The sequence below is a fragment of the Geotrypetes seraphini genome, chromosome 3 (assembly GCF_902459505.1).
Source record: "Geotrypetes seraphini chromosome 3, aGeoSer1.1, whole genome shotgun sequence".
Classification (NCBI taxonomy): domain Eukaryota; kingdom Metazoa; phylum Chordata; class Amphibia; order Gymnophiona; family Dermophiidae; genus Geotrypetes; species Geotrypetes seraphini.
Genome location: NC_047086.1, coordinates 162958599 through 163030687, shown reverse-complemented (window position 1 = coordinate 163030687; position 72089 = coordinate 162958599).

Here is a 72089-nt window from a genome sequence, read left to right as displayed (position 1 = left end):
TTCCCCCACCTATCCTCCCCCCAATTGGTCCATCTTTTCTCTTATCTATCTAGCTACATACCTACCCATTGGTCCAACATTCCTCATTTTCCCTCACTCCAGATCCCCATTGGTCCAGCATTTCTCCTTTTCCCTCCAGCATTCTCCCTCAGTATTGGTCCAGCCTTTGTCCTTCTCTCTCCCTCTCCCCCCTACCCACCATCGGTCCTGCATTTCTGTCACCTTCCCTCTTCCCCAGTCAGGCTTCTCTCCTTTCTGCTCTGCTAATGGGGAGGGTCTCCTCCCCACCCACAAACTTTTTAAAAGCTGATTCTGTTTTTAAAGATTGCTGGCAGTGATTCACAACACGCTGCTCATGCTTATATTGGAGCCTTCTATCTGTTCCTCACACGCCTATGCGGAAACAGGAAGTTGCCTTAGACAGAAGGCTCCAATATAAGCACGAGCAAAGCTTTGTGAATGGCTGCCAACAACTTCTAAGACAGAGAAGCCCACCTGTGGAAGCAGGGAGGGGTCAGAAGTTATGGGTGGTGACGTCACTTCATGATCTTGAAAGGTACTGGAATGCCATTCTGGGATACATTATGCCCTGGATGAAGGATAATTATTGCGCTAATTTAGGGTTACCAGATTTTGAAAGTTTAAAAGGACATGTGGCCCTGCCCCCTTCCGTCCCCAGTCATGCCCTGTTCCACCCCCAGTCACACCCCCACACAAACTTTTGTTGTCTTCCCTGAGCTCGGGGCCGCACTTGGAGGGCTTCGAGCATGTGTAAATGTGATGCAATGACATCATACACATGGATGCAACATCATCATGTTGCCTGTGCTCATGTTCAGAGGTCCCCCCAGGTATGGTCCCTATTAGAGAAAGGACCCAGTGTAAACTCTTGACTAGAATTATAAGGTTTTATAATTTCAGACACTAAGATATTTGAAAGAGAAACTTCTTTCTTATATACCAAATTATATACATTTGGATCAGGGTAATTTACTTCAAGTTCCTGGTAGCATTATAAGGAAGGTAGATGGCGATCGCAAACTTTTAGAGTTGTAAATCTAGATTTGTGGAATAAACTCTCTTTGGATTTGAAGTTAGAAACATACCTCAAGGTATTTAGAAAAAAGTTAAAAAAACCTTTTATTTCCGGGTTAGCCTGATTATTTGGATGCTTATGTTGAGATACATTTGGTAGGAATGATTATTGCTGTTTTAAATGTTTTGGTTTTATTTTCATTTTCATTCTCTTTCTTTTATTGTTTTTTGTAAACCATTTTGAATGATGTTTTAGTCATGAAAATGGTATATAAATATGAGTAAATAAATAAGCTCCAGCAGCCAGCATCGGTCAATTTAGCACTGGGGTCCAGACATGGCCTGGCACTGAATAGCCAGGACTAATTTAGCTGACCACAGTCAGTTGTTAAAGAAAAATGCTGATTACATTGGCTGAATATCAGCTGAATAGTGCTTTTTTAACCAGTTTTTCCCACATGCCAAATTACATCCCATTCCATTAAGTTTTTCTATGCTACAGAAGCTAGAATTCTTTCTCTCATAGACAGACATTTCTAGGAAAGCTTATTTCTATGTAGAGAATACACGGTGGCTGTTACAGTAAGCTGTAACATGGGTAACCCGCCGAAACGGGGGAAAAACCAGTGTTCACCGCGGCTATGAGGACAAGGCCATTCACCATCCCGTGGAGTGATGAATGGCTTTGTCACCACAGTTAGGAGAGGGAATACGAGTGGACACCGATTGCGCACCCTCCCTCATTAACGATTCCTGCCACAGCCTGATCACCGTCGCCGCTCCGTCCAAGCATCTCCCTCCCTCCTTGCTAAAGATCGCCGCCGCTGCTGCCGCCCAATTGACGACGCCCCATCCGAGCATCTCCCTTTCTCCCTTCCTTCCCCTTACCTTCATGGTGGGCGATTTCTAAATTTCCTTCCTACAAGCAGCCGGAGCTTTGAAGTCGCTTGTAACTGCTGTAAAGATCATCTCTGACGCAACCGGAAGTTGCATCAGAGATGACCGTTCCTGCAGCCACATGGCGACAGGCAGTAGAGTGGCCATGGCACACAAAGGCAATGTAGAGAAAGGGCCGGAGGATGGGGTATCAGCTGTGGCAGCGCTGGAGTGTCTTATGGCGCTGATGAAAGAGATCAAATCGGAACCGTTATCCTTCCAAACAGACATCACCCAGGTGGTACAAGATTTGAGACAGGAAATGGTAGACCTCAGCACTAAGCAGGAAGAGATGGCGGGCTGGCTGTGTTATAAAAATTATTATTAAATGGATGGAACTTAACCAATAATACACATCCCTCTCTGGCTATTGAAGTGTGTATATATTTTTTGGGCCCCTTTATATATACAGTATACAGTATATATATATATACCTATTCAGGCTCTAAGCGACATACAGAGACGGGCAGGGGGGAGACTTGGAAAGGAGCTCTTGTTTGAGGGGAAAGAAAGGAGGGGAGCGGAAAGGCTCTGTTGACAGGTAGGAGTAGTCTGATATGTCCAGAAAATGATGAGGATAGGTTCAATTCAAGGAGAGTTTTTATTTGCTTTTATGTAATTATCGATTATAATTTGTATCTCTTGCTTTTTATGTGTTCTTAAGAAATTTTTAAATTGCAAGCCGCTTAGAAATTGAATAAGCGGTTGAAAAAATATTTTAATAAACTTGAAATTTGAGAGATGTGTTGGATTCAGCGGTCGAATAAGAGGGTTTACAGCTTCTTCCGGAATGACGTGTGATTAGAATCTTTTCTGATCATTTCTGGTAGGTCATTCCAAAGTTTTACGCCCATAAAGGTAAACATGGAGTGGAACTACTACAGATATCCTGCATAACAGACTGTCCATTGACTCCATGAAAGATCCTGATTCTGGAAATACAGTGGTGCCTCGCATAACGGACGCCTCGCACAGCGAACGCTGCGCACAACGAACTTTATGTCTTGATCCGTACAACGAACTTCGTTTCACACAACGAAGTCGCCCGAGCTGCATCCTTCCGCGCAGGCACTGCGCTTAACTGCCCTCTCTCCGCCTGGTTCCCTCTTGCCCCCCCCGACTCCCCGACACGATCGGGGCAAAAAGGAGCCCAAGCCCTCTTGCCCCGCCGATTCCCCAACTCCCCACACAATATCGGGCCAGGAGGGAGCCCAAGTCCTCCTGGCCACGGCGACCCCCTAACCCCACCCTGCACTACATTACGGGCAGGAGGGATCCCAGGCCCTCCTGCCCTCGACGCAAACCCCCCCTCCCCCCAACGACCGCCCCCCCCAAGAACCTCCGACCGCCCCCCCAGCCAACCCGCGACCCCCCTGGCCGACCCCCACGACACCCCCAACCCCCTTCCCCGTACCTTTCTGTAGTTGGCCGGACAGACGGGAGCCAAACCCGCCTGTCCGGCAGGCAGCCAACGACGGAATGAGGCCGGATTGGCCCATCCGTCCCAAAGCTCCGCCTACTGGTGGGGCCTAAGGCGCCTGGGCCAATCAGAATAGGCCCGGGAGCCTTAGGTCCCTCCTGGGGGCGGGGCCTGAGGCACATGGGCCCAACCCGACCATGTGCCTCAGGCCCTGCCCCCAGGAGGGACCTAAGGCTCCCGGGCCTATTCTGATTGGCCCAGGCGCCTTAGGCCCCACCAGTAGGCGGAGCTTTGGGACGGATGGGCCAATCCGTCCTCATTCCGTCGATGGCTGCCTGCCGGACAGGCGGGTTTGGCTCCCGTCTGTCCGGCCAACTACAGAAAGGTACGGGGAAGGGGGTTGGGGGTGTCGTGGGGGTCGGCCAGGGGGGTCGCGGGTCGGCTGGGGGGGCGGTCGGAGGTTCTTGGGGGGGGGCGGTCGTTGGGGGGAGGGGGGGTTTGCGTCGAGGGCAGGAGGGCCTGGGATCCCTCCTGCCCGTAATGTAGTGCAGGGTGGGGTTAGGGGGTCGCCGTGGCCAGGAGGACTTGGGCTCCCTCCTGGCCCGATATTGTCGGGGAGTTGGGGAATCGGCGGGGCAAGAGGGCTTGGGCTCCCTTTTGCCCCGATCGTGTCGGGGAGTCGGGGGGGCAAGAGGGCTTGAGCTCCCTTTTGCCCCGATCGTGTCGGGGAGTCGGGGGGGCAAGAGGGCTTGAGCTCCCTCTTGCCCCGATCGTGTCGGGGAGTCGGGGGGGCAAGAGGGCTTGAGCTCCCTCTTGCCCCGATCGTGTCGGGGAGTCGGGGGGGGCAAGAGGGCTTGAGCTCCCTCTTGCCCCGATCGTGTCGGGGAGTCGGGGGGGGCAAGAGGGCTTGAGCTCCCTCTTGCCCCGATCGTGTCGGGGAGTCGGGGGGGCAAGAGGGCTTGAGCTCCCTCTTGCCCCGATCGTGTCGGGGGTGCCAGGGACCACACGGAGTCACCCACCGTACCACCCAATTCGGGTAAGCGCAGGTATCGGTGGGTGGCTTATTTGCGGGGGGGGTGCCTTATTTTACATTTTTTTTCTAAAAAGGGGGGGCTGTCTTATTTGATGGCCCTGCCTTATCATCGGGGAAACACGGTAGAAAAAAAAAAAAAAATGAACAGTTAAGTCCCAGTTTTTGCCGCTGAGACTCTGCCCTCTCACTGTAAAATTAGACTCTACTTAGTCTGTCTTTAAATTTAAAAAATGTGTGTTGTTTTAAAAAACAATTATGTTTTTAGATGTATCTAAATAAAAATAATAACCAAAAATTTATCTTTTTTTATGTCATCTTAGCATATTTTATGCTACAGAACGAATTATTTTTTTTAACATGTATTGTTATGGGAAAACGCGTTTCACACAACGAACGTTTCACATAACAAACTTGCTCCTGGAACGGATTAAGTTCGTTGTGTGAGGCACCACTGTACAATCTGTGCAGGTTAAATCGTTTGAAAATTTTGTGGTAAAATTCCTTCAGGATGGGATCTATCTCCATCCCCATCCTGTCCCCACAAGTATTATCCCTCTTCCATCCCTGCAAACTCTGTCCTGATCTGCACAAGCCTCTAACACTTATGATTTTAAAATGTTCAAGGTTTGTGCAGGTCAGGATAGAGCTTGCAGGGATGGGACGGGGGCAGAACTCACAGGGATGGAGATAGATCCTGTGGGGAAGGGGACAAATTTGTCCCCTTGTCATTCTCTATATACCATCTGAACCTAAAAGTTGGATTATGGACTCAAATAGTGAAACCCTTTACTCTGCACTCTGTCCTTTTTTAGGTAAAAGGAGGCAGCAAAAGAGAGAAAAAAAGAGACTTTCATCTATACCTGATGTTACTTGATATATAACATAAACTTACGTAAGGTGGCTGGGTTTGTTTGTTTTTTTAATGCACTTCACTCAAAATACTAAGTGCATTAAAAGTGCATTACTGAATCATATTCAAGAAAAAATGGGAGCAAAGAAAAACAGACACAAACATGAGAGTAACTCTCTCCCCGTAATCTAGCATTTGGAGGCAATAGTCGTTGCTCCCTCCTCTCCCTCCCCCTTCTTGCTTTCATGACATTCAGCAGATTGTACAAGGGTGCAAATGTGTAGATGCGTGTGTAAACTCTAATAAGTATCCAGAGCCAAGAAGCCTTCGTGCAGACCGGGAGACGAACGCCCTGGCACCCATGCTAAGAAAATAAGTTCTCTTTGTCACTACTGCTTCCTCTCATCATAAGAGTCCAGTCCTGATAAGTCACAGGCTGGGGACTGAGTTGCATGTCGCCTGCACACTCTTCACTGGAGACCCTTGCAGCGAAGGAGGCATAAAACACACAGACACACACAAAACTGGAAAGTCTTACGGAACTCATTTGAAAAGTCTGACAGAAATACAACATAATATTGAGAATGGCAGGAAAGGCTCTATTATTCTGCTTGCCTCTATCAGCTGTGAGGCAGTGTGGCGCCTGGAGCCTGTCTGCATTCAACTCACTTCCCTGGATTTCCGAGTCACAGCCATGGCTAAGCTAAAAGCCAAATATTTCACTCCAGAGACACGCTACACTTCCTGATATAGGATGCACTTGCATGTCTCCCGGTGACCTTAAACACTAATAAAGGAGTCATAATATGACCTAGACGAGGATTGAAAGCCAATCAGAATATGACTTAGTAGGGAGATTCATTTAACTTCTGTCCACCTAAACTAAAAACAATCCAGTGTAGTTTGAATTGTTTTTGTTTTGTGGACGGGCGATTTAAAATCAAATGCATCAGTCTGTTCTGCTAGCAGTGAAGGTTAATCCTTGAGGGCTGCAAGATAAACTAAAAATATGCAAATTACTAGTAGTGTATTGGCAATATCATGCACTTTGTGCCATTTGGGGGGAATGGGCTGGTCATTCTGACCCAAAATATTCTCTGCGCCACTATCTCCAAACACAGAAACATGAAGGCAGATAAAGGCCAACTGGCCCATCCAGTCTGCCCATCTACAGACTCCACTATCTCCTCTCCCTAAAACAGGGCTGTCAAACTCAATCAAATAAGGGGCCGAAATCTAAAACACAGGCTAAGTCGAGGGCTGAATTTTCTATTAAGATACTTAGACTTAGTAAAAGAATAGATCCTTCCTCACCCTGAGACACCTGTGGTGCGGTCAGGCACTTCTGTGGAGCGCCTTGCTCCAACCCAGCTTTTACACTGGGACTGGATCCTTCTGCCTGCAAACGAGTACTGAGGCAGCATGGTGAGGAGCTTGGAGTGCCACTGGGACTGGGGCTGCACAGTCAGGCACTTAGATGCGACATAGTCACCGAGAGCCACATAAAACGTCCAGGCAGGCCGGATTTGACCCCTGGGCCTTGTGTTTGACATGTGTGCCTTAAAAAAATCCCATTTGACTGTCCCATGCTTTCTTGAACTCAGATACAGTCTTTGTCTCCACCACTTCTACCGGGAGTCTGTTCCATGCATCTACAACCGTTTCTGTAAAAAAGTATATCCTTAGATTACTCCTGAGCCTATCACCTTTTAACTTCATCCTATGCCCTCTCATTCCAGAGCTTCTTGTCAAATGAGAGATTTGCCTTATGTACATTTATGCCATGTAGGCAGGGCAGGATTAATTCTCGAGGGCCCCTAGGCACACAAGTACACTGGGCCCCCCGCCCCACCCCACCCCATCATGCGCCCAGGTGGAAACAGGAAGCTGCGGCAGAGGGAAGCTTTGGGCAAGCAGCACCGCTTGCACAATTACAGTTCCCGTTGCCTTTCTTACCCGCTTTGCTTGCTTGTCTTACTTTCCGTTCATGGGGGGGCTGCATTGCCAATTGGGGTGGGGCCCGCGTTGCCGATCGGGGAGGCCCACGTTGCCGATCGATGCTGGACGGGCCCATCGCCGTTTGGAAAAAACAATGTTGATGCCCTCCTTCATCGGGCCTCCCTGACCATTTCAGGCCCTAGGCATGTGCCTACTTGGCCTATTGGTTAATCCTGCCCTGCATGTAGGTATTTAAACATTTCTATCATATCTTCCCTCTCCCACTTTTCCTCCAAAGTATACATATTGAGATCTTTCAGTATGTCCCCATACATCTTATGATAAAGACCAACGGCCATTTTAATAGACTTCCTCTGGACTGACTCCATCCTGTTTATATCTTTTTGAAGGTTCGGTCTCCAGAATTGTACACAGAGGCATCAATACCTCCTTTTTCCTACTGGTCATACCTCTCCCTATGCACCCTAGCATCCTTCTTGCTTTCGCAGTCGCCTTTTCAACCTGTTTGGCCACCTTTAGATCGTCACTTCCAAATCTTGCTCCTCTTTCATGCACTAAAGTTTTTCACACCCTAAACTGTACCATTCCTCAGGCTGAGGAGGGTGTGGGTAGTGGTTAGAGCTACAGCCTCAACACCCTGAGTTTGTGGGTTCAAACTCCATGCTGCTCCCTGTAACCCTAGGCAAGTCACTTAATCCTCTACTGCCAAGTACATCAAATATGACAGATAGGGAAAATGCTTGAAGCACCTGTATGTAAACCACTTTGAGTGTGGTTGTATAATTACAAAAAGGAGATATACATGTCCCCTTCCCTTTTTGCAGCCGAAATGCATGATCTTGCATTTCTTAGCATTAAATCTTAGCTGCCAAATTTCAGACCATTCTTCAAGCTTCGCTATGACCTTCCTCATGTTATTCACACCATCAGGGGTGTCTATTGCAGATTCTGGTATCATCCACAAAGAGGCAAATTGTACCTGATAGCCCTTCATCAATATCACTTACAAAAATGTTAAAAAGAACAGGAACCAAACATTGAGGCACACCACTGGTAACATCCCTTTCCTCAGAGCGATCTCCATTGACCACTACCCTCTGTCGCCTTCCACTCAACCAGTTCCTGACCCTGTCCAAGGGCACTCAATTTATTAGACACCTATGTGGAACACTGTCAAAAGCTTTACTAAAATCTAAATACACCACATCTAGTGCATGCCTTCTATCCAATTCTCTGGTCACCCAGTCAAAGAAATTGATCAGATTTGTCTGACAGGACCTTCTTCTAGTGGTTGCCAGGGGCTGTTTTTTTTTTTATTTCAAGTAGCAAGGTTACAATGATTTTTTAAAATCTATATAAGCCAACAGCTATCAGATAAAAATGAGCATTGTCAACTAGTTATGCACTGTTTTACAAGCCTGGTGTAGATTTGAATGAATTTCGAACAATCCTTGCCAGCAGTACACATGTGGAAGTTGTGTTATTTATACAGGAAATCCTGCACTGTGCATAAGCACCTTCTCTTTCATGGAGTGTGCACCACATCTCTTTCCTATTCGGTTGCAAAACATGTTATTGTTGTAATGCATGTGATAAAAAGCACACTTTTTAAAACCTGTCGGTGTGTTCCAAATGAAATGGAACTAAATGGAAAGCAACCCCCATCCCCTCCCAAACACAAAATAGTTTTGAGAGTAAGATTCAATTATACTAACTCTACTTCTGTAACCTCTAATATCAAGTCTGTCCATTCTCTGATGAGACTACTAAGTTGAAATCACAGTCAGATAAAATCTCTCCATTAGACAATCATCCTTTCACTATGTAAGGAAACACCTACAATCCAGTGGCATTGCCATGGAGGCCTAGGCCCCCTTTGATAGCCTGCCAAAAATGTTACCTTCCTGAAGCCTACAGTGGGACTTAATACAGCAGGTGCGCTTCAGCTGTTAAATTCACTTGTTCTCTATAAGCTGAGCGGGTGTCCTCCACCTACAGTCCTGCCAATGGGGGGTATTGTTTCACAGCGGAGTATTCCAAGAGATTGTCCCACTGTTGCCTGTATTTCTTCGGTAGGCTAAGTTTTTTGTTTGCGGTTTGATTTGATACCTTATCCATCTAGGACCCCTGATGAAGGTGTGTTTACCGAAACACGGACCGTATCGGGTCCTTTGGTTTGGTTCAAGGTGGTAACATTAACCGCATTCATGATTTTAGTTTAATAAATTTAGCCTTCATCTTTGTACACCTGTCTGCAGTTTTCTTTGTTTTGGGTATTGTTTCACTATCACATTTTCAGTAGTAAAGATAAGGCTGAATTGATTAACAAATATTTCTGTTCTGTGTTCACAGCTGAAGGGCCAAATGCAGGTCCACAGAAGACAAACACAAACACAAATGGAGGTATGGTAGATCCTGAATGATATGCAGAGGACTGTGTTTGTGAGGAGCTAGCTAAACTTAGGGTTACCATATTTTTTATAGGAAAAAAAGAGGCCCCACCTTCTTCTGCCCCCAGCCCTGGCCCCCCACTCATGCTCACCTTCACTTCTGTCTGGAGCTCGGGGTTGCATCTGGAGGGCCTCCAAGCATGGACCTATGTGACACGATGACATCACATGCTTATATGCATTCACGTGACATCATTGTGTCAAATCCACACATGCTCGGAGGCCTTCCAAACACGACCCCAAGCTCTGGCAGAGCCAGAACTGTGCAAAATCATAACAAAGTGCTGGGTTTGCAAAATCCATCCAGACACCTGGACTGATCCCTAAAAAGAGGACATGTCCGGGTAAATTTGGATATCTAGTAACCCTACCTAAACTCAAGGTGGACAAAGCAATGAGACCAGAAGAAGGAACTTAGGGAAGTTCTAGCAGCTCTGCTGGCTGACCTTTTCAATGCTTCTCTAGAGTTGGGAGTGGCACAGGAGGACAGGAAAAGGGCAGATGTGGCTCCTCGCCATAAAAGTGGATGTAAGGTAGGGAACTACAGGCAGGTAAGTTTGACCTCTGTGGTAAGTTAATGAAAACAAATTTAAAACAGAGAATACTGGTATTTCTGGAATCCAGTGAATTACAGGACCTGAGACAACATGGATTCACAGGTCTTGTTAGACAAATCTGATCAATTGTTTTGACTGTGTGACCAGAGTTGGATAGAGGGAGAGCACTAGATTTGGTATATTTAGATTTTAGCAAAGCCTTTGACACTGTTCCATATAAAGAACATAAGAATTGCCACTGCTGGGTCAGACCAGTGGTCCATCATGCCCAGCAGTCCACTCATGCGGCGGCCCTTAGGTCAAAGACCAGTACCCTAACTGAGACTAGCCTTACCTGTATATGTTCTGATTCAGCAGGCACTTGTCTAACTTTGTCTTGAATCCCTGGAGGATGTTTTCCCCTATAACAGCCTCCGAAAGAGCGTTCCAGTTTTCTACCACTCTCTGGGTGAAGAAAAACTTCCTTATGTTTGTTCGTAATCTATCCCCTTTTAACTTTAGAGAGTGCCCTCTCGTTCTCTCTACCTTGGAGAGGGTGAACAACCTGTCTTTATCTAATAAGTCTATTCCCTTCATTGTCTTGAACGTTTCGATCATGTCCCCTCTCAGTCTCCTCTTTTCAGCGCATCACTTCCTCCTCTACCACCCGTGTCTGCACTGAATTCTGCACGCATTTGCAGAATTCTATGCATCCTGAGGAGGTGAGGAATTCTGCACAAATCCTGCACTTGCAGTAACCTTAGCTGCAAAATTTAAGGTGCAATAAGTGCAAAGCCTGTGTGATAAATGTAGTGGGCATGCCCAGTACCTGCTCTGCAATTAACACGCAAGTCAACGGCATTACATTACATGCATTGACAGCAGTGGCATTAAGGACTAGTTTCTGTAAGTGGTGCACAAATTTGGGTACTGGAAAAAATGAACGCTAAGTGCTATTCAATAAATGGGACTCCGAGTTGGGCGCCATTTATAGGATACTGCATATCACTGGGAACTGCACCCAACTTTAAGCTCAAAGATTTACACCAACTAAAACCTGATGTAAATCCTTGCATGTTAATTAGACAGGGGTCCCCCCCAAATTCTATAATAGTGTGCACATCTTAGTGAATGCCCCTGACCCACCCATGCCCCCTTATTAGTTGCATGCAATCTACATGCGCGCATCTTTATAGAATAGCACCTAGCAAGTTGCCCATGTAAATCCAAATTGTTGCCAATTAGCACCAATAATTAATTGTTGGCGCCCATCCCCTTTATCATTTTGGTCACCCTTTGTTGAATATTTTCTAATTCCGCTATATCTTTTTTGAGATATGATGATCGGAATTGCACAAAATATTCAAGGTGAGGTCACATCATGGAGTGATACAAAGGCATTATAGTATTCTTTGTCTTATTTCAATCCCTTTCCTAACAATTCCTAGCATTCTGTTAACTTTTTTTTTTTTTTTTTTCTGTCACCACACACTACAAAAGATTTCAATATATTGGCCACAATGACAGCTAGATCTTTTTCTTGGGCACTAACTCCTAAGATGGAACCTAACATTAGGTAACTATAATTTAGATCAGTGGTTACCAACCCTGTCCTGGAGGACCAACAGGCCAATTGGGTTTTCAGGTTAGCCCTAATGAATATGCATGAGAGAGATTTGCATATAATGGAAGTGATAGGCATGCAAATCTGCTCCATGCATAATCATTAGGGCTATCCTGAAAACCCAGTTGGCCTGGTGGTCCTCCAGGAGAGGGTTGGGAACCACTGATTTAGATCATTGTTTCCCAAAGTGCATCACTTTGCATTTGTCCATATTAAATAAATTTCATCTATCATTTGGATGCCCAGTCTTCCAATTTTCTAAGTTCTTGCAATTTTTCACAGTCAACATGTGTTTTAAGAACTTTGAATAGTTATGTTTCATCTGCAAATTTAATCAACTCTCTTGTCATTCTCATTTCTAGGTCATTTATAATTATGTTAAATAGCACCTGTCCAAGAACAGATCCCAGAGCACTCCACTATTCATACTCCTCCACTAAGAGAAATGGCCATTTAACCCTACTTCTGCTTTCTATCCATTAACCAGTTCCTAATCCACAACAGAACATTGCCTTCTGTTACTGAGAAAAAACATGGGGAAGCCACTGCTTGCCCTGGAATATTGCTACTCCTTGAGTTTTGGCCAGGTACTAGTGACCTGGATTGGCCACCATGAGAATGGGCCGCTGGGCTTGATGGACCATTGGTCTGACCCAGTAAGGCTGTTCTTATGTTCTATGACTTTTTTCTTTTCTCAGGAGACTCTCATGAGGGACTTTGTCAAAATCTTTTGAAAATCTAGATAAACTACATCAATCGGCTCATCTTTATCCACATGTTTATTCACATCTTTTAAAGAAATGAAGCAAATTGGTGAAAAAAGACATCCCTTGGCTGCATCCATGTTTACTCGAGCGCACTGTCCTCCATTGCTGCCTTGACTTCCTTTCATCTCGACAGGCTCTTGATCCTCTACAATCTGACTTTTGCCCCCTACACTCCATAGAGACTGCCTTTACCAAAGTTTGCAGTGATCTGTTCCTGGCCAGATCTAAGGGCTTTTACTCTATTCTCATCCTTCTTGACCTGTCTGCTGCTTTTGATACTGTTAATCACTCTTCACTCCTTGATACGCTGTCCTCGCTTAGATTCCACAAATCTGTCCTCTCCTAGTTTGCCTCCTACCTCTGCCATTGCACCTCTTCCCTCAGTGCCCTGATCTCCTCCTATGGCTTCCAGTATCACCTATATGCTGGTGATTCCCAGAACTACCTCTCTACACTCGAGATTAGACCTAAAATCCAAGAAAAAGTCTGAGTCAGTCTGACTGATATTGCTGCTTGTATGTCCCACCGCCACTTGAAACTAAACATTTTCAAGACTGAACTACTCCTCTTTCATCCTAAACCTTCTGCTCCTTTCCCTTTTCTATCTCTGTCACACTGTTATCATTCCTTTCTCCTCTGCTCGTAACCTTGGAGTTGTCTTCGACTGCAACCTCTCATTTTCTACCTAAAGCCTGTTGCTTCTATCTCTGCAACATCACTACAATTTGCCCCTTCCTTTCTGAGTACACTGCCTGGACCCTTGTCCACACTCCTGTAACCTCATACTTAGACTACTGCAATCTACTTTTAACAGGTCTCCCTCTGAGCCGCCTCTCTCCCCTGCAATCTGTACAAAACTCTACTGCACAACTTATCTTCTGCCAACTTTGCTACAGTCACCTCACTCCTGTCCTGAAATCACTTCACTGGCTCCCTAACCACCTTCACGTACAGTTCAAACTCCTATTACTAACCTACAAGTGTGTTCATTCTGCAGCCCCTCAGTATCTCTCCTCTCTCCTTATACACCTCCCCAAGAACGCCATTCCTCAGATAAATTGCTTTTATCTGCATCCTTATCCTTCACTTCTAATTCCAGATTTCGTTCCTTTCAGCTCGTTGCCCTGTATGCCTGAAATAAGCTACCTGAGTCCATCCGCCACGCCCCCTTCCCTTCCGTTGCTTAATACCGTGTTTCCCCGAAAATAAGACAGTGTCTTATATTAAGTTTGGGTCAAAAAATTGCACTAGGACTTACTTTCAGGGATGTCTTATTTTTTTCATATACAACAATGATCTCTCCCTTCCTCTCCTCCACCCCAATTCTTCCTGTTTCTTTCCCCCCCCCCCCCCATGTGCAGTATCTCTCCTCCCCTCTCACCCATCCCCTTGTACAGCATCTTTCTATCCCTCCCTCCCATCCCCATGTGCAGCAGAACCCCACCGACCCTCCCACCATGAGACTGAAATACTTCTTCTCCGAGGCCTCCTAAAGCAGCAGGAGTGAGGGTTGCTGAATCAACGAGTTCAATTTTTTCAGCAAATTAGGCAGCACTAGTATCAGGGATGGAGTCAGGGAGTGTCAGGTACATTCGAAGAGGGGAGCTTCGGGGTCAATCTTAACTAGGGCTTATTTATGGGGTAGGGCTTATATTAGGAGCATCTTTAAAAATCATGTTAGGGTTTATTTTCGGGATAGATCTTATTTTCAGGGAAACAGGGTAGTAGACTGAAAACCCACCTTTTTGAGATTGCCTTCATAACTCTACTCCCCTCTGACCTCTACTCACTACCCTAGCCAGTAGTTTAACCATCCCCTTTAAACTGTAACCTCTACCCTGGCATCCTGTTTGTCTGCCTTCATTGTTTAGACTGTAAGCTCATTCAAGCAGGGACTGCCTCCTTTGTGACTCTGTACAGCACTACGTATGTCTGATAGCGCTCTAGAAATATTTAATAGTAGTAGTAGAGTCCAAGTCTGACATAGCAGTTGAAACATCAAAGATCTCCATTACGGCAACTGGATGGGGAGAAGGGAAGGGCATCCCGGATCACGGGGGCTCCCTGGAGCAGCTGATTTTAAAATGAAGGGAGGGATGATGGATGGGAGGGCATTTGGAGGACCTTGGGGTGGTAGCGAGAGGTGAGGGAAGAAGGAAGAAGGGAGAGATAGTGGATAATGAAATCAGGGGAGGGGACAGACAGGGAGGAGAGGAATTGAAGGGAGCCCCCTCCTTAATTTCTGCCTAGCACCGGCCCTGGTGGAGCATGGGTATGAAAGTGTTAACCAGCTAACGTGTTATGATTAGTGCACACTAACTGGTTAAGGCAGAGTTACACAGGAGTACGTGGCACCTCCTAAATAAGAGACGCTGTGCTCTCAGGTTAACTTTCTGCAGGTACCACATGCCAATGGGTACAGTAGCATTTGACTTGCAAATAAAAAAAAGAAAAAGCCCAAAATATGCCACATTAAGTCTGAGTTAAGTGCATGGGTTCTGTAATTTGCCTTACACTAGCAAGGAAAAGTCTAGAGAGCAACCCACTCCCGCCCTCAGATAAACAGGCAAAGTAAAATTACTCCATAGGCAGCAGTTCAATGCCACCCTTCAAGACTGTGGCCTAGGCTAGGACTGAAGCAGTTAAAGTTTCCAAAAGACTACAATTAAGAAAAACATCCTTGTGCTGGGAGAAGGGTTAAAAAGCGGGGAGGCTGATGCTGATGCTGTTCTCATTGTGTGCAGCTCTAATCAGGAGAGCGTAAGAACAATAACGCACGCAGTGCTGATTTTGGAAGGCATCCACGCAGCTTTTCCCAGGCTAGGCAGCCTTGGGAATGACTGATAGTGTGGCACAGCCGGGGCGCAGCCTCAATCACCACGTGTAGGGCAGGGCAGCGCGGTCTTTTCTATGGATAAAGTATGTGAGAGATGTGAGGAATCCTCCTAGCAAAGGAAGCTGTACCAAAACAAACAATGCAGAGAACTCAACAGAAAACGGTGCGGAGTTAATATATAAAATGATGAACAGCAAAACATAACTTCAAAGTGTTTTCTTAGCCTTCTAGCCCCAATAAACTAATCCACCCCCCAACACGCTACTTTAAAGGCAAGATTGAGCCACACGGTTTAGACCAGACATGGGCAACTCCGGTCCTCAACGGCCAGAATCCAATCGGGTTTTCAGGATTTCCGCAATGAATATGCATGAGATCTATTTGCATGCACTACTTTCAATGCATATTCATTGGGAAAATCATGAAAACCCAATTGGATTCCGGCCCTCGAGGACCAGAGTTGCCCATGTCTGGTTTAGACTTTGCTACTATAGACCGGGGGAGACAGAGAAAAGGGCACTTTCATTTAAAATGTTGTCATGTTCTTCTCATAGCAAGGGTGTCAAACTGCAATCCTGGAGAGCTGCAAACCAGTCTGGCTTTCAGGATATCTTTCATGACTATAAATGACCAGAACAAGCTGAAAAACTATCTGCCAGTCTGCATTCAGATCAGTAACTGTCACAGATATCTTCACTCATTTTTAAGTTGGGGCCGTTTTGAGTCCATAAAAGTTGAAGGAGAGCTAACAAATATCTTCCTTCTTGAGCCCATGACACCAACCAAAGTTTCTGGACTTCCATCCCCACCAGAACACCTGGCTTTAATCACACAGGCAAAAACCAGAAAAAAAACCCCTTTTCAAATATAGACCCACAAACTAAAAGTACTACTGTACACAAACGAAAACTTAATTTGCCAGACTCTGCACACAGTACACCACATAAGAAATAAAAAGAAATGCATTTCTTCCTGAACAGTACAAAATATAAAAACAACAGATGTAAATTTTCAAAATTGATATATTTCAATTACTAAATTAAAAATAAAAACATTTTTCCTACCTTTATTATCTGGTGATTTTATTTTTCTGATCATCTTGTTCCCTCTGTGCTCTTAACTCTTGTTTCCAATGCCTCCTTATGCATCCAGTCCAATCTTTGATCTTATATACCGATTCTTCCCAACAATGGGGCTTTATTCGGTTTACAAAAGATTATATAGGAAAAGCAAGATATTAAAGCACAGGAATCATTATTTGCTATCCTTATTTATACTGAAGAGTCTGTTAAGAATTTCTGAAATAGAAAAGTTTTCCGAATGTTGGTAAAGAAAGAAGTCTAACTTCAGCATGAAGATTATTCCAAATTTTTACAAAAGATCGACAGATTATATTTATATTTATGAATTCCCCTGGAATACAGATGTTGCTGACAATTAAATGAAAGAGCGACCAATGGAGAAAAAAAATCCCATATAGAATTTTAAATATTATATTGGCACATTTGAATTGAATTCTCCAATAAACTGGAAGCCAGCACTGTTTCTTTCCTCTCCTCCTTCACTTTTTGCACTACATCCATTTTTGACACTACGTAAGTAGCAAATTTGAGAGGTCAGCCAGGACGTGACATGAGAGGAGTAAGGGTATCAAGAGCAGAGGAGAGAATAGTATTATAAGAAGAGACTGCTTCGTTGACAGATTTTGAGAGGAGGGGGGAGACAGTGGCGGAGAGAGCACACGAGTCAATAGCCTGTATGCAAATGCATCTTATGTATATTAAATAGGGGTACCCTGAAATCCAGACTAGTTTGTGGCTCTCCAGGATTTCACTACGACTCTCCTGCTATAGAGGAAAAAGTTTTGTTTCTGCAAAACCGAGGCCTTGTAGTTCATTGAAAAACTCATTCTGCCTCTTGTACTGAGGAACAGAGAAGCTATAGCCCCATAAACCAAGGAATGAGTTCTTTCTCCTGGAGAAATAGCAGAACTACCCATGATCTTTCTGTAAAAGGTACACTGCATTTGGGTTCAGTTTGCTGGTTCATTGCTTAGAGTGGCTAGCTTTGCCAAACAGTTTTGCAGGACAGCAGTGATGTGCAACCAAGTGTGATGTTTGTTTAAAGGGAACCAGTAAAATAGCTTGAGAGAGGTGAAACTGCTGGTAAGCTATAAGATGTTTAAGCCTGCCAACCTCTGGAACTGCTGGAGTCCCTTCCTCAAACACTAATCTATCAGTTAATGTGAGGAAGAAACCTTAAAAATTCCAATAGCTCACAAAGGTTATCACCAACTGTTCTGTTGATTTTCCTTATAACAATTTATTGTACTTCGTAAAAATAATCTCAGCCCCTAATTCGGTCTTTATTTGTATAATTTTGAATGATTTCACATATTAATCCATACAGAACGATTTAGTAGTTATCTAATCTTTTTTTGTGCCTACATAATTTTTTTTTTAAGGGAGTTCTATGGGTTCATGGTACATGGGCTTGTCGTGCCACTGGGGCTTGCACGCATCTGTGAAGCTGAAAGCTGTGCCATTTCACTACCAGCAGGGCCTCCCAAGGCAGACAGGTTTCAGCTGTGTTGGAGGTAGAGGATCGCTTTTGATGAGATAACCCATCAAATTTATACTGCGCAGAAGAAAGGCCCGGCAATCTACTTCTGTATTCTGCCATGAAAACTCGATATCATTTATCAAGTCACTAGGATTTGAACACGAGTCGATGGCACCTAACATAGCTGAGGTAGGGATGTTGGAGAGGAAGGAAGGAGTAGGGTTGCCAGATTTTACTATAGTAAAACCTAGACCCCTAGACCTGCACACCAGGCCCGCCCAGTTCCACCCCATCCCTGCCCTGTTATTCCTCAGCCCCGCCCCCCTGCTCTCATTGGGCAGGAGGAAATCTGCACATGCACGGATTTCCTCTTGCCTGATACGATTTAGATGAGGCTTTTCAAAACCTGGACAAAGTGCTGGGTTTTGAAGAGCTGTCCAGATCCCCGCTCATGTCCTTGAAAAGGAGGACATGAACAGGGAAATCCACACATTTGGTAACCCTAGGAAAGAGAAGGAAGATGAATCAGTTAAAATTTTATTTTCTGCCTTTAGAAGGTGAGCCCAAGCGAGGGCTTGGTGATGTTAACTGTTAAGACTGAGTTGAAAACATTTTTATTTAGGGAGGTATATCAATGCTGGGGGGGGTTCTTTCAAGTGTTTTGAAGGTATTAAGTAATTGTTTTATGTAGTGTTGTATTTTAAATTATGTTTGTTTGTTGGAATCCGCCTAGAAATGTTGATAGTGCAGAATACAATATTTTAAAATAAATAAATGTGAGTCACATATGTTGAAAAAAGCGGTAATGTTTATAAGTACATGAACTCTAAATGTAGCAGGGGTGCGCAAATCTTACAGTACATATTTCTATAATTGGGAGCCCCAGAGAGGAGGCCTGCCCAGTGACCAAAAACAAATAGGGAGTATTACCAGTGGATTCAGAGCTAAAACTGTTTCATTTTGGGAAGGGAAGAGAGTTTGGATTTATTTCACCTCTTGTCCAGTAGAGTTCAAGGTGGGTTACATTTAGGTACAATAGGAGTTTTCTATCCCTGGAAACAGGGGCATAGCCACAGGACTGGTCTGGCCAGGCCTGGCCTGCCCAGTTTGGGCTCAGGCCTGCATGCCCACAGAGCAGCCATAGGCTGCTGGCAGTGGTTCTTACATTTTGCCGGTGGCTGTCTTCCATTTTGCATCAGAGGGAAGGCTTCCAGGTCAGCTGCCGGCAGCGTGTAGGAGCCACTGCCGGTGACATGAAGATGCTGCATGAGCTGGGAAGGGAGGGAAAGAGAGAGGTTTCACAGGCTGGGGGGAATAGAGGGAAAAAGTGAGGCTGCACAGACTAATTGGTGAGAAGGGAGGGAAAGAGAGAGAAATGCCCACCCACTTGGGCTCAGGCCTGCTCAAAATTTCTATCTGGTTACGCCACTGCCTGGAGGGTTATAATCTAAGCTTGTGCCTGAGGCAATGAAAGGTTAAATGACTTGGTACAATCATATGTAGTGTCAATGAGATTTCAACCCTAGGTTGAGGGGTTCTCTACCCAGCTGTTAGGGTCACCTCCACTTTAAACTGTATCCTTGGTATTGTTGTGTTTCTTTCCTGCTGCTGCTGCTGGACTCTAATAGAGGGTTGAAAGCAATGTGACCACTTCATTCCCCTCCTCCAAAAAATGCAGTTGGTACCAGTACTCTACAGGGCCAAATTTAACAGCATGGGCTCCTTTTACAAAGGTGCACTAGTGTTTTTAATGCACGCACTGGAATAGCACATGCAAGCTGAAAATCTACCGCCTGCTCAAAAGGAGGCAGTAGCGGCTAGGGCACGTGGCAATTTAATGCATGCTATTGCACGCGTTAAGGCCCTAGCGTGGCTTTGTAAAAGGATCCCTATATCTATGATTTGTAGGCCATCGGACAAAATGGGCCAGAGTACATATAGAATAAGTTGGCATTCTACACATCTCTCAGACCTCTGAGGTCCTCTGAAGGAACATCGCTGTCTATAACTGGAACGCTCTTCTGGAGTCTGTTATAGGAGAAAACACCCTCCAGGGTTTCAAGACAAAGTTGGACAAGTTCATGCTAAACTGGTGAGACTGGACTCATTTGAAGCACTGGTCTTGACCTTGGGGCCGCCGCGTGAGCGGACTGCTGGGCAGGATGGACCATTGGTCTGACCCAGCAGCGGCAATTCTTATGTTCTTAACGGAAACTGCATGATGTGATACCCAGTAGTGAACCTTGTCAGGAGTGGCCCCCCACATTCTGGAACTCTCTTCCAGAGAGGCTACATCTAATTCGGTTCTATCTTTATTTCAGGAAGCAAGTGAAAGCCTGGCTCTTCTTCAGTGCCTTTAATACATGTGGCAACTAACAATCCACTCACTTCACATCTAGACCTATTGACACACAGCTTGTAACTAAGTCCAGCAACTCGTCCCTTATTCCATTGTACATATAATTTGCCTTCAGTTCGGCCACCCATCTATCTAACCCAATGACTTTCTATTACCCATCTTGTCTGTTTATGTCTCAAATGCAATTGACCCCCTTCTCTCCCCCACTAACCCCCAGCTGGCTATTAGGATGTTTTATTGTGTTGTACTCCTTAATCACTAAACATGGGAAAATCCACAAACAATTGTTGTTCTAAACCAAATATCAATCTGTGGAAAACATATAGTCATACCGTATCTCTGTTTTTCTTTCAAAATCCTTGAACTGTAACTATGGCAAAAATTGTACAGCAAACTGTATATTATGTACATTAACCTGTAACGTGTTCTGAGCTCTGTGGGAAAAACAGAATAGAAAATGAATTAAATACATACATACATACATGCATGCATTAAAAATCTAAAAGATCACTTCACATATCCAAAGCTTCATACATAATCCAACATATAAAGCATACACATGAACTAAATGTATAAATATAGGGGCTCTTTTACTAAGGTGCGCGAACCATTTGAAACGGCAAGCAACATCAAATTTAAAGCGCCTACTGGTGCCTAAATAAAAGGCACTGTAATGACGCCTCCAGAGGCGCCTACTATAGGCGCGGCTAATGCTGGAAACGGCATTAAGTGCTGTAAAGCGCCTAGATAGGTGCAATTCACAGAAAAGATAGGCACCAGAAATATAGGCCTTGGAAACCTTGGCCTACATTTCCGGCACCCATCTTTCCCGGAGGTGTGATATTCTACATGACGCCGTCGTGCGACTGCCACACAATTGGCCGCTTTTTAGGCAGCTGCTCCGCTGATATCTGCGCTGTTTAGAGAAAACGGGCCCAAACACTAAAATGCCCATTATATTCCTATAGACATCTTAGCATTTAGCACATGCTAATCATTAGCATGCGCTAAATTGGTTAGCGCACCTTAGTGAAAGGACCCCGTAGGTGAGTGCATCATGAACTGTACGCTGCGGCACACTAGTGTGCCTCCTTAGATTTGAGGAGGGCCATGAGATGCTGGGGAGGAGGAGAGGCGCTGCTGACTGCCTACAGGACATGTCTCTCATGGCATGAGCCACGTCCTGTCTGTAGGCAATCAGCCGGCACCAGCACCTCTCCTTCTCTCTGTGTGTCTTCCCTGCTTGCACCCCCCCCCCCCCCACACACACACACACACACACTTTCAGCTCAGAGCTCGTCTGGAGGGCCTTCACGCATGCATCGATGTCAACGTGATGATGTCATGCATGCACGTGACATTATCATGTTGACGTCGGCGCACCACAGGATGCTTCGAGCCACAGACACTATGTTTACTGTGCCATGGCTCGACAAAGTTTGCAGGACACTGCCATAGATAGAACCATAGTAACATAAGAACATAAGCAGTGCCTCCGCCGGGTCAGACTATAGGTCCATCCTGCCCAGCAGTCCGCTTCCGCGGCGGCCCAAACAGGTCACGACCTGTCTGAATCACCAGAAGGGGCCCCCTTGCCGCCTTGGTTTCTCATTGAAGTCCTATCTTCCCATCAAAGTCCTAACCCTCCGGTCTTGCACATGCACGACCTGGTTGGCTTTCTATACTTATTACCTGGTTAGCTTTCTATACTTGTGTTACATCCCAGCACCTCTCTCAGTATCCCACGATCCCTCAGGAATCCGTCCAATCCCTGTTTGAATCCCTGTACCGTACTCTGCCTGATCACTTCCTCCGGTAGCGCATTCCATGTGTCCACGACCCTTTGGGTGAAGAAAAACTTCCTTGCATTTGTTTTGAACCTATCTCCTTTCAGTTTCTCCGAATGCCCCCTCGTACCTGTTGTCCCCCTCAGTCTGAAGAATCTGTCCCTATCCACCCTCTCTATGCCCCTCATGATCTTGAAGGTCTCTATCGTATCTCCCCTGAGCCTCCTTTTTTCCAGAGAGAAGAGCCTCAGCCTATCCAACCTCTCGGCGTATGGGCAGTGTTCCAGCCCTCTTACCAGTTTCGTGGCTCTCCTTTGGACTCTCTCAAGTACCGCCATGTCCTTCTTGAGGTGCGGCGACCAATACTGAACGCAGTATTCCAGATGTGGACGCACCATCGCTCGATACAATGGCATGATGACTTCCCGCGTCCTGGTTGTTATGCCCCTCTTTATGATGCCCAGCATCCTGTTGGCTTTTTTCGAGGCTGCTGCGCACTGTGCAGATGGCTTCAGTGATGCATCCACCAGCACACCCAAGTCTCTCTCAAGTCTGCTGTCTCCCAACAATGCCCCCCCCCCCCCAATTTGTAGTTGAACAACGGGTTCTTTTTCCCTATATGCATGACCTTGCATTTTTCCACGTTAAAGCGCATTTGCAATTTGTTTGCCCAGTCTTCCAGCTTGTCCAGGTCCCTTTGCAGGTCCTCACACTCCTCCCTGGACCTAACTCTGCCGCACAGTTTGGTATTGTCTGCAAATTTTATAACCTAGCACTTTGCCTCCTTTTCCAGGTCATTGATAAATATGTTGAAGAGTAACGGCCCCAGCACCAATCCCTGTGGCACACCGCTCGTGACTCCCCGCCAGTCAGAATATTGGCCCTTTACTCCGACCCTCTGCAGTCTACCCGACAACCAGTGCTTGATCCATCTGTGCACATCCCCTCCCACCCCGTGGTTCCACAGCTTCCTAAGCAGCCTTTCATGTGGCACCTTGTCGAAAGCCTTTTGAAAATCGAGGTAAATGATGTCTATGGGTTCCCCATTGTCCACCCGACTGCTTATTCCCTCAAAGAAGTACAGAAGGTTCGTTAGGCACGACCTTCCCTTACAGAATCCGTGCTGGCTTGTTCTCAGTAGGCCATTCCTCTCGATGTGCTCGCAAATGCCGTCTTTGATCATAGCTTCCACCATCTTCCCTATAATTGAAGTCAGGCTCACCGGCCTGTAGTTCCCGGGGTCACCCCTCGATCCCTTCTTGAAGATAGGTGTGACATTTGCCAATTTCCAGTCCTCTGGTACTTCTCCAGTTTTCAAGGATAGGTTGCAAACATGCTGGATTGTGCCCGCTATTTCTTGCCTTAGTTCCTTCAGAACCCTTGGGTGGATCCCGTCCGGGCCCGGTGATTTGCCGCATTTTAACCTGTCTATCTGTTTGAGGACATCCTCCTTACTTACCTCTATGTGCTCCAATTTTTCGGCCTGTTCCCCACTTATGAGCTCCTCTGAGTCCGGTATATTAGATGTGTCTTCGCTCGTGAAAACCGACGAGAAGAACGTGTTCAACCTCTCAGCTACCTCTTTATCCTCCTTAATACTCCCTTCCTATCCCCTTAATACTCCCTTCCTATCCCCATCGTCCAACGGCTCCACCTCCTCTCTCGCTGGTCGCTTCCCCTTTACGTAACTGAAGAATGCCTTGAAGTTTTTTGCCTCCCTGGCCAGCCCCTCTTCGTATTCCCCTTTTGCTTTTCTAACCTCTCGGTGGCATTCCTTTTGGCATTTCCTGTGCGCCTGGTGATTTTCCTCCGTTGGGTCCTTTTTTCCATCTCTGGAAGGATACTTTTTTGTCATTTATTGCCCTCTTTACTTCAGTTGACATCCAAACCGGGTCCTTTGACCGCTTGTTCTTGCAGCTTTTCCTGAAACTGGGGACATACATTCTTTGTGCTTCCTGCAGGGTGTCCCTGAATAGGGTCCAGGCGCTTCCTACAGTCTCCATCCTAAAGATGTTTCTGAGCTTCCTCCCCACCATTTTCCTCATAGCAACATAGTTCCCTTTCCTGAAGTTGAGCGCAGTTGTTGCGGTCCTCCTTACTATGGGTGTCCCCCTTTCTAATGTGAATCTGATCGCGTTGTGATCACTGTTGCCCAGTGGTCCTCCCACTTCTACCCCTCTTGCAGGCCCCCCTAATCCGTTTAGGATGATGTCAAGAGTAGCACCCCCTCGCGTCGGTTCCTTGACTAGTTGCTCCATGAAGCAGTCCCTCACAGCTTCTACAAATCCTGTTTCCCTAGTGCAGTTGGAGTGACCCGTACTCCAGTCTATCCCCGGGTAGTTGAAGTCCCCCATCACTGTTACACTTCCAGTCCTGCATTCCTGTCTCAGTTCAGCTTCCAAGTCGTGTCCGACTCCTTCTGGCGTACAGTGCTCTCCTGCAAATTCACGGTCAGCAATTTGTGATCCCGGTCATTCACAGTATTTTCTAACTGCGAACCACCGACCAGGAGAGGACAGCTGGAGAGGCAGGAGAGGGCAGCCGGAGCGCCAGCGAATGAAGGAAATCACTCACTGTATGCTCCGATCACCTCTTCCTGTACTAAAGTCGGGCCTGACCAATCAGGAGCTGCTTTGACACGCAGCTCCTGATTAGTGAGGCCCGACTTTATAACAGGAAGAGGCGGTAAGAGCACACAGCGAGTGATTTCCTTCACTCGCTGGCACTCCGGCTGCTCTCTCCTGCCTCTCCCGCTGCCCTCTCCAGTCTCCCCCACAAAAAAACATATTTGCGGTTTTTCAAGATTCGCGGGGGTTCCTGGAATAGAACCCCCACGAATATCGTGGGCATACTGTACCATGTATTTTCAGTCCTTTCACATTGTTCCCACTGACAAACACTGTTCTATTCTTTTTCACATTCTTCACTACTAGCCTGGTGGTCTACATGACTATTAGCCTAAAAGTCTCACAAACAAAAAGAAAAAAAATCTCTTTTGGATAGAAACTTTCATCCACATGTAGTCATCTAGGATTATCCTTTATGGAACCCCCCTCCCCCCCCAATAAACCTTGCAACATATTTTTTAGATCCTGTAAATATTATTAGTATGTTAGGGAGGAGTTTTTTTTGGGGGGGTTGTACTTTTCATCTTTGATGTAGTAAAGACCATGATCTAATGAAATTCCCACAGGACAACCACATCTACCACTAAGAGTTCTGAAACTAAGCTTTCCATATGTCCTGATTAAAATATAGTAGAAATAATTATAACCATCCGCAACGTAAATACATTACAGTACTAAAATTGGTTTATTAACCCAGCATTCTATTATACTGCCCAATGATTACTCCTCCTACTATTTATTATTTCTGTAGCACTACTAGATGCATGCAGCACTGTACATTAAACACAGAGTCCCTGCTCAAAAGAGCTTACAATCTAATTATGATTGAATTTGGATTCACTATTACTACTAACCATATGGTTGGTCCAATAGTTTGGATTCAAATCTTTGCTTTATTCTTTGGTGAGGTAAGCGGCTCATCCAAAATACAGCAATCAAACTTATTCATAAGGTAGGGAAATTTGATCATGTTACTCCTCTTCTGAAAGAACATAAGAACATCAGAAGTTGCCCCCGCTGAGTCAGACCAGAGGTCCATCTTGCTCAGCGGTCCACTCCCGCGGCGGCCCATCAGGCCTAGTGCCTGAACAGTGGTCCCTGATTAATTTTGTAACTTACCTCTAATCCCATCCCTATAATCTACCTTTACTCTTATCTGTACCCCTCAATCCCTTTGTCTTCCAAGTACCTATCCAAAGCTTCTTTGAACCCCTGTAGCGTGCTCCTGTTTATCACATCCTCTGGTAGAGCGTTCCATGTATCCACCACCCTCTGTGTGAAAAAGAACTTCCTGGCGTTTGTTCTAAACCTCTCCCCTTTCAATTTCTCTGAGTGCCCCCTTGTACTTATTGATCCCCTTAATTTGAAAAATCTGTCCCTGTCTATTTTTTCTATGCCCTTCATGATCTTGAAGGTTTCTATCATGTCTCCTCTAAGTCTCCGCTTTTCCAAGGAGAAAAGCCCTAGCTTTTTCAGTCTGTCAGTATATGAGAGGTCCTCCATGCCTTTTATTAGCTTAGTTGCTCTTCTCTAGACCTTCTCAAGTACCTCCATGTCCTTCTTGAGGTACGGCGACCAGAACTGAACACAGTACTCCAGGTGCGGGCGCACCATAGCACGATACAGTGGCAGGATGACTTCCTTTGTCCTGGTCATGATACCCTTCTTAATGATACACAACATTCTGTTTGCTTTCCTTGAGGCCGTGGCACACTGCGCCGACGCCTTCAATGTTGTGTCTACCATCACTCCCAGGTCTCTTTCAAGGTCGCTCACCCCTAGCGCTGATCCCCCCATTTTGTAAGTGAACATCGGGTTTTTTTTCCCTATATGCATGACCTGCATTTCCCTATGTTGAAACTCATTTGCCACTTTTTGGCCCATTTTTCCAGTGTTGTCAGATCTTTTTGGAGATCTTCGCAGTCCTCCATGTTATTGACCTTGCGATATAGTTTGGTGTCATCCGCAAATTTAATAACCTCACATTTTGTTCCTGCTTCCAGGTCATTAATGAATATATTGAATAGGAGCGGTCCCAGCACCGACCCCTGTGGAAGCCCACTGGCTACCCATTACTCACCGTATCACTTATAAAACCTTAATGCTGGTCTTCAAAATCAAACTTTCGCATCTCCCATCTTTTCTTGATAAACTCATCATCCCTTTTTGTCCTTCCCAGACTCTTAGATCAGCCGATCAGAATTTATTGACCATCCCTTCCATCAAAGAATTCTACTACACTAGAAAAACTAACTTTTCCATTGTCGCTCCAACCTTATGGAACGCCATGCTACCTCAACTCCGCCTTGAGAATTCTCTCCACAAATTCAAGATTAAACTAAAAACGTTCTTATTTCAAGATGCATACCATAGCCTTTAAATATTTCCTCTTCAACAGCTAGCAAAATTTAACATTAACCGCTTTTAAGAAGCGATCCCCTCTCCTGATGTCATATCCTCCCCCTTCCCTTTTTTCTTTTTTTTAATTTTGTTTTTAATGATGTAATTATCAATTCCCCCTCCCCTTTTACCCTCAAGCTCATGTTCGTATTTGTAATTTGTCTTTTTAATGTTCACTCTTTCCCCCACCCATAATAATTATTTTAACCTTTCATTTATTTAGTATTGTAAACCGGCTAGATGCATGTCGATGGTCAGTATATTAAAATTAATAAAACTTGAAACTTGGAAGGTTGTTGTTGAGATCTAGAATTAGGAGATGGGAGGGTTGGTTATGGGACAGCATAGAGAGGAATGGAGTGGTGATCTCAGGTACTGTCTTAAAGAACAAATGCGGGAATGAGTTTAAATATTTTTTGTTGTTGTTGCTGTGTATTATGCATGCACTCTGTTATGTTTTTATAGTAAACTGCACTGGGCAGTAATGTATACCAAAGGGGGTGCTATATATATAAAAATTAAAAGAAATGAAATCTCTAAAATAAGAGGCCCTAGAAAGGCCTTCAGATTCTGCCTTCCATAATAAAGAGAATCTAAAACAGAAACTGGGAACACTCTTTCTTCTGCAGATCCATTCCCAATGTTGGAAAGTCAGAGTTAGATGCACTTTAAGGGGTTCTTATAAAAAGCTGCAGCACTGGGGGGGGGGGTGTTTGAAGACAGAGAGTAGATGTGCCTAGTGCTAAACGGTTAGTGCTCTCTTCAATGGGTCAGTAGCAGGCTGGCAGCGATTTTCACATGCTGTCTGCCATGTCACCCCCCCCCCTCCCCCACCCCCAGTCTGGCAATTTCCTGTTTCTCTTCATGGTAGAGGGAAGGCTTCCGGGTTAGTGGCAGGCAATGTGAGAATTGCTGATCCATTGAAGAGAGTGCCATGGGAGTTCAGCCTGTTTTCTCCACAACGATGCTTTCAAGGTGCACTGATTGCCCCAGGTACAAAAACATAATGAACCCACTAAGGTCAGAGAAGGAAGGATGAACAGAAAAATAGGGGACCCTGGATGGAAAAGGGGGAAAGGAGAGTTGCTGGATGGAAGGGGGGAGGGGGGGAAGAGAGGGGGGTATATGTGAAATGGAAGAATTAGGAGAGAAAAGGGGGATACTGGACAGAAAAGAGGTAGATTGGAGATGCTAGATGAGGGAGAAAGAGAGGGGATACGCTAAATAGAAGGGTGGGGGGGGGAAAGGAGGCCCTGAATGGAAAAAAAAATAGAATGAGGACGCTGGATGGAAGGATGTGGAGAGAAGGGAGATGTTGGATGAAAGGATGAGGGAGAGGGAAGGGGAACATGCTAATGGAAGGATACAGAGAGAAAAAGGTGGCATACTGGATAGAAAAGGAGAGAGAGAAGAGGCTGGGTGGAAGGATGAGAAGAAAAAGAGGGAACATTGGATAGAAAAGGGGTAGAGGGGAGAAGCTGGATGGGGGAGAGAGAGGGAGGCCATGTTAAATGGAAGGTGAGGAGAGAAAAAGGGGACCCTGAATGGAAAAGGGATAGAATGAGGATGCTGGATGGGGAGAGAGGGAAGATGCTTGATGGAAGGATGGGGGAGGGGGCCCGCTAAATGGAAGGATAAGAGAAAAAGGGGGCATGCTTGATGGAAAAGACATAGAGAAATGCTGGATGGAAGAGTAGGGAAAGTCAGATGATGGAAGTGAGGTGAGACCTGAGGGAGGGGCAGCACACTGTATGGAAGTGGAGGGAGAGATGGGGCACACAGAACACACACTGAATGCAAGTGGAAAGAGAGAGCAGGACCTTCTGGATGGAAGGGGGTAGAGGATAGAGTTAGTGTGTTTGAGGGGGGGGAGCAGGGCCAGAATGGGGATAAGGACAGGGCCATGTGTCCTCTTTTTTGTCTTCACAAATATGGTAACCCTAAGTCATACTATACCCCAAATTCTGTAATCTTAGCAACAAAATGAAAGCATCATTTGCACACTAATATTATAGAGCTTGTACTAGTATTCTGCATATGAATGATTCAGTCATTTATATAAGTGCCAGATGAGCACTAAGCAACATGCACTATGCAACCACTGCAAGGGGTGGAAATGAACCCAGTTCTACTAGTTTTTAAGCCACTGAACTAATCATTGGGCTGCTTCACCACTTCAGTCCACATTAGTGGAGAAAGAGCTGAATTTATCTCTTTCAGATTCCTTTTAAGTCTTAATGGCTTTTACATTAATATTTCCTTTCTTTCTTCTACCACCTGTTTTCCTTTTGCTCCTCCCAAAGTATAGCTCAACATTGCTCTCTTCAAGAAGTTTTTACAAACTTTGACTGGGCTTGTATTGTCCCTTTGACCTCTCCAGCCCTTCATATAGAATGAGTGAAGAACCATCAGAGTAACTAGGTTTCTGAACAAGGCCAGATTTTGGAAAAAAATGTGGTCCCTGTTAAATTAGGTAGGAACCCAAGAAAATGGCCTCTGGGGCCCCCTTTTTCATTTTTGCCATGTTGCAGATCACTGTGAACAATTGACAACCACTTCAAAAGCAGCCATCTCATGCCCCAGGGTACGATGAAAAGCTGAGGAAAAGGGAATACTCTGGGCCTGGGAGCCATTTGCTCTGTTCCTAGTTAATTTAATAGGAATCATGTTGTTTACCAGAATGAAGACCACCTGGTCAATCAGGACTTCAGCTGAGTAAGTGATATGCAGACTTCTTACACACCAAGGCGGTGCTCTGACAACCTGTGAGCTTTGGAAAATAACGAGGAGGCACAAGGAGGTACTGTCAGCATCAAGAGGATAACAACCATGCTTGCAAACATTAGCTCCCCTCACTAGGTGGCAGGCAAGAGCATGAAAACTGAAGGGCTTTATCTTTTCACTGCCTTTAATCCGCAAAGTTCTCTAATGTCATTCTCTATATTGGTTCAAGCAGCACATGCAGACCTTAGCTACTGAATAAAAACTCTTATTCCTCTGCTCTTTCACACTGAATTATGACAAACTTTGATGGACAAAATAGCATCTGTTCCTTCAGTGAATATTTGAAAGGCAGAAGGAAGAACTGCTACAAAGTGAATACGTGTGAAAAGGTACTTCTACTTATTATTTCTCTAGCGCTACAAGATGCATGTAGCGCTGTAGAATACATTAACCATGTAAAAGACAGAGCGTACAAACAGAACAGTTGGGGTAGGGAATTACAGAGGGAGTGACAAAAGAGACATGAGTATTTAAGAAGATGATAAAGGGGATGGAACTCCTCTTGTATGAGGAAAGTCTAAAAAGGTTAGGGCTCTTCAGCTTGGAAAAGAGACAGCTAAGGAGATATGATTGAAGTCTACAAAATCCTGAGTGGAGTAGAACGGGTACAAGTGGATCGATTTTTCACTCCGTCAAAAATTACAAAGACTAGGGGATATTCAATAAAGTTACAGGGAAATTCTTTTAAAACCAATAGGAGGAAATATTTTTTCACCCAGAGAATAGTTAAGCTCTGGAACGCATTGGCAGAGGTTATGCTAAGAGTGGATAGCATAGCTGGTTTTAAGAAAGGACAAGTCCATAGTCTTCTTATTGAGAAAGACATGGGGGAAGCTACTGCTTGCCCTGGATCTGTAGCATGGAATGTTGCTACTCTTTGGGTTTTGGCCAGGTACTAGTGACCTGGATTGGCCACCGTGAGAATGGGCTACTGGTCTTGATGGACCTTTGGTCTGACTCAGTAAGGCTATTACTATATGACCACAAATGCTCGCAGTCTAAGCAACAAAGTTCATGATCTGCAAGCCCTGATATTAGAGACAGATCTAGATATTGTTGCTATCACAGAGACATGGTTCAGTGAATCACATGGATGGGATGCAAACATACCGGGATATAATCTTTTTAGGAAGGACAGAGATGGTCATAAAGGTGGAGGAGTAGCTCTCTATGTAAAGATCAATATCCAAGCGACCGAAATGCAAGGGACCTGGGGAGAGGAAGAAGCGATATGGATTGCTCTGAAAAGAGAAGATGGAACTTCTATCTACGTGGGTGTAGTGTACAGACCTCCGACTCAATCGCAGCAAATTGATAAGGATCTGATTGTGGATATCCAAAAGTTTGGAAGGAAAGAGGAGGTTCTGCTGTTGGGAGATTTCAACCTGCCGGATGCGGACTGGAATGTTCCGTCTGCGGAATCGGAAAGAAGTAGGGAGATTGTGGATGCCTTTCAAGAGGCTCTGCTCAGACAAATGGTGATGGAACCCATAAGGGAAAAAGCGATATTGGATCTGGTCCTCACAAATGGAGAGAGTATCTCTAATGTTCGAGTGGGTGCTCACCTGGGTAGTAGCGATCATCAAACGGTTTGGTTTGATATAACGGCTAAAGTGGAGAGCGGCCCACTCCACAAGAAAGGCTCAAAGATGGAGACAGCAAACTACAGACCAGTGAGTCTAACATCGATAGTGAGCAAACTAATGGAAACTCTAATCAAACACCAATTAGATAAGATCCTGGATGAGGAGAATCTACGGGATCCCCGACAACATGGATTTACTAAGGGGAGATCCTGCCAATCCAACCTGATCAGCTTCTTTGACTGGGTAACGGGGAAGCTGGATATTGGGGAGTCCCTGGACATCGTGTACCTGGACTTTAGCAAAGCATTCGATAGCGTACCACACCGCAGGTTACTGAGCAAGATGAGTTCTATAGGATTAGGTAACACATTGACGAAATGGGTTGGGAGCTGGCTTGGAGGTAGGCTCCAAAGGGTGGTGGTGAACGGCACCCCCTCCGAAATGACGGAGGTGATTAGTGGAGTACCACAGGGCTCAGTCTTGGGCCCAATCCTATTCAACATCTTTATAAGAGACTTGGCAGAAGGGCTTTGAGGTAAAATAACATTATTCGCCGATGACGCCAAACTGAGTAATGTAGTGGGCAAATGCACAACAGACGAAGATTCAGTGCCCGACAACATGATGCACGACCTACTCCTACTGGAGCGATGGTCTAGGACATGGCAACTCAACAACGCTTCCCATGTTTTTACGGGAGGAGAAGGTGTTTGGGAAATTTAAAAGCGAATTAAAAACCTTTCTGTTTAAAGATGCATTTGCAACTTAATTAAAATTTTATTATAAAGTGTTATTTTAATGAATTATTCTGCTTTTTTTTTATTTTTCCAATTTCCTTTTGTATTTTCCCTGTATGTTCTTTCTTTACTATAAAAAATGGATTTCATCCCCTCTTACCTTTTGTTTATATTATAATTAATTAAGTGTATGTAATGTTTTTGTTTCCTTATGGATGTATATTTTATTGTACATCGCTTAGAAATCCGATTAAGCGATTGAACAAGCCAATTAATAAACTTGAAACTTGAACTTCAATGCCAAAAAATGCAAAGTTATGCACCTGGGCAGCCAGAATCCATGCAAGTCTTATACCCTTAATGGCGAGATCCTAGCAAAAACGGTAGCAGAACGAGACTTCGGGGTAATCGTCAGTGAGGACATGAAGTCTGCCAATCAAGTGGAGCAGGCTTCGTCCAAGGCAAGACAAATCATGGGCTGCATACGAAGGGGTTTCGTCAGTCGTAAGATGGAAGTCATTATGCCATTGTATAGATCCATGGTGAGGCCCCACCTGGAATACTGTGTGCAATTCTGGAGGCCGCATTATCGCAAGGATGTGCTGAGACTGGAGTCGGTGCAAAGAATGGCCACCCGGATGGTCTCGGGACTCAAGGATCTACTATACGAAAAACGGCTTGACAAATTACAGCTATACTCGCTCGAGGAGCACAGAGAGAGGGGGGACATGATTGAGACGTTCAAGTATCTTACGGGCCGCATCGAGGCGGAGGAAGATATCTTCTTTTTCAAGGGTCCCACGACAACAAGAGGGCATCCGTTGAAAATCAGGGGCGGGAAACTACGAGGTGACACCAGGAAATTCTTTTTCACTGAAAGAGTGGTTGATCGCTGGAATAGTCTTCCACTACAGGTGATTGAGGCCAGCAGCGTGCCTGATTTTAAGGCCAAATGGGATCGGCACATGGGATCTATACACAGGGCAAAGGTAGGGGAGGGACATTAAGGTGGGCAGACTAGATGGGCCGTGGGCCCTTATCTGCCGTCTATTTCTATGTTTCTATGTTTCTATGTTACTTAAAGTCCTAGATTTCAAACGTACGAACTTTAATGCAATGGGAAAGTACCTGAAGAAAGAGCTGTTAGGATGGGAGGACATAAGAGAAGTGGAAAGACAGTGGTCTAAGCTGAAAGGAGCGATAAAAATGGCTACGGACCTTTATGTGAAGAAAATCAATAAAAACAAGAGAAAAAGGAAGCCGATATGGTTCTCCATCCTAGTGGCTGAGAAAATAAAGGCGAAAGAGTTGGCGTTCATGAAATATAAAAAAACCCAAGAAGAGGAGAGCAGAAAGGACTACAGGGTGAAACTGAAAGAAGCCAAGAGAGAGATACGTTTGGCGAAGGCACAGGCGGAAGAACAAATGGCTAAAAATGTAAAAAAGGGAGATAAAAATTTTTTCAGATATATTAGTGAAAGGAGGAAGATAAAAAATGGAATTGCTAGGCTAAAAGATGCTGGGAACAAATATGTGGAGAGTGATGAGGAGAAAGCAAATGTGCTAAACAAATACTTCTGTTCTGTGTTCACAGAAGAAAATCCTGGAGAAGGACCGAGATTGTCTGGCAAAGTTACACGAGAAAATGGAGTAGATTCTGCGCCGTTCACGGAGGAGGGTGTTTATGAGCAACTTGAAAAACTGAAGGTGGACAAAGCGATGGGACCAGACGGGATCCATCCCAGGATACTAAGGGAGCTCAGAGAGGTTCTGGCGAGTCCTATTAAAGACTTGTTCAACAAATCTCTGGAGACGGGAGTGATTCCTGGGGATTGGAGGAGAGCGGATGTGGTCCCTATTCATAAAAGTGGTCACAGGGATGAAGCAGGAAACTACAGGCCGGTGAGCCTCACTTCAGTTGTTGGAAAAATAATGGAAGTGTTGCTGAAAGAAAGGATAGTGTATTTCCTTGAATCTAAGGGGTTACAGGATCCAAGGCAACATGGCTTTACAAAAGGTAAATCGTGCCAAACGAACCTGATTGAATTTTTTGATTGGATAACCAGAGAGCTGGATCGAGGACATATGCTAGATGTAATTTACTTGGATTTCAGCAAAGCCTTTGATACAGTTCCTCATAGGAGGCTGTTGAACAAACTTGAAGGGCTGAAGTTAGGACCCAAAGTGGTGAACTGGGTCAGAAACTGGCTGTCGGACAGACGCCAGAGGGTGGTGGTTAATGGAAGTCGCTCGAAGGAAGGAAAGGTGACTAGTGGAGTCCCTCAGGGTTCGATGCTGGGACCAATCCTGTTCAATATGTATGTAAGTGACATTGCTGAAGGGTTAGAAGGAAAAGTGTTCCTTTTTGCAGATGATACCAAGATTTGTAACAGAGTAGACACCGAAGAGGGAGTGGAGAATATGAAAAAGGATCTGCAAAAGTTAGAGGAATGGTCTAATGCCTGGCAACTAAAATTCAATGCAAAGAAATGCAGAGTAATGCATTTGGGGATTAATAATAGGAAGGAACCGTATATGCTGGGAGGAGAGAAGCTGATATGCACGGACGGGGAGAGGTACCTTGGGGTGATAGTGTCCGAAGATCTAAAGGCGAAAAAACAGTGTGACAAGGCAGTGGCTGCTGCCAGAAGGATTCTGGGCTGTATAAAGAGAGGCGTAGTCAGTAGAAGGAAGAAGGTGTTGATGCCCCTGTACAGGTCATTGGTGAGGCCCCACTTGGAGTATTGTGTTCAGTTTTGGAGACCGTATCTGGCAAAAGACGTAAGAAGACTTGAGGCGGTCCAGAGGAGGGCGACGAAAATGATAGGAGGCTTGCGCCAGAAGACGTATGAGGAGAGACTGGAAGCCCTGAATATGTATACCCTAGAGGAAAGGAGAGACAGGGGAGATATGATTCAGACGTTCAAATACTTAAAGGGTATTAACGTAGAACAAAATCTTTTCCAGAGAAAGGAAAATGGTAAAACCAGAGGACATAATTTGAGGTTGAGGGGTGGTAGATTCAGGGGCAATGTTAGGAAATTCTACTTTACGGAGAGGGTAGTGGATGCCTGGAATGCGCTCCCGAGAGAGGTGGTGGAGAGTAAAACTGTGACTGAGTTCAAAGAAGCGTGGAATGAACACAGAAGATTTAGAATCAGAAAATAATATTAAATATTGAACTAAGGCCAGTTACTGGGCAGACTTGCACGGTCTGTGTCTGTGTATGGCCGTTTGGTGGAGGATGGGCAGGGGAGGGCTTCAATGGCTAGGAGGGTGTAGATGGGCTGGAGTAAGTCTTAACAGAGATTTCGGCAGGTGGAACCCAAGCATAGTACCGGGTAAAGCTTTGGATTCTTGCCCAGAAATAGCTAAGAAGAAAAAAAAAAAATTTAAATTGAATCAGGTTGGGCAGACTGGATGGACCATTCGGGTCTTTATCTGCCGTCATCTACTATGTTACTATGTTACTATGACTCCAGAAAAAGGAGGATAGATTAAGACATCTGGGTAAAACCCGGATGTCTGAATCTGTCTTCCTTTTTCTGGAGCCGTATGGTAACCCTGGTTAAAAACAACCTCGAAAAAGTGGGCTTTAAGCTAGGATTTGAACACTGACAGAAACGGAGCTTTATGTACAGACTCAAGCAGTCTGTTCCAGGTATATAATGCAGCAAGAAAGAAGGGACAGAGTCAGGAGTTGGTAGTAGAGGAGAAGAGCACAGTTAAGAGAGACTCACCCGATGAATGGAGTTCTCAGGGAGGAGCACAGGGATAGATAAAAGAGGAGAGATACTGAGGAACTACTGAGTGAATGCACTTATAAGTCAATAACTGAACTGTATGCAGAAATGGATAGGGAGCCAATGGAGTGACTTGAGGAGATAGTTAATGTGTGCATAGCAACAGTGGCGGAATATAAGCTGTGCAGCAGAATTTTGAACAGATTGGAGAGAGATGGTTTGGCAGAAGACCTATGAGAAGCAGGTTGCATTAATCTAGGTGAGAGGTGAATAGAGTGTGGATAACAGTTTGCAGTAGTGTCATCAGACAGGAAGGGTCGAATTTTGACGATATTATAGAGCAGTGTTTCTCAACTCGGTCCTAGAGTCAGGGCCGCCATCAGGGCAGTACTACCAGTCCTGCATTCAGGGGCCCGGAGCTGACAGGGGGCCCGGGCTCCCCCAGGGTCCTAGGCAGTGTTCTAAGGCAGGGGCGCCAGTAGCTCGCCAAGGCAAAGTGAGTCGATCACCCAGGACTCACTTTGTCTTGGCGACCTAATCTATCGGGCTGATCAGTCTTCCTCTCCCCGACATCAATTCTGCAGTCGGAGAGGAAGTTCGGGCCAGCCAATCACTGCCTGGCTGGGCGGAACTTCCTCTACGACGGCAAAATTGACGTCGGGGAGAGGAAGACTGATCGGCCCGAAGCAGGGAGAGCATGCGTTGGCGTCGGCGTTGGCTTTGGGGCCTGTTATCCATTGGTGGGTCCTGTTCCCCGGCGGCAGTGGCAGTGGCTTGGGGAATGGCAGGGAGAAAGAAAGAAAGGGGGCAGGCAGGGAAACAGAAGGAAAGAAGAGAAACAGAAAAAAAGAAAGAAAGGTCAGGGAGAGAGGAAGAAAAAGTTGGGGGAGGGAATGAGGTGTGGAGGAGAGGAAGCATACAGGCTGAAAGAAGGGAAGAAATATTGGATGCACAGTCAGAAGAAGAAAGTGCAACCAGAGACTCATGAAATCACCAGACAAGGTAGGAAAAATGATTTTATTTTAAATTTAGCAAAGTGGAGGCAGTATTACCACAGTTTTCAAAGGAATTTGCCAAATAACTTAATAGTTAATTGGGTAAATTCCCAGAGATGAAAACTTCCCTTCACTTACTATGCACAGTTCTGAATTTATATATGCCGTCTATATTTTACAATATGGTCCCCTTTTACTAAACCGCAATAGTGGTTTTTAGCGCAGGGAGCCTATGAGCGTCAAGAGCAGCGCTGGGCATTCACCGCAGCTCCCTGCGCTAAAAACTGCTATTGTGGTTTAATAAAAAGGATGGGGGGTATATTTGTCTATTTTTGTATGGTTGTTACTGAGGTGACAATGCATAGAGTCATCTGCCTTGACCTCTTTGAAAAAAACCCAGAATAGGAATGATAATTAACATTTTCTCAGCGTATAGTGTGCTTTGTGTTTTTTAATTTTATTGTTGGTAGATCATTTTGACTTGGTCATATTAAAGTAGCTCACAAGCTCAAAAAGTTTGGGTACCTCTGAGCTAGAGCGTTGAAACTGTGTATTTCTATTTTATCCCCCCTTTTACAAAACTGTGGAGCGTTTTTTAGCGCCAGCCGTGGTGGTAGCAGCTCTGATGCTCAGAATTCTATGAGCGTCAGGGCTGTTACCACTGTGGCTAAAATCCACACTACAGTTTTGTAAAAGAGTGAGGGGTTAGTTTGTGATGACATATTCCATACTAGGCGAAGGTGTTTTCTGTGTTCTGTGTGTTCGTAAGACATGGTTTTCTGTTAGGATTGACGGTGTAGGATTGATCAGTGCTGGTCTGGCTTGTTTAGTTTTACAATGGGTGTATTGATGTACTGCTCACTGCAATATGTAAGATGCTGCCTTTTCCTAGGTACTCATGTGTGACGTGTGGTTTGTTACTAAAAATCATGTTTTTCTTACAGATGGGGGGGTGCCAAAAAATGATGGGCCCCGGGTGTTACATATGCTACGTACGCCACTGTATGTAAAGATACCAGAAAGCTGGCGTAGCAAAAACTTTAAGTAAATTGTTATTCTTCTAAGTTTTGAGTATTTAACCCTCCCACAATCTCACGGGCACTCGTTTCAAGTTTATTGAGATTTTGATTTAAACGCAATATCAAATATAAATTTGGGGAAATAAATAAAACCATTTGAACAATAAACATACAAACATATCCATAGATGATTAAAATTACATAAGGAGTACAAGGATAAACTACATTTGTTTAAAAATGCGTTCTCCGCGCCTGCTCATAAATTTGTTGACTGGAAGGATCCAGCAATGTGGCCAGATGCCATTCAGGACAAAGACAGAGAAAGAATTGTGCAATTTGGATTAATGATGGAAGATGATTTAAAGCAAATGGCACAGTCTATGAGTAAAGATCTTGACGGACGTTCTTTTTATGAATATCTCCTCTATGCCAAATCACCCAATGGACGTGAGAAGATTTTACGGGACTGGCTTAGGTGGAGCATTAGCAGAAAAGTATGTGTGTATTCGGCCCATGGAAGAAGGGGGAGGGCGTCGGGGGGGGGAAGGGGTGCGTGGGGGGCCCAATAGGATTGCTCAATAAGGGGCCCAGAAATTTCTAATGGCGGCCCTGCCTAGAGTACCCCCTTGCCAGGATATCCACAAAGAATATGCATAAACTTAATTTGCATACACTACCTCCATTATATGCAAATTTATTTCATGCATATTCATTGTGGATATCCAGAAACTTTGTGGGAGGAGTTGGAGATCCCTTTTCAAAGGAGGGACGGGAGAGGTTATAAAAGCGGAGGAGGGACTGTGATCCTGGCTTTTTGGTTGTTCCTTTGTCCTGCCAAAGCCCAAGATCGAGGGAGACTCCCAGAGAGATTTGGGGGAAAACTGACAACACATTGTAAATAGTTCAAACAAAAGGGAACTGGAAGTGACAGGGTGAAATCTTTTGATGGAATCAAGGCATCTGCCTTTCTTGCTGAAGAAGCTGTAAATAATGGACTCTAAAGTGAATTGGAAGTGACGGGGAAAAATCTGTTGATGGAACCAAAGTGTCTGCCTTTCACTGAGTGAGTATAAATATTTTAAAGAATGTTCCTGAATTAACTTCAATAAAGTTCCAGTTTGGTTCACTCATACCTCGGACTGGTCCAGGTCATGATGTCAAAAGAGAGCCAAGGCCGGCACGCGCAGCACTTGGAAGATGCTGCTCGCACCGCTGAATGTTACAAGAGGAATGCGGGAAGAGATAGAGAGAAGGAGAGGCATTGGCGCCCCCACAACGATGGCACCCGGGGATGCCCGTCTCCCCCCATACTATGCCACTACTGGATACAGTACTCTTTGCAATACTAATAATAATAATCATTTCTATAGCACTATTAGACATACACAGTGCTGCACACATTATATACAGGTACTTTCACTGTCCCTAGTGGGCTCACAATCTTAAGTTTTTTGTACCTAGTGACATAGGCATCAGAATGGGAGAAGCCACGGGGGCCATAGACCCCCCCCCCCAAACTTGGTGGTAGGACTTCCACAATGCTCCCTTTAAGCTGCGCAGCTGTCCTGGCTCACCTTGCAACTTACTTCTCACTGCCACATCTGCCGCTACTGCTGCCCTCCCACATCATCAGCAGCAGCAAAACAAAACTCAGACTGCAAGACCACAATGCACCCAATCTTCCAGGATCACTTCTTGTTCCGGAGCAGAGCCAGCAGCCACGGACAATTTCATTATAGCCCCACTACATTTGTATTCTATTCTGCTACTGCCAGACGTTGGATGAAAGTAGGGAAGTGTGGGGCACATTGGATGGAAGTGGGGAGAACAAAGGGACCCATTCTGGAAGGAAGTGGGGAAGACAGGGGTTATATTGGAAGAAGTGGAAAAGACGGGGGGTATATTGGAAGGAAGCAGGGAAGATGGAGCAACCAAACTGATAAAGGGAATGGAAAATCTCCCATATACCGACAGATTGAAGCAGTTGGGACTTTTCTCCCTGGAAAAGCGAAGACTTAGAGGAGACATGATAGAAACCTTCAAGATCCTGAAGGGCATAGAGAAAGTAGACAGGGACAGATTTTTCAAATTAAGGGGCACCACAAGCACAAGGGGGCATTGGGAGAAATTGAAGGGGGACAGGTTCAGAACAAACGCTAGGAAGTTCTTTTTCACTCAGAGGGTGGTGGACACATGGAACGCGCTTCCAGAGGCTGTTGTAGACAAGAAAACATTAAATGGTTTCAAAGAAGGTTTGGATAGATTCCTAGAAGAAAAAGGGATTGGGGGGTATAGATAGGTATAGACCATTGCTCAGGCAATGGGCCTGATGGGCCGCCGCGGGAGCGGACCGCTGAGCAGGATGGACCTATGGTCTGCCTCAGCGGAGGCAACTTCTTATGTTCTTATGTTCTTAGGATTGTCTAGAAAAACTGCAAATTGAAGTTTTTCCCAAGAATTTAGAAAATAATTTTTTTTTTAATGTAAAGCTTATTCTGGGGTCGCTCAAAGCCACTGATTACATAAAGCTCTGTTTTACTTAAAATTTGCTAATATTTTTGCTTAATGGAGCAAATTTCTTGTTATTACAGCTATAACTTTTATGTTTTCACACTCAGTAATGACACATTTATAAAAAGATATTTTATGCAAAACATCTAGTAGTATTTTGTTAAATAAACCTTCAATGTCTGCACTTTATTGTGGAAAATAACAGAAATTTAACGTACTTCGCTAATACACTTTGGTGTAGTCATCTACTAATGGTGTTCCAACCAAGCACTCAAGCATTCAATGTCTTCTTGAGATAAGATAAAGCCTGCGATGCTGTTCAGTTCCTTGCAACAAGGCCTCACGCTGTACTGGGTCTGTGGTGATGTCAGTGGCAAAGTCAGTTATTAATTTAATACTTCGCTCGGCTGTGTCGTTAACCACCTTCACTCTGTTGACAAACTGTTCAAGAGTATGGAAGTTTGGATCTTTAGACCACCTGTCCACTGGCTTTGCTAACCAATAATTGGCAATACCAAGAGCGTGAAACAGGAAATGTGATTCAGGTCCAACCAAGTATCCCAGTGACAAGCTTCGGTTTACCTGCTTGAAAATCGACTTGCCCCAATGAAACTGGTGTGTTCAAAAGCTTTGAAGCAATGTCCTGTTGTTCTACAAATTTTTGTTTGATTTCTTTATGACATTGTAACCCTTAAATTCTTTCACATAAGTCTAATGTCATATTTACTTATATTTACACATTTAATCTACATCCATAGTACAGTGGTACCTCGGAATCCAAACACCCCAGAACTCGAACGACTTGGAATCTGAATTTTTTTGTAGTAAATTTTGTCTTGGAATCCGAACTCTGCTTTGGAATCCGAATGCCCTGCACATTGTATTGTGTACTGTCTACTGTGTGTGTTTGTGCCCCAGAATCTGAATGCTGCTTTGGAATATTTGTTAATATTTTACCTTAAAATCCAGTGTATTTCCTGTTAAAATTTGAGTTTGTGGGACCCAGAAACGGATTAATCCAGTTTCTATTATTTTCAATGGGAAAAATTGTCTTGGAACTCGAACGCTTTGGAACTCGAATGGGGTTCTGGAACGGATTAAGTTTGGATTCCAAGGTATCACTGTATAATGATAGCATTATCACCTGTTTAGTGCAAAATTATCAACTGATGTTAAGGGAAAAAATGGATTATGGTGGTACTTATATTCATTGGCTTTGAGTGACCCCAGGATGGGCCTAAAAAATTGTACAAAAAATATTTTATAATCAAGCACATGCAAATTCATTGGAAAAACTTCAATTAGTAAAGTTTCTCTGACTTTAGGTTTTTCTGGACAACCCTATTGAAAGGAAGTGGGGAGAACAGAGGGGCACGTGTTTCAAGGAAGTGGGAAGGATGAGGGGCTCATGATGGAAGGAAGCATGGAGGATGAGGGTACATGTTGTGAGGAAGTGGGGAGGACAGGGAGGCACATGTTGGAATGAAGAGGAGAGGAAAGGGGGCGCATGTTGGAAGTGGAGCAGATGGGGGATGTATGTTGAAAGGAAGCGGGGAGGATGGGAGGCACATGTTGGAAGGAAGCAGGGGGGAGAGAGAGCAGATGCTGGAAAGGAGGAAAAGGATAGAGAATAAAAGGAAGTGAAATAGAGCGAGGGTGAGTGAAAGAGGTAGCAAGCTGTACCGGGCCATGGTACGCCCTCACCTGGAGTACTGCATCCAGCACTGGTCGCCGTACATGAAGAAGGACACGGTACTACTCGAAAGGGTCCAGAGAAGAGCGACTAAGATGGTTAAGGGGCTGGAAGAGCTGCCGTACAGCGAGAGATTAGAGAAACTGGGCCTCTTCGCCCTCGAACAGAGGAGATTGAGAGGGGACATGATCGAAACATTCAAGGTACTGAAAGGGATAGACTTAGTAGATAAGGACAGGTTGTTCACCCTCTCCAAGGTAGGGAGAACAGGAGGGCACTCTCTAAAGTTGAAAGGGGATAGATTCCGTACAAACGTAAGGAAGTTCTTCTTCACCCAGAGAGGGTAGAAAGCTGGAACGCTCTTCCAGAGGCTGTTATAGGGGAAAACACCCTCCAAGAATTCAAGACAAAGTTAGACAAGTTTCTGCTGAACAAGAATGTACGCTGGTAGGGCTAGTCTCAGTTAGGGTGCTGGTCATAGATCAGAGGGCCGCCGCGTGAGCAGACTGCTGGGCATGATGGACCACTGGTCTGACTCAGCAGTGGCAATTCTTATGTTCTAGGTAGACACAATTTTTTTTAAAAAAAGGGAAATTGAGAATTGGATAGTAAGAAAAAAATAAATCAATAAATCTGGAAGGGGCAGAAAATTGAAGAAAGCTGAAATGAAAAGGAGAAAAACCGGCAAATGGGCAGGAGATCCTAGCAAGATGAGGAAAGCAAAAACCAACAACACAATTTAAAATACTAAGGGCTTCTTTTACTAAGGTGCGCTAGTGGTTTTAGCACGCGCTACAATGTCGCGTGTGCTAGACGCTAACACCTCCATAGAGCTTGCGTTAGTATTTTTCATTTAGCGTGTGGTTTGCGCGCGCTAAAAACGCTAGCGCACCTTAGTAAAAGGAGCCCTAAATAACCAGAAAACAAAGGTAGAAAAAAATAATTTATTTTTAGCTTAAGATAATGTAGTATGGTAGCCGTGTTAATACATCATTTCCTGGTGTGTATCCAGTGTGCATAATACCATCAGTTACAGAAGTACTATGAGAGATAGCTGGTAAACAATGAAGGAGTTCTTCTCTGCTATGTTCAGAAAGAGCCCCTACTGTTCCCCCCACCTTTTTTGAGTGTTGCTCAAAAAGAGGGGAAGCTTATTTCTTTTTTATAAGCTGCACTAAAATCCAGTATCTGAATTTTATTCTGAGTTGCTAAAAAAATACAGGCATGTAAGTAGGGAAAACATGCAGATTATGACTCATGAAATTATTTCCAGCTTCTCTGCGAATGTTTATATGTGTGTGTGTGCGTGTGTACATGATAGACACAAAGTTATTGTGAAAACTGAAAACCCATTTGTTCGATACTTAACCTCCTTTACCCTCTCTTCTCTTCCTTTCCCTTCCTCCTCTCTCCCCTCTTTATCTCTCCCCTTCTTCTCCCTCTTACCTACCACCTCCTCTCTCTCCCTCCTCTTTCTCTCCCCTCTTACCTCTCTTTACAGTTGCCTTGAGCCTGTATTGGTATGAGCAATGCACAAATAGAAGATTAGATTAGATTAGATTATTGTTTAAACTGGTTACTGATTTGACAAGTGTTACTTCATATTGTCACTCACAACATGAAAATCCTCCGCACCAGGATACGCTAGCTAATTATTTTAAAACAAAAGTATGCAATATCAGGGACTCTTGTAATCCTACTGTATACTATTGGCAATTTAGTTAATAGACAGGATGATTCATGTTTAGCAAACTTGTCTTGGAGCACGTTCGGCAAACCAGATTGGTCTTCTTTCATAAGATTATATAAGAAGTACTCACAGTCTTATTGCCCTTTAGATAGCTGCAGTCCAGCTATCATGAGCAAAGCTTCTTCAAAGTTTTTAGTAGAGTTCTATGAATGGATTGTACTGCTCCTAGATCAAGGAATTAAGTCAAATAATTGCCACTCCTATTGTTAAAGATCCCAAATAATTTATTAGAGAAGTTTCAAACTACTGACCAATAGCTTTAATCCCTTTGTTTATTACACTGTTAGAAGGGCTGGTCAATATTTAATTATCAGACTATTTAGATCTTTTTACATTACTATCCAATTTTCAGTCTGGTTTCAGATCACTCCACAGTATAGAAACTGTACTTGTTTCTTCAATAAATCACTTATTGAGTATTTTATTTTCAGGACAAAATGCCTTGATTTTACAATTAGATTTGAGTTGTGACTTTGATTTAGTTGATCACAATATTTTATTGCACTGTCTGAATTCATTGGGTCTATCAGGTAATATCCTCTGTTGGTTTAACAGTTTTCTGTGATCTCGGATATATCAGGTTAGAGAAGATTAAATTTTCTCTCATAAATTTTCTCTCATAAATAGAGTATACCATGCGGAGTTCTTCAGGGATCTCAGCTTTCCCCTTCTCTCTTTAACATCTATCTTTCTTCATTGAGTAAGGAATTAAGGGGGTCTTTTACTAAGGCACGCTAACCGAATTAGCACATGCTAAATTGGCTATCACGCCTTAGTAAAAGACCCCTTAACTGAATTACAAGTCTTACATTATATTACCTTGATATTCCCTGTTTCTCAAAATTTCCCATTAGAAGTTATTTTGAATAGAAAATATTTTATTATTAATACATGATTGGAATGACCAGTTTTAAGTTAAAATTAAATAACAAAAAAAGCTAGAGTTTTCTTGGCTTCTAATAATAAGACAGATGAAAAAAATTGCAATTAAAGTAAATGGCATTAATTACATCATTATTCATTATTTTAGGAGGCCAATTAGATTGGAATTTAGCAATGAAATCACAAGTAGATTTGGTAGTTTGAAAAGGATTTGTAATGCTGTGGAAGTTGAGATCCATTAATTCTTATTTTGAACCTTATTCATTTCAAATATTGATGCAATCTCTTTTATTAAGTATCCTAGATTATTGCAATATAATATACTTGGCAGGATCCTATAAATATTTCCAAAAGTTAAAAATTATTCCAAAATTCTGCTGTGCATCCGATATTTAATCTGCAAATTGGGATAAGCTTGTCTGGGAAGCTGCTGGGCAAGGGAAAAAAAAGGACAGCTGCTACTGGACCTGGAAAGGAATAAGGAGAGATGCTGCTGGGAGGGGAGGAGGGAAATAAGTCTAGGAAGCTGCTGGGCAAGGGAAAAAAAAGGGACAGCTGCTACTGGACCTGGAGAGGGATAAGGAGAGATGCTACTGGGAGGGAAAGAAGTCTGGGAAGCTGCTGGGCAAGGGAAAAAAAAGAGACAGTTGCTACTGGACCTGGAGAGGGATAAGGAGAGATGCTGCTGGGAGGGAAGGAGGGAAAGAAGTCTGGGATGCTGCTGGGCAAGGGAAAAAAGGGACAGCTGCTACTGGACCTGGGGAGGAGAGATGCTGTTGAGAGGGGAGGAGGGAAAGGGAAGGGAAGAGAGTTACTGCTGAACAGGGGAAGGAGGGAAGGAAGAAAAAAGAAGGAAACAGCTGGCAGGGAGATTAGAGGAGGGGAAGGGGAGAGACAGGAATGAGATGGGAAGGGGGGTCAGCAGAGAAATTGAGAGGGACAAAGATGCTAGATCTGGTGTAGGAGAGATAAAAATGAAGAGAGCAGTGAAGCTGGAGTGAATCATGTAAAAAGGAGAGAGGGGGCACAAGCTGGATGGAAAGGGGAGATGGGCATAGAAAGAAGACAAATACCATATGGAAGGGGGAGAGGTCAGACAGTAGCTGGAAGGGGCAGATGCTGGATTGAAGAGACAGAGAGGGCAGACGCTGGAAGGAAGAGAGTGAAAACAGGATGAAAGCAGAAACCAGAGACAACAAAAGGTAGAAACAAATAATTTTATTTCTATTTTGTGATTAAAATATATCAGATTTGAAATATATATCCTGCTAGAGCTGGTGTTAGACATAACTAGGGACTGCAAAGTCCAGGCAGTGGCTTAGGGCTCTCTTTGACCAGGGGGGCAGTTGCCCTAGTTGCACTCTCCTAACCCTATTCGTGCTATGTGTGACTGCGGTATTCTGTTAACATGATATTTCTGTGTAGCATTCTGTAATAATTTGATTTATTCCGTTTTCTTGATAGTAGAGGGGATATATGTGAAGGAGAGGGGAGACAGGGGTTTCGTTGATCCTTGCTCTGTATTATTTGTAGTTATAAAATGACAATTGTACAGAATATTGTTTCTTTTTATACTTTAATAAAATGCATTCAGTATAGAATCATAACTGAGGCTTGTGTGGATGGGATCAGATGGTTTGCGAGGACCGAGCTCGCAGAGACGGGGCGGAAACAGGGTTTTTTAATTTCAGTCCTAGTAGTTTGACGGTCCACAAAATAATTTTTTTTTTCTGCCGGTTCATAGGTGTAAAAAGGTTGAAGAACTCTGATTTAGAGGACACCTGGAGACCTTTGTATCAAAGTAGGAGGGACTATACTCACTACTCACCGAGAGGGTGGTGGATCGATGGAATGGTCTTCCGATACAGGTGATTGAGGCCAGCAGTGTGCCTGATTTTAAAGCTAAATGGGATCGAATGGTGGGTTCTCTTCGCAAAGGGAGGTAGGGGAGGGTCATTGGTGTGGGCAGACTTGATGGGCCTTGGCCCTTATCTGCCGTCACTTTCTATGTTTCTATGTTACTTAGCCTGGCATGACATGTACAGCAGGCTAGATTTTTCTGTTTGTAGTCCAACACTGTTGACATGACCAGTGTAAAGTGAGATTTTCCCCAACTATCTGACTATCATTCAGTTACTCTACTGTTTGATTCTGGGTCACAGAGGCTGAGTGGTGGTTAAATGCCTCACTTGTTGGAGGGTTGCAAGGTATGAGATTGCTGGTGGAGGCAGTTAAGAATTATCATTCAGTTCAAGTTCAAGTTCAAGTTCAATTTTATTTGATGAATCGCCTATAACACTCTCTAAGCGATGTACAATTAAAATATCATGTATGATAACAAATAGTATTAAAAACAAAACTTCTTAACAAATTTTTAAAAAGCAAAAATTTATGACATACAATGTTAAAACTTAAGGGGTTACATCACTAACTAGGTACATTGGGGAAAAAGGGGAAAAGTTACAATTTTCTCAATCTAAGATGGAAGAAACATTAAAGGTAAACACATAAGGAAGGGGCAAAATTAAATTTAGAAGATTAAAAATTCGAGCTTGAAAAACATAAAAATTTTTAAACAGAGTATAAAATTAAATAGTAAAAGCGTCTTTAAATAAAAAAGTTTTCAAAGATTTTTTAAAGGAATTGAGGTCTTTTTCTTTTCTTATATAGAGGGGCAAGGAGTTCCAAGTGTGAGGTCCTAAAACGGAGAACATTTCGTTTCTTCTTGTGCCAACTGTTTTTAAAGAAGGGACTGATAATAGATCTTGAGATATAGATCGAAGGGAGCGAGAAGAATGATAAGGAATAATCATTTTGGAAATAAATTGTGGTTCCTTAGATGCCATAGTTTTAAAGATTAGTAGTGCTATTTTAAAAGTGATTCGATGGTTAATGGGTAACCAATGGGATTTTATCAGTAAAGGGGTTACATGGTCATATTTTTTTGCTTTATGGATTAGTTTTATTGCGGTGTTTTGGATAATTTGAAGCCTCTTTTTGTCCTTTTGTGGTATATTGAAAAGTAAAGAGTTGCAATAATCTAGTTTTGATATTATCATAGAGTGAATAAGTATATTAATGGATTTGGGCTCTAAAAAAGAGGAAATAGAGCGTATAAGCCGGAGTTTGTAGAAACAAGATTTGACAATTTGGTTGATGTGGTCGTGGAAATTTAAGTCGGAGTCAATAGTTACACCTAAGATTTTTAATGATGATACTGATACAATTGGAGAATTATCGAGTAAAAATGAGGATATTGGAACGATGTCTTTTCTCCAGGTAAAAATCATTGTTTGTGTTTTCTGTATGTTCAAAGATAGCTTATTGGAGCTAAGCCAGGTTTTAATTTTTTCTAGTTTAGTGTTAATTTCAGTAATTTCATCGTCCTTTTCTGGGTCAAGTGGGTGAAGAAGTTGGATGTCATCTGCATATGAGAATGGGGTGAAACCTAATGATTGGTAGATGGTGAGTAATGGGGAGAGAAAGATATTAAAAAGGAGAGGTGATAGAATAGAACCTTGGGGAATTCCAAAAGATGTAGTATAAGGATGTAGTTGAGGATTCGACTCCTACTGGAAGGCTTTTAAGGTGGTGATGAAATGGAAGATTATAGCTTAAACTAGCTTGCTCAGTAAGAGATAAGCGCAACAAACTAAGCAAAGCTGCATTGGAAAATAGCTGCCTTAGAGGCAGACCTTCTGGATACACCTGTTCTCAGGTTTAAAGGAGGTTAATATGTGTTTTGGAGGATCTGGACTGAGAACAGATGGAGTAGATTAAGCACAATCTCTGCTACATTAATGACTTACTATGAGCACAACAAGGCAGGGACTTTTCTGGCTAGGCTCATCAGAAAACGTGGGCGATAAAAGCCAGTTCATTGTATCAATGGGTCCTGTCTGGTCAAATCAAAGACAATTTTAGAAGTTTTTAAATCTCATTTTGCTTTTAAAGCTCATTTCATCTTTCATCTTGTCCGGTCCCGAGTTCACTTCTCAGAGGCAGTGGGATTGCTTATAGCCCAATAAAACAACAGACAAATATGGCTTGCAAAAAGATATTTTATATAGAAAGAGGCTTATTACAAATGTGCAGAGCTTAGGAGAAAAATCTGTTACAGAGCTGCTTCGGTGGGAGTGGATAAGTAAAATGTGTCTGTCCTTTTTTAAGTTTTTGAGAAGGGCTGAGCTGAATGTATGTGTGAGAGAGAGAGAGCAGTATATGTCCTGCTCTGTAGGTATCTGAGGAGGGGAGAATGTATGTCTGTGTGTATGTAAGAGAGAGAAAAGAGAGTATATGCTATATGGAAGTCAACTATTTCAGAGATTACCTTGATCATAACCTATAGACCCAATCAGAACACATCAGTAAAATTGCAACCTAGCCTGGTTAGAAGGAACATTTTTTTTTATCAGTTATTGATCCTTTTTAGCTGTGCTGGATTAATGTCTCACAAGCATAACATAACATCACATATAACCCACTTCTATACTGCAATACTATTAAGTTCTATGCGGTTTACAAAAAGAATAAATGTACATAGTGAATTGAATATATCAGTTCCTCAAATGATCAAATAGACAGATATGTTTTAAAGACCGCCTAAATTGTTGATAGGTGTTAGAAGATGTAATTAGGTAATTCAAATCCTTGTCCCAGGATGCCGCTTGATAGGACAAAAGACATTGATGATATCTTTCAAATTTGCAGCCCCTAACAGATGGAAAAGTAAAGAGAGCATGCGATTGTCTAAAATATTTTGAACTACTAAAAATGAATGAATCCAAAAGATATTTTGGTATTAGACCTGCTAGCACCTTAAAGCAAATGCAACCAAACTTAAATTTTGCATGGGCCTCAACTGGCAACCAATGCAATTGCCGATAGAAAGGCATAACATGATCAAACTTATTCAAATTGAAAATCAAGCGAACAGCTGCGTTCTGAACAATATACAGTCTATAAAGATTTTTCTTAACACCTGAAAAATAGACAATGTTACAGTAATCAAGCTGACTCAGAACCAGAAAGACTGATGGTGCGCAATTTCCACAATGTATAGAATCCCCTACAAACCAGGGCATCAACCTGATTCTTCGTGGTCAAATTTTGATTCAAAATTACTCCTAATATCTTAAGAGTAGGTTGAATGGTATAGATTTTTACATTTAAGGATATAGATGTCTCAATAACCTCTTGATGCGGGAATGCATAAAAAAATTTAGTCTTTTCCAAATTAAGTTTTAATTTAAATTCAATCATCCATTGTTCAATTATTTGAAAAATCTCAGCAATTACATGGTTGATCTGAGAAAGCGAGTTGGAAATGGGAATCAAGATGGTTATGTTGTCAGCATAGGTGAACAACTTGATCTTCAAATGAGATAAACTATCACCTGATTATGACAAATAGATATCAAAAAGCAAAGGGGATAATAGCTGAATGCCGCATGGGTTACTCCAGCTATTAGAATAATCATGATTAAACCTGACTTGATAACTACATAATGTTGGAAAACCTTCAAACCACCCCAAAACTTTATCATTCACACCAATGGCATCCAGACATTCCAACAGTTTTTGTGATCCACGAGATAAAATGTGCTGCTTAAGTCTAGCTCCATTATCAGGGCACTGGTGCTTTTACTAAGCAAATTGTGCAAACGATCTAAAATGGAGGTCAGAACCGTCTCAGTACTATGTAGAGGCCTAAAGCCTGATTGAGATTCATGCAAGAGACAATAATGATCCAGGTAATGTAACATCTGTAAATAAACCAGACCTTCCATTAATATTACAAATAAAGGAATAGAAGCAATAGGCCTGTAGTTAGCTGCTTTTGAAATTGAATCTCTACGGCTTTTAGGTAATAATAGTAATAATAATGTGACCCCCCAATTGATGAAAATTTGCCAATTTCTAACATGTATGTTAGCCAATCAAATAAATCCAATTGAAAGTTTAAAAGAGCTGATTTCATAATTGCTGGAGGACAGGAATCTAAAGGACAATATTTCGTGCACCTATTATATAACTTTCTAAAATTGTCCCAATCTGGCTTACTAAATATACCCCAAACTAAATCCACATACCTGTGGCATCTACAGGAAATGGCTGAAATTCTTGATCTTCATCATCAGCCTGAGAACAAGATGATCTTAAACTGTCAATTTTAAAGCTGTAGTAATTTGCTAAATCATCTGACTTAGGAAGAACAATATGAGATGATAGGGAGAAATGAGTCATATCATAGATATTATAAACCAGCTTAAACAATTCTTTGGTGTTGCTACCTGTTAGGCCAATTTTGGCTGCATAAAATGCTTTAGGTTTGTCCTTTATTAATTGCTTATAAGTATGCACTATCTTTCTCTACTTGTCATGATCAATTTGTTTCCCTGATTTAATCCATTCGTTCTGATCTCCTAACCATACTTTTCATAGTATGAAGATCTTTATCATACAAATTTTGGGGTTTGTGAGGACGGTTTTTATGTTTTTGTTTTGGAGCTAAACCGTCCTAAATGATAAGGCTAGTCTTATCCCAACGGGCAGGGCAGGATTAATTCGTCGAGGGCCTCTAGGCACACAAGTACACTGGGCCCCCTGCCCCGCCCCACCCCACCCCACCATGCGCCCAGGCGGAAACAGGAAGCTACATCAGAGGAAAGCTTTGGGCAAGCAGCACTGCTTGCAAAATTACAGTTCCTGTTGCCTTTCTTACCTGCATTGCTTGCTTGTCTTACTTTCTGTCAATGGGGGAGGGGGCCCGCGTTGCTGATCAGGGGGGCCCACGTTGCCGATCGATACTGGAGGGGCCCATCGCCGTTTGGAATAAACAATGTTGATGCTGTCCTTCATCGGGCCCCCCTGACCATTTCGGGCCCTAGACATGTGCCTACTTGGCCTATTGATTAATCCTGCCCTGCCAACGGGACAGAAATTCCTTAAGACCATCTAAATTCTGAGTTTGCTCATACCATGTCCCAAATTTTATGGGGTCTAAGTTAGAGAATGACACAGGGATAAATTTTTCCTCGTCCCTGCAGGAACTCAGCTTCCCTGTCCCGTCCCCATGAATTTCGTTACTGTCCCTGTTCCTACCCCATTTCCTGTAAGATCTGCACAAGCCACAAACACTTATGATTTTAAAGCGTTTGAGGCTTATGCAGATGAGGACAGAGCTTGCAGGAATGGGGCAGGGAAAGGAAAAGAATTTGTCGGGACAAGAAAATGAGTTCCTGCAGGGACAGGGAAAAATTTGTCCCCATGTCATTCTCTAGTCTGTGTTTTCTTGAAATTGTCTTCCTTTTTATTATAAATGGCTTTTTCCTTGATGAATGTGGCCATGTCAGATTAAAGTAATAAGTGTAATGATCTGACGAGATATTAGGCCTTCTAAAACCCTCTACTAAGGAAATAGTTGGATAAGAAACGCCTTTAGAAGAAAAGGTCACAAGATCTAAATGGTGCCCTTTTTCATATAACTGCGAAAATGCAGGGAGAATATAATCTAATGAGGATAAAAAAGTTATAAGGTCAATACTCAGACTGGAAGAGCGTCACCAGTGGGGTGCCGCAGGGCTCGGTGCTTGGACCCATGCTCTTCAACATCTTTATAAACAATCTGGACATAGGTAAGATGAGTGAAGTGATTAAATTTGTGGACGATACAAAGTTATTCAGAGTAGTGAAGATGCAGGGAGATTGCGAAGATCTGCAACGTGACATAATCAGGCCCAAGGAATGGGCATCGATATGGCAGATGAGGCTCAATGTGGATAAGTGTAAAGTGATGCATGTCGGTAACAAAAATCTCATGCATGAATACAGGAAAGGGACTTGGGAGTTCTGATTGACAAGTCGATGAAGCTGTCCATGCAATGTGCGGCGGCGGCAAAAAGGGCAAACAGAATGCTAGGAATGATAAAGAAGGGGATCACAAACAGATCAGAGGTTACTATGCCGCTGTACCAGGCCATGGTATGCCCTCATCTGGAGTACTGCGTACAGCACTGGTTGCCATACATGAAGGACACAGTATTACTCGAAAGGGTCCAGAAAAGAGTGACTAAAATGGTTAAGGGGTTGGAGGAGCTGCCGTACAGTGAAAGATTAGAGCAACTGGGCTTCTTATCCCTTGAACAGAGGAGATTTAGAGGGGACATGATCGAAACATTCAAGGTACTGAAGGGGATAGACTTAGTAGATAAGGACAGGTTATTCACCCTCTCCAAGATAGGGAGAACAAGAGGGCACTCTCTAAAGTTGAAAGGGGATAGATTCTGTACAAACATACAAACTGGAATGCTCTTCCGGAGTCTGTCATAGGGGAAAACACCCTCCAGGGATTCAAGACAAAGTTAGACAGGTTCCTGCTGAACAAGGACGTATGCTGGTAGGGCTACCGCGTGAGCGGACCGCTGGGCATGATGGACCACTGGTCTGACCAGCAGCAGCAATTCTTATGTTCTTAAAGTGTCAGCATTATCCGCCTCTTCTAGATGAAGGTTAATATATCCAAGCAAAATGCTATAAGGTGCAGAAGTCAAATTATGTAATACAAATTCTTGAAAATCATTCTTGGCCTTCGACCAACTCCCCAGAGAGATATAGAACAATATGCAAGAAAGGGAATCTGTTAAATCATTTCTACTTATTCTACAGTCATTTTCAAAACCTCACTAATAGTAACTGTAGAAATGTGAACACTATCACTTGTGAAAAATCTAAATCTCATCTACCATCATGTGAATGCAAGGTCTGACTGGAATAAAATCTCTTTGATTCGCGATATGATTGTGCAATCTGAATTTGGAATTGCATTTATTGTAGAGAGTGTGGCGCAGTGGTTAAAGCTACAACCTCAGCACCCTGAGGTTGTGGTTTCAAATGCACACTGCTCCTTGGGATCCTGAGTAAGTCACTTAATCTCCCCATTGCTCCATGTGCATTAGATAGTGAGCCCACCAGGATAGACAGGGAAAAATGCTCAAGTACCTGAGTAAATTAATGTAAACCGTTCTGAGCTCCCTTGGGAGAATGGTATAGAAAATTGATTGAATAAATGATGCCCTGACCACACCCACCCAAAATTAGCCAATTCAGTATTTTGAGGATGATGCCCCCCAAAATTAGACACAGGCCACAGGGTGAGGATGGGAAGTAGGTGGCGGTGGTACCACAGGTACTGGGAAGGATCATCCCATTCTGCCCATGTCTATACCCCTGCATCCTTAGTTTGCCTATGTTTAACACTCTCCTGTTTCTTAAAGGATTGTGGCATCAGGCATTGAGGGAATTCTTGGCCTAGGGTAGAAGACGTCACTCTCAGCTGGTAAGGGGACGATTCAGTCCGGCACCTCTCCATGAAGCACTTCCACTGGAAGGGCTTTGGGGCTTTTGTCGTGCGGCTTTGTAAAACAGAGGGTGTATGCTTATCTTTATGTCATTAAAATGCTCTTTGTAATCCGCTGTTTTAGAAGGCTATGGGCTCCTTTTACTAAGGTGCGCTAGTGTTTTTAGCGCACGCACAAGATTAGCGGGCGCTAGCTGAAAAATTACCACCTGCTTAAAAGGAGGCGGTAGCGGCTAGCGTGTGTGGCATTTTAGCACGCACTTAGCGGGCGCTAAAACCGCTAGCACGCCTTTGTAAAAGGAGCCCTATGTTTGGAATTTGAGACTGTTTTTGACGTTGCACTATATTCTACTTCTATGTAGCGATAATGCTGCTGATTGTAGCCCGCTTCAGATTCCATAACATAACAGAAAATTAGTTTTGCTTAAAGCCAAATGGATTAAATTGTAGAGCAATAAAGTTATTGGGATAAAAACATTAACAATAGTTGCATTCATTGTAGTTGTGGTACTTTTACTTTTCACTCAAAAAGTATTATATTAAGCAATAACTTCTTTTTTTACTTTCACTTAAATAGATATTTTAATATGCTCTTCACTCTACTTTTACTGAAGTATTTAAAATATATATTGATTTTTACTTTTACTTAAGTACTTTGACCAACACTGGAAAACCTGAATGTGTGGGAGAGATTGATTTCAGGAAAGAATAAGCTGACATATTAACTATTGGCATGTTCTGTAGTGTGGTGTGGCAACTGGTCTGTAAAAACCAAACTCTGTGAGATCCCTTGTGAGAATGCAACATGTTCCGGGAGCCTGTTGCATACGGAATGCTATGTAATATTTCAGTCTACAGAAGGTGGTAACAGTTTTTACAGAGATGTAATACCAGAGAAAATAAAAGTAAAAGGTTTGCTTTTCAAATGAATAAATAAAAAAAAAATAAAAAAGGTTTGCTTTTCCTGGAAGTGTCAAAAAACTGTGAAGTGTCAAAAAATTTCCATGGAGGAGCTGTGTGGTGGTGGCAGGATTTCAGCGCCAATTTACACCTGCCCTGAACTGGGATAAAGTTCTCTGCGCCTGACGGCTCCAAAGCAGACAAATACCAGACACTTATACTGTATCTTTGGGTGAATTCATGCTTCTGGGCTTAGCTGGTCATGTGGCATGCAGTATAGAATCACAGTTTCTGGAAGGAAAGTAGGTAGGATTTTAGGGAACCAACAGAGAAGAAAACAATAACAGATTTGGAGATGGAGCAAATTCCTACGAGTATTCAAATCTCTGTGGCTGGCAGCTACTATAACCTTGCAACATGGTGGCCTGGATGAGCTAGCTGGTCTTTTTCTGTGTTCATTTAAATGTTGCTGTCTTCTGTAGGACATTCATGAAGCATCTGTATACTAGTTCTTTCTCCTGCATGCACAGAAGAGCTTACTTTGAACTGTGATTATTTCTTTTGCACCTTACTAGATATTTCCTGACTAGTCATTTGTGTGATAGCTGCTGTTTGGATAAACCTGCATATTTGCTACTCTCTATCCTTCAGAAGGAAAAATACCTTGAGGTCTGGTGACCCCTTTGGGGCTACAGACCTTAAAATAGACCACAGACATGAACACCTAAGGAGGTGCAAGAGAATCCAGCTGCATTAAAAGAACAGGATGTGAACCTTGTTTTATTCCTGACCAGAAGAGGAAATTGTAACCAAAAAAAAGCCCAGAGAAAAATGTGTAGCACATCACACACACACACATACACAGATACCACACAGGAAGGCATTAATCTATATAAAAAAGGAAACACATCACAACAAACTAAACCCCTGTTCTGTGACTGCTGCTGCTGTTTTTCATGTGGGAAACATTTGAGGGGTCACACAAGGACTGATCCATTTCCCTATGGTGTGACTGGGCCATTAAATTTCTTCGAAGTCATTCCACAGTGTAAGTAGAGTTCCCGTGCCCACCTTCACTGTTCCCTCTATGCCAGTGGTCTCAAACTCAAACCCTTTGCGGGGCCACATTTTGGATTTGTAGGTACTTGGAGGGCCGCAGAAAAAAATAGTTAATGTCTTATTAAAGAGTTGACAATTTTGCATGAGGTTAAACTCTTTATAGTTTATAAAACTTTCCTTTAACAGTTTTACCTTATGCAAAATTGTCATTTCTTTAATAAGACATTAACTATTTTTTCTGCGGCCCTCCAAGTACTCTATTTTTTCTGCAGCACTCACATTTAAAGTTTAATATCTTTTCTTTCTCAAAACTGGCACATTTCTATTACTAAATTGAAAATAAAATCATTTTCCTACCTTTGTTTGGTAATTTCATCAGTCTCTGGTTGCACTTTATTCTTCTGACTGTGCATCCAATACTTCTTCCCTTCTTTCAGCCTCCTGTATGCTTCCTCTCCTCCAGACCTCATTCCCTCCCCCAACTTTTTCTTTCTTTCTCTGTCTGTCTTTCTCTGATTCCTTGTCCCATTTTTTGCTTTGTTTCTGGCTTCTTGTCCCCCACTTCTTTCTTTTTTCCTTCCTGCCCTCCCCCATGCCACCGCCGCCGGGGAATAGGCTGCTGCTGCTGCTGCTGCCGCCGCCATCGGGAACAGGCCGAGATCTCCACGGGGCCAACTCTCCCCACCCGATGTCAATTCTAACGTCGGAAAGGACGTTCCGGGCAGCCAGGCAGCGATTGGCTAGCCAGAACGTCCTCTCGACGTCAGAATTGAGGTTGGGCGGCGAGAGAAGCAGGGAGATCAAAGACACGGTGCCGGCCTGTTCCCCGATGGCAGCGGTGAGAAGGGAAGGGAAGCAGATGATCCGTGAGCCGCCCTTGGTACGCCACTGGAGCAGCAGCGTGTCTGGCCGGCATTCCATTCAAAGTCGCGGGTGGCGGCTTCTTGCGAGATCCGCGCCTGTGTCTGAAGCCTCTCTGATGTTGTGATGTCAGAGAGGCTTCCGATGCAGGAGCGAATAGCACAAGGAGCCGCCAACCCGCGGCTTTGAACGGAACGAACCGGCCAGACCCGCTGCTGCTCCTCCAGTCCAGACTGCGGGCCGCAAAAAAAGCTTGGAGAGCCACATGCGGGCCGCGTGTTTGAGACCGCTGCTCTATGCTGAGCGAAAGTCTTCCACCTATAGTCCTGTCAGTGGAAGGTGATATTTCACTATCACATTTTCATCATGACAGGTAAGCTCTGCAGGACTCTGGGGAACCTGCCTGTCCCTAGTGATTGGAAAGATATTATTGATCCCCTCACCCCCATTGGCAGTAATGCAATTGGAGGACTCGATTCAGTTTAGAGAGAACAGTGCCACCTTTAACTGTATTAGCTCAATTTGTTGCCTAATGGTTAGTGCAGCAGCCTGAGAACTGGTTGAACTGGGTTCAGTTGCCACTGATCCTTGTGACTCCAGGCAAGTCAATTACCCCTTCTTTCCAAAGCCGCTCTAGCATTTTAAGCGCCTGCCACTGCAGTAGTATCTCTGATGCTCATACAATTTCTATGAGCATCCGAGCTGTTACCGCTGCAGCCAGCTCTAAAAATGCTAGCATGGATTTGTGAAGGAGGGGGGTTAACCCTCCATTGCCCCAGATACAAAATAAGTGCCTGTGTATAATATATAAACTACTCTGATTGCAACCACAGACAGGGGGGTATATACCTCCTTTCCCTCACACACTCCCAGCTTCCACCAGCAACAAATGGTATCACTAAAGAGAAATTTGAAATAAACAGGGAAGTGCTTGCAGACTCTATATCTCATGCAGCTGCCTTTTTTTCTGTCATCTGGGATTAATGTAACTTTAGTACATTTTCTTGCTCATTTGTTCTGACATTTCTTTGGAAAACATCTATGGTGCTAAAATACCTTGTTCCATTAGTACAGTGCTTCTCAATTCGGTCCTTACAGCACAGTCAGCCAGTTGGGTCTTCAGGATATACACATGAGATAAATTTGCATAGCAAGAAAGTAGTGCATGCAAATCAATCTCATGTACATGCACTGTGGACATCCTGAAAAGAAGACTGGTTGGGTACGCTCCAAAAACTGGGTTATGAAGCATCGCATCAGCATTCTGGGCATAAAGACAGAGAACTTGAATGTTTGGCTCAAGGTGACAAAATCTGGACATTAAGCTGTAACATTCAATTCTCAAACTAATTGTTCAGGTTCATTCATTCGCTAACAGGACCCCCTGAGGAAGGCAAAGCTCTGCCGAAACACAGCCCATGTAGGGTCCAGGTTTTAAAGATTATCCCTTGCAGGGTCCAGGTCCCAAAGGTTATCCCTGGCAGCAATTAATATATTGGGTCCAGGTTTCAGTTGCTATTCCTGGCAGCATTCAGTGCATAATGTTATATATGTGTGGTTTATGATTGAGACTTTTTTTTAATCTTTCGCATAAACAAACTTTTTAATTGAATTACTCCAATCATATCCAGAGACTATTCTTCCTTTTTTTTTTTTTTTTTTTTTTTTGCTGTTTTGTTTTCACTGGTATTGGTGTGGAACAAACCGTATATAGTCGAATATAAACTGAGATTTGTGAAGGTCTCGGCTTATAGTTAGGTCATCACTCACTCACCTCCCAGATTTGTTGAAGGCCTCTGCCAGGCCAGCTATATGGTCTGGTGGGGTTGGCTGAGACAGGAGGGATCCCTCCTGTCTCCTGTCCCGGCCGACTCTGCCAGGTTTTTTTAAAATCTCCCTCCTGCCTCCCCCCATGTACCTTTTTGAATCCTTGGTAGTCCAGGCAGGAGCAAGCTGCAGTGGGAATCAAACCCAGTTCCTCAGGATCTCAGCTCACTACACTGACTATTAGGGCTACTCCTGCCTGCTTTATCAGCTATTTTAGGGCTTTTTCCATGTGGTATATTTGTAAGAATACTTGCCCATGCCTGGCTCTCTACATTTGACAGGTTATCCTAACCACCAGTGCATGTTCCACGAATCCACTTTAGTGATAGGGGGAAGGTTTTGGGCTGTGTAATCTCGTACCATTCCTTGTCTTATGACTTAATCTTGTCAAATCTTCTGTAATGTGATCTTCACTGGAAAATGTCCAGTGAAATCTTTTGTAATCCGCCTTGAACTGCAAGGTATAGGCGGAATAGAAATCCGTAATGTAATGTTTAAGGCATAATCAACAGAAAGCATTGTGTGTGGACTCATTTATGGCCACTGCCATCATTGCAAAATGTAATAATGATATTGGGCAAGTTAAAAAATATCTCCAATTCAAAATGGGAAACCTAGAGATTTAAGTGAAGCGCATTCAAGTAATGAACCAAGCCATTCAGAGGTTTCTTCACCACAATCCACTTTAGCAATTTTTAGCACATGTGGTAAGAGCAAATTTTACTGCGTATGGCTCCTTTTTGTTTCTTCCCTTTTTAGATTCATCTGTGGGTTATGTTAAAACAAGATTATATAGACACAGATGCTTGTTGAAACAAATGCTGACAGAACTATTTGGCCTTTATTTATAAAAGCAAAAAATGTTTCCATATCATCTGTAGTTCGAGCTCACATTGCTCTGATGTCATCAGTTAAATATTTCCATAATCTGAAGTTTAAGAACATAAGAATAGCCATACTGAGTCAGACCAGTGGTCAATCTAGCCCAGTATCCTGTTTACACAGTGGCCAATCCAGGTTACAAGTACCTGGTAGAAACCCAAATAGTCAAACTGTACACACGGATCAATTTATATAGATTATCCAACCCACAACTGAATGTCTGCAAACAACGAAATAGGGGGTATAAAGGATTTATAAAGTATTTATGATACTTTTATTCAACAATTTTCTTTTGCACATCAGTGTCTTAATTTATTTACGGTTGAATAATTTAATTTTTACTAAACACATAAACAATACCCTAATTTGAAAATAGGACTCATCCCCAAAATCTAGAGAGGTTGAAGTATCATAAATATGCATGATTCTCAGTAAAGAGACCTCTTATAATGTAGATGTTATTTCATGTCCTCATTCTGAATGCATGTGTTGTAATCATTTACTTCAAAACCTCCTTCCTAACCTCAAATTTAATTATTTGTTTATTAAATATATATTAATGAATTAGTTAAAAGACTAACTTGCTAACTGGGGATGCAATCTTTTATCAGTTAGATGTTTCTAAATATATACTTTATGAAAGAGCAACAACACTTATCTTGCTGGCTTTCCAGCCAGAGCCAACGTTGAGGAACCATGAACTACCCGACGCTCACACTAGATTTAGAGCGTTTTAGCTAACGGCCTTCTTCGGGGCACAATGTTGCTGTTGTGCCACTTCCACATTTATGAGCCTTCTTAACTGTCAACAACATTGTCCCCCAAAGAAGGCTATCTGTTAGCTGAAACGCTCTAAATCTAGTGTGAGCGTCGGGTAATTCATGGTCCCTCAACATTGGCTCTGGCTGGAAAGCCACCAAGATAAGTGTTGTTGCTCTTTCATAAAGTATATATTTACAAACATCTAACTGATAAAAGATTGCACCCCCAGTTAGTAAGTTAGTGAAAGTCTGTGGTAAAGACTGCTCAGAGAGAGAAAGAGCAAGAGATGTGAGATCAGCATGTCCAGGACAATATGAATAATAAACATGGTACAAATTAAATTTAAAACAACAAAATCCAAATAGCACCAAATGGTTCCACAAAGGAAATGAAGCAGCAAAACAACAATAAGATTGTAGAACAGAAGATCGGATGTAAATAGCTAAAGCAATAATCTTAAAAACAATCCACAAAGCTACACCTTACTCCAGAAGAAGATGAAAACTCTTCTCTTCGACAACTAAACCTACATGCATCTTTCAATCTCACCTCCCACAATTTAGGCAACTTCCTTCAAGTTCTTCCTCTGCCCCTACCCATGACCCCGCCCTCCCCTCTCTCCTTCTCTCTCTAAGTCGCCTAGAGCCTGCACAGGTATGAGCGACACACAAATGAAAGATTAGATTAGGGTGTGTACAGTTACAAGTGACCCATAAGATAAAAACCAAATGATATATAAAACACAAATGACCCAACACGGACCGTGTTTCAGCAAAATAAAAATGCCTTCCTCTGGCTGTCTTAAATATAAAAACAGTCGCAAAAAAATCCAAGTAGTTGAGAGGCTACAAACAGCCTGCTTTATGGAAGGTTCAGTGTTTGCTATGGGCTGTTTCTAAAGAAAGCAAAAGGAGGTTTCCATCAGCAAGGCCTGCTGTTTCCATCTAGATTACTGTGGACTATGAATGAGCATAGCAGCTAATGATGGCAGAAATCAGCCAGTTTTACCTCATGGGTGTTTTACATTTGCTTCCTCAAGCCTGGAGACTCACCAGCTTTTCAGACACTGATCTAATCATCTCTTGTACTTGCATCCACCACATTTTTGTTATGCCACCACCCCCTGCTCCCCTGTCTCTGTCATACAAAGGAGGGAAAAGTGATCAAAAACATTCTGTGCATACCACTTAACCCACAGTCTCAGCATCCCAGCTATAGTAAACCTCACAGACCTACAGTCAGTGCATCCCTGTCGCTTAAAATACAAAACCACTTCCAATGAAGGAGACCTTACAATTATTGTTAATTATTCTTGCAAAGTAGTTTGGGGTTGCTGTAGTCAGCATCATTCAGTGGCTTCCAAACACTTAATCAGAGCTAGTGTCATAGAGCAAAATGAGTCTTTTGCATCGTGTAGGACTTCCTGGTGCTCTCCTGTGTCACTTATTCTGCTGCTAGTACATACAAATTGCCTTATTGGGACAGACTGAAGGTTCATCAAGCCCAGTATCCTGTTTCCAACAGTGGCCAACCCAGGTAACAAATATCTGGCAAGATTCCAAGCGGTAAAACATATAATTTTTATCCTAGTAACATAGGAAATGGCGGGAGATAAAGACCTGAACAGTCCATCCAGTCTGCCCATTCGTTATTCTCATTAAAAATACATGATTAACCCCTTCCCCCCTTTTTTACAAAACTGCCATAATGGTTTTTAGCACAGGCCAGTGCACTGAATGCTCTGCAGTCTACACTGTTCCCAACACTCATAGAATTCCTATGAGCGTCAGGACCAGCGCAGAGCATTCAGCACGCCAGCCTGGGCTAAAAACTGCTATCATAGTTTTGTTAAAGGGAGGGTAGATTAACTTGTCTCTTCTTTGATTTTTCTGAGCCATAAACTAAAGTCCAACTGGTATTGTCCTAGGTTCCAACTGCTAGGAATAAGCAGTGGATTTCTCCAAATCCATCTTAATATTTATTTTAAAAATTTCTACACTGCCTAAACCTAGGCAGTTTCTAGCAACAAGTTTCAATATCAAATAAATATCTCAGTGTAAAAGTTATAACAGTTGCTTATGGACTTTTCTTTGCAAAGCTATGGTAACTGCTTTCACCACATTCTCTGGCAAGGAATTCTAGAGTTTAATTACACGTTGAGTGAAGAAATATTTTCTCTGGTTCATTTTAATTCTCCTGCTTTAGTAGTTTGATCACATGCCCCCTAGTCTTAGTATTTTTGGAAAGAGTAAACAAGCGATTCACATCTATCAACTCCACTCCACTCAGTATTTTACAGACCTCTATCATATCCAGGGCCATATTAAAGGATAGGCCCAGTAGGCACGTACATAGGGCCCATAATTGTTAAGGGGGCCCGCTGAAGGAGGGCAAAGAGAGCCTTTTTTTTTTCAAAGTGCAATGGGTGGCACTTAAGATCAGCAACGGGCCCCCTCCCCCCACAATGGCAATCAAGATTGGCAACGCCCCCCCCCACCCCAAGCATCAACAGCACTTCAGATCGGCAATGCGGTGCTCAGCCCAAAGCTTCCCCTCCGACGCAGCTTCCTGTTTCCGCCCGGGCAGTTTGCGTCAGAGGGAAGCTTTGGCCTGAGCATCGTGTTGCCGATTTGAAGTGCTGTTGATGCTTGGGGGGCCCGTTGCCGATCTTGAGTGATGTTGCCGGGGGGTGGGCCGTTGCTGATCTTAAGTGCCACTCGTCACCGTATGAAAAAAAGGGCTCTCTTTGCCCTCCTTCAGTGGGCCTCCCTAACAATTTCGGGCCATAGGTGCCGTTTCCAGGGGGGGGGCAGTTGACGATCTTACTTGTTGCCAAAATTGGAAAGAAAGGTGAGGGGAAGGGAGGGATATGGGCCTGGGGGGGAAGGAGAGATTAAAAGAAGGGGACAGGTGATGATGATGGAAGTGGGAAGAAGGAAGAGAGAGAGAGAAGGGGGAAGATGATGGAAGTGGGGAGAAGGGGGAGAGAGAAGAGGGCAGATGGATGTCAGTTGAGAGGGGACAGCAAATGCTGAATGGAAGTGGAGAAAGAGAACATATACTGGATGGAAGGAGGGGATAAAGAAAAAGAACATATGCTGGATGGTGGAAAAAGAGAGGGTTAGTGAGATAGTGGAGGGATGAAGGAAAGGGGTGGCAATCTGTGAGTAGACACAGTGAAAAGAGAGAAACTGAGGACTGAATAGTAAGAAAGAATTTAGTTTAGACGGAAGCAGAAAATAGAGAAGGAAGACCAGAGAAAAAAAGGAAAGGAAAAAGAGAGGAGATAGAGATTTCAGAGAACGGGAAAGGAGACAGAGATATCAGATCTGAGTGAAAGAAATAAGAGAGAGATGCTAAAAACCACAGAGGGGAAGGGAGATGGAAGGAAATGCCAGACCATGAGGAAACATAGGGAAGATGATGGATGACACACCAAAGGGGGAGGCATGAGGAGAGATGGCAGGGGGAGACAGACAGTTTCTGGAAGGGGCAGACAGTGGATGGAAGAGAATGACAAGAAGATGAGGAAAGCAGAAACCACATGACAAAAGGTAGAAAAAATTCTAATTTTTTGCTTTAGGATTAAGTAGTATTGTAGCTTTGTTGATAAATGTTGAGAAATAGAAAATGGAAATACGGTGATCATTTTATTGGACTAATTTTAATACATTTTTGACTAACTTTCAGAGACCAAATTCTCCTTCCTCAGGTCAGGACATGATACTGTAACAGCAGTATATTTTACTGACCTAAGGAAAGAGGGTTTGACCTCTGAAAGCTAAAATAGTATTAGTCCAATAAAATGGTATTTTATTTTCCATTTTTTGTTTTATTTTTATTTGTTAATTTGTTATTTCTCTTTTTTCAAATTTACATCTGCTATCTTTATATTTTGTTCAGTATTGGGGGATATGCACGACTGTTTCTTCACCCCCCCTAAACTGTACCATTCCTTCGGTTTGTAGCACAAGCCAGCATGCTGAATATTCTACACTGCTCCGATGGTCATAGAAGTCCTACGATTGTCAGAAAAACACAGAACATTCAGCCCACCAGCGCTAAAAACGTATTCCGTGCTTTTGTAAAAAAAAAAAAAAAAGGGAGGGGGTAGTTTGTGATTACTTATTCCATACTGGGTGGTTCTGTGTGTATGAAAGACATGGTTTTCTGTTAGCATTGACCAGCCTTGTTAGGCGAAATGCATCAGGCATGGTTCCTGAGAGCACCTTGAATAAACCTGATTTGAATCTACTTATTGTCTGCCGATCTTCTTTTGTTCCATGTTGGATTCATTGGTGGACCACTTGTTTGTTACAAATTAACATACATGGAGTGGAATGTACCAGAAGAGTTACAGATTTGGTCATTTATATATACATATGGGTTAAAGTTGGACGACATAGAGTGAGGCAGTTGAGAGGAGTTGGAAACTTGGTTATTAATATAGACTTATGTTTTGGATAGTATTACTGCTGTACAATGCATTTGAACACTTTTATATACATATGGAAAGGGTTCAGAGTTAAAGTCCTGAGCAAGTAGGTGGGAATGAAAGGGGGATTTGTTCAGCGATGTTTGGGGCTTGCATAGAACTAAAACTACACTGGCTCTGGTATGGTAATCTTTGTTGTTTTGAATTTTAAAATAAAAGAAAAAAAGAATACAAGTGGAAATAAAGAAGTAAATAAGAAAACAGGTAAATGAATGGGGCGAGGCAGGGGGTGGGGTATAGGCAGGGCAAGGCCTGGGGGGCGCAGTGAGGCCTAAGGGCCTCAAAGAATTCCTGCCCTGATCATATCTCCTCTAAGCCATCTCTTCTCCAAGCTGAACAGCCCTAGTCACTTTAGCCTTTTTTCATAGAGAAAATCATTCTTGCCACCCTTCTCTGTACCTTTTCTAATTCCGCTATATCTTTTTTGAGAATGTGGCAACCAGAACTGTACACAGTATTCAAGGTGTGACCGATACAAAGACATTATAACAGTCTCATCTTTGTTTTCCATTTCTTTCCTGATAATTCCTAACATTCTACTTGCTTTCTTAGTCGCTGCCACACACTTTGGGAGAGTGGGGAGATATTTTACACAGAAAAGATTGTTGGTGAAGCATTCGTGCTCTAGACCAGTGTATTGCAAACTTTCTGGCTGGCGACACACTAAATCCAGTGCCCCGGCTGGAAGGCACTCGGAAGTACGCATATGTCGATGCAATGATGTTACATACATGCGTGATGTCATCACATCGACAAACGCGCATGCGCGGAGGCCCAGCTGGTCGCAACCCATTACGGTGGAGGGATCCTGAAGGTGCAGAGAAAGGAGGAGAGATGCCAGCCAGGAGAAGAGGCACCGCGAGAGGCACGTTCTATAGGCAGTGTATACGCCCCTAATTCGCATCAGGATGAATTGTGTTTTATTAGGATGACAAGGGCTATGTGAGATGAGGGAGGGGGTATGCATATGTTATGGCTTTGAATATGTATGTGTGTGTCTGTGGATATGTTTGTGGATATATGTGTGCTTTTGTGCTTATGTATATGTGTGTATGTGTGTATGCTTTTGTATATATGTGTATGTACTGTATATGTGTATGTGTGTGTGCTTGTATATATGCTTATGTATATGTGTATGCCTGTAAAACAGTGTCATAGCCATGGGGGGGGGGGGCTCAGGGACCTGGGCTCCATCACCTTCTGCCTGAACCCCCTCTGCTTTCACAACTGGCAGGGATGACAAGTCCCACCAGCCGAAGACGCCTCCTCCACAAATCCTGCCTGTGCTGTCTGAACAGTAGGTGGAGTACTGGTGTGAACTGCACTTAAGTCAGCACTGGCTCTCTTTCGCACATGCTCAGTTGCACTGAGTATGAAAGCATAGGCAGAACTCTTAGAGAAGACTTCTTTGGCTTGGCAGGCCTTGGCATTCCTGCTAGCAAATGTGTGCCTCAATGTTGCAGTTGCAGTGATGGCAGTGGGCATGGGGGGGGGGAGGGGAGGAATATCTGGCTCTCTAAGTCCATCTTTGGGCTCCCCTCCCCCCAAAAAAGAACCCTATCCACCAGTTCTGTGAAAAATATCTGAAAAAGCAAAATTAGATTCACAATATTGAGTACAAAATGAGTAATTAAATGTTTCCTGAACTCCATATTTTGATAAGAATCAAGTAGACCTGGTAATACTCAGGAAAAAGTATATTATACATTTCTTCATGGTTGAATATTGTTCTGGAAAATATCAATTTACCATACTTGATCATACATTTGAATACCATCCTCCAGCCCATTGGAAAGTGAGATCTAAATTTATGTACATTTTTTTCATTGGGTCCGATTCTTGAGACAGGTATAAAAATGCCATCAGACCCTTTAACCTACCATCTAACCCCTGCATAGGGGCAGAGGGCACCTAGGTCTCCAGAAGAGTGAAAGAGCTGGGAGCCCAGGAGGATTCTGAGTGAATTTTCCATTATTTGCCATTACCAGCAGAGGGGTAGGATTGTGAGGAAGATCAGTATGGTTTTCTCCCTCAATATATGTGTACTCCAGGTGATATGGGGAGGTTTTGAAACATCTGGGCCCAACCGATACTCTTGGTACTGTGTAGCAGAAGTCTCCTATGTTCCTGAGGTGTTAAAAAGCCTAACCACTGCTAATTTCAGTACATTTGGCATATAATCTTCACTTAATAAGGCATTAACTCCAGTAAGCTCCAGTAAGAGGTAAGCCTAGACAGAAGCCTAGCTTATCAGAATTTCAGGGGTTGCAAGATGGCTAGGTAAAGCAACATGGCTGCCCCATCAGCCAAAGAGAGAATTTTCTGCTGAGCAGTACAATAGTTTTTGCTGTGGCCCTTCACCACTCTCCTTCCTCTTCCTAAAGACTGATGTGGCAAACATGTACAAAATACATGCACAGAACCATTAGAAAAGTCAAAAAGGGCAGTAGACTACGTCCTAATTAATTATTTTATTAAATTTTATGTGTAGGGACAAGCCTCAGATTATGGAGTAAATCTCCCCAAACTGGGGTTTCTTCAAGAGAAAGAAAACCTCTTACTCCTCATAACATCACCAGGTTTGTCCCAACCTCCCTACCAAATGAATTAATGTTTAATGTTATAATCTACTTCCTACACTTAAAAAACATTTTAATTACTATCCAACTTTACTTCATTTATTTCATTCTTCTTCCAATCATTGATCTACTATATAAAATTTATCAATTCAATAATTCATCATGATAGGGGATTCTAAAAAGTCTACATACCAAATTGACACGTACATGTACAAAATACATGGTCACAGGCTCAGGACTTCCTGAGGCAGATCTCAAGCATTATGTGATCAATTTCAAGAAGTCGTGGCCCTATTACCAAGTGCTCTGAATGAGCTAGCGGGACCAGTCTTAAAAGAAAGAAAAGCAGCAAGTCAGGGTCAGTAGGGCAGGCATAAGAATGATTTGCCTAGGGCTTTCCAGTACCCTTTGGACTGAGGAATACTCAGGTCTCCAGGACAGGAGCATAAGAGAATCTAGGAGTTTTCTGAGGAGATGATCCCTAGTGAAAGGGAGTAAGCATTCTACTCCTTGTTTTAGTAGAGATTACCCAGTAGTGTTACAAGTGAATTTACAATCTGGAGCACAGGAAGGCTGCAGGGCCTGTGAATTTCACAATAACAGTTTCTGCATCAAGGAGTGGAACCAGTACCTATCAGGATGTGTATCTTTGAGGATAAAGTATAAATACAGCAAGAAATACAGATAGATACTTTGGTAACCACAAGTTGACCGAAACCTAGCACATGAGTGGTTAAGGAGATGCACAGTTAAACCTCAAGATGAGAGATTGATATTTGAAGCATAGGACAATAAAATACAGACAAGATGATTCACATCCAGCTTAGAAAAAGACTGATACAACAGACAAGTATGTATTCTGTAGTATGGAATTGGATTTAGCTAGATAGTTTGCTCTTGGGTGTAACATCTTGATAACATAATTACATAAGGGACAGACCAAAGATTCATCAAGCCCAATATTCTGTTTTCAATAGTGGCCAATACAGGTCACGAGTACCTGGCAGGATTCCAAAAGAACAGGCAACTGTACAGAAAGGTATAAGAATTTATTTATTTGATTTTCTATACTGCTTTCCTAAGGGGGCTCAAAACCGTTTAATTTATTCAGGTACTCAAGCATTTTTCCCTTTCTGTACCAGTGGTCTCACAATCTATCTAATGTACCTCAGGCAAGGGAAGGATTAGGTAACTTGCCCAGGGTCATAAGGAGCAGTGAGGGTTTGAACGTTAGGGTGCTGAGGCTATAGTTTTACCCACTCTGCCATACTCTCATCCACTGGAACCTCTGGGGCTTTTTTACCAGGTGGTAGTAAGCACTAACATGTGCCTACCGCCACTTAAAATCTGCACCCGTGGGGTGCCCTCACGTGCCATGTGCTAATTGCTGGCTCAGTGTGTGCCAACTATGCGTGTTTGGGGCTGGAGAGTAGGCATGCGCTGCCCTAATCAGTTAGAACATGGGCATTGGCACGTACTGTCAACACAATATATAAATCTCCCACTGGTGTTAGATCATGGCGCTCAATCATTAAGCATTCTAGATATCAATTCATTTTATATATATCACACTAACATCTTGGGGGGAAAAAATAAATAAATAAGTACAATAAAATATAATAAAAATTAAAGAATTAGAGGGGCATAATCGAAAGGGACATCTAAGTCCGTTTACGTCCATCTCGCAAGTCGTCCAAAGTAAAAAAACAGCTTAAGACACATAGTAACATAGTAACATAGTAGATGACGGCAGATAAAGACCCGAATGGTCCATCCAGTCTGCCCAACCTGATTCAATTTAAATTTTTTTTTTTTTTTTTTTTTTCTTCTTAGCTATTTCTGGGCGAGAATCCAAAGCTTTACCCGGTACTGTGCTTGAGTTCCAACTGCCAAAATCTCTGTTAAGACTTACTCCAGCCCATCTACACCCTCCCAGCCATTGAAGCCCTCCCCAGCCCATCCTCCACCAAACGGCCATATACAGACACAGACCGTGCAAGTCTGCCCAGTAACTGGCCTAGTTCAATATTTAATATTATTTTCTGATTCTAAATCTTCTGTGTTCATCCCACGCTTCTTTGAACTCAGTCACAGTTTTACTCTCCACCACCTCTCTCGGGAGCGCATTCCAGGCATCCACCACCCTCTCCGTAAAGTAGAATTTCCTAACATTGCCCCTGAATCTACCACCCCTCAACCTCAAATTATGTCCTCTGGTTTTACCATTTTCCTTTCTCTGGAAAAGATTTTGTTCTACGTTAATACCCTTTAAGTATTTGAACGTCTGAATCATATCTCCCCTGTCTCTCCTTTCCTCTAGGGTATACATATTCAGGTCTTCCAGTCTCTCCTCATACGTCTTCTGGCGCAAGCCTCCTATCATTTTCGTCGCCCTCCTCTGGACCGCCTCAAGTCTTCTTATGTCTTTCGCCAGATACGGTCTCCAAAACTGAACACAATACTCCAAGTGGGGCCTCACCAATGACCTGTACAGGGGCATCAACACCTTCTTCCTTCTACTGACTACGCCTCTCTTTATACAGCCCAGAATCCTTCTGGCAGCAGCCACTGCCTTATCACACTGTTTTTTCGCCTTTAGATCTTCGGACACTATCACCCCAAGGTCCCTCTCTCCGTCCGTGCATATCAGCTTCTCTCCTCCCAGCATATACGGTTCCTTCCTATTATTAATCCCCAAATGCATTACTCTGCATTTCTTTGCATTGAATTTTAGTTGCCAGGCATTAGACCATTCCTCTAACTTTTGCAGATCCTTTTTCATATTCTCCACTCCCTCTTCGGTGTCTACTCTGTTACAAATCTTGGTATCATCTGCAAAAAGGCACACTTTTCCTTCTAGCCCTTCAGCAATGTCACTTACATACATATTGAACAGGATTGGCCCCAGCACCGAACCCTGAGGGACTCCACTAGTCACCTTTCCTTCCTTCGAGCGACTTCCATTAACCACCACCCTCTGGCGTCTGTCCGATAGCCAGTTTCTGACCCAGTTCACCACTTTGGGTCCTAACTTCAGCCCTTCAAGTTTGTTCAACAGCCTCCTATGAGGAACTGTATCAAAGGCTTTGCTGAAATCCAAGTAAATTACATCTAGCATATGTCCTTGATCCAGCTCTCTGGTCACCCAATCAAAAAATTCAATCAGGTTCGTTTGGCACGATTTACCTTTTGTAAAGCCATGTTGCCTCGGATCCTGTAACCCATTAGATTCAAGGAAATACACTATCCTTTCTTTCAGCAACACTTCCATTATTTTTCCAACAACTGAAGTGAGGCTCACCGGCCTGTAGTTTCCTGCTTCATCCCTGTGACCACTTTTATGAATGAATAGGGACCACATCCGCTCTCCTCCAATCAAAAAATACGTCCTACCTTTTTTTTGTTTCGAAAATCGTCTAATTATACGTCCTGCCGATCTGATCGTCCAAGCCGCTAAATCATCCATCTTTATACCACATTTTTGTCCAACTTTCCGTCCAAGTCCAAAATACCTAGAACAAGCCCTGTTGGACGTGGGAAGGGTATGCAAAGTGATGGACTGCACACCCAGACATGCCACCTAAATAGTGGTGTACCTCACAGGGCACTGCTGTGAACTTCACAAAAAGGGTGCCATGTCTTCTCCTCCCTATAGCTCCCTTATAGGTTACGGTGAGTCCCTCCAAACCACCTCCAAATCCCCTAGACCCACTTATCTACAACCCCAATAGCCCTTATGGCTGCAGGAGCCATTTATATACCAGTAAAAAAGGGTTTTGGGGGTGTATAGGGGAGTGCACATGTTTAAGTATTAATACAGTGATTACAGAGGCTTATAGGTGTGGGTCCTTCTCTCTATGGGTCCCTAACCCACCCCCAAGATGATTTAAGCTGCCTCTGTGCTGGACGACTAGACTTTCCTATGTCAGGCAGCCAGGTGGTGATGTCTGGAGGCTGAAATTTAAAGATGTGATTAATATTTTTATGGGGGGGGGGGGTCGGTGATCACTGGGGTAGTATGTGGGGGGTCTGTATTATGTGGTTTCAGTGCTTATCTAGTGAGTTTAGGTGGGTTTTTGTGACTTAGACCATGTTTTACATGGTCTAAGTCACAACGTCCAAGTTCCGTCGATCGTGAGCTGCATAACTTTCGATTATACATGCTGCATGACTAAGTCTAAGCTGGCCCACGTCCCGCCCAACTCCCGCCATTGACACTCCTCCCGAAATGCCCCGTTTAGCTTTGGTCATTCAGTGGCACTATGAAGGCCTAGGTTGTTCAGAAATACGTCCAAAACCCGTTTTTAGTATCGGCACTTGGACGTATTTGAGAAATGTTCGTCCAAGTGCCGACTTAGGCCGGTTTTTGGACATATTTCTCTTTCGATTATGAGCCCCTTAGGGTTTTGCCTATGACATGAGCAGGAGCAACTGAAGTATTCACGAAGAGACCCAAATCTGGTACAGAGCTCCATATTCTGAGAC